At 39.0% G+C, this 60,948-nt stretch overlaps 6 protein-coding genes and 1 non-coding gene across 9 annotated transcripts in view; 2 read left to right on the top strand and 5 right to left on the bottom strand.

Moving 5' to 3' along the window:
* Positions 1-269: 269 nt before the first annotated feature.
* LOC111433479 lies at positions 270-375 on the top strand. The gene has a single exon (XR_002708828.1). It is a non-coding gene; the product is annotated as a Plant small nucleolar RNA R71 (small nucleolar RNA).
* Positions 376-10,553: 10,178 nt separating this feature from the next.
* Positions 10,554-12,483, bottom strand: LOC111433405. The gene is made up of 3 exons (XM_023070456.1): positions 12,138-12,483; positions 11,404-11,483; positions 10,554-11,210 (listed from the first exon to the last, which is right to left on the bottom strand). Exons 1-3 carry the CDS (start codon positions 12,481-12,483, stop codon positions 10,554-10,556), a joined length of 1,083 nt encoding a protein of 360 aa, XP_022926224.1.
* Positions 12,484-14,907: 2,424 nt separating this feature from the next.
* On the bottom strand, positions 14,908-16,807 carry LOC111433380 (trihelix transcription factor GT-2-like). Its single transcript, XM_023070426.1, has 2 exons — positions 16,388-16,807; positions 14,908-16,212 (listed from the first exon to the last, which is right to left on the bottom strand). The coding sequence occupies exons 1-2, from the start codon at positions 16,636-16,638 to the stop codon at positions 15,084-15,086; spliced, it is 1,380 nt and encodes a 459-aa protein (XP_022926194.1). The 5' UTR covers positions 16,639-16,807; the 3' UTR covers positions 14,908-15,083.
* Positions 16,808-19,865: 3,058 nt separating this feature from the next.
* On the bottom strand, positions 19,866-23,292 carry LOC111433473 (fructose-1,6-bisphosphatase, cytosolic). The gene is made up of 12 exons (XM_023070525.1): positions 23,006-23,292; positions 21,903-21,950; positions 21,733-21,807; positions 21,592-21,653; positions 21,410-21,476; positions 21,167-21,280; positions 20,919-21,005; positions 20,715-20,785; positions 20,568-20,633; positions 20,383-20,469; positions 20,203-20,278; positions 19,866-20,126 (listed from the first exon to the last, which is right to left on the bottom strand). Exons 1-12 carry the CDS (start codon positions 23,162-23,164, stop codon positions 20,007-20,009), a joined length of 1,032 nt encoding a protein of 343 aa, XP_022926293.1. The 5' UTR covers positions 23,165-23,292; the 3' UTR covers positions 19,866-20,006.
* Positions 23,293-31,319: 8,027 nt separating this feature from the next.
* On the bottom strand, positions 31,320-32,522 carry LOC111433416. The gene is made up of 2 exons (XM_023070470.1): positions 32,426-32,522; positions 31,320-32,178 (listed from the first exon to the last, which is right to left on the bottom strand). Exons 1-2 carry the CDS (start codon positions 32,517-32,519, stop codon positions 31,913-31,915), a joined length of 360 nt encoding a protein of 119 aa, XP_022926238.1. The 5' UTR covers positions 32,520-32,522; the 3' UTR covers positions 31,320-31,912.
* A 3,623-nt stretch (positions 32,523-36,145) lies between these two features.
* LOC111433415 (ubiquitin carboxyl-terminal hydrolase MINDY-3) lies at positions 36,146-45,219 on the bottom strand. Its single transcript, XM_023070469.1, has 7 exons — positions 44,586-45,219; positions 44,024-44,102; positions 39,631-39,782; positions 38,289-38,412; positions 37,959-38,144; positions 37,334-37,405; positions 36,146-37,237 (listed from the first exon to the last, which is right to left on the bottom strand). The coding sequence occupies exons 1-7, from the start codon at positions 44,975-44,977 to the stop codon at positions 36,413-36,415; spliced, it is 1,830 nt and encodes a 609-aa protein (XP_022926237.1). The 5' UTR covers positions 44,978-45,219; the 3' UTR covers positions 36,146-36,412.
* A 4,363-nt stretch (positions 45,220-49,582) lies between these two features.
* The window catches only part of LOC111433385 (eukaryotic translation initiation factor 5B-like), a 16,193-nt gene continuing 4,827 nt past the window's right edge, over positions 49,583-60,948 (top strand). Inside the window, exons 1-10 of one of the 3 annotated variants that reach the window (XM_023070435.1) lie at positions 49,583-49,751; positions 50,205-52,435; positions 53,922-54,484; positions 54,624-54,731; positions 54,822-54,922; positions 55,028-55,118; positions 55,212-55,322; positions 55,405-55,470; positions 56,565-56,624; positions 58,355-58,912. In XM_023070435.1, the coding sequence (XP_022926203.1) occupies positions 50,263-52,435; positions 53,922-54,484; positions 54,624-54,731; positions 54,822-54,922; positions 55,028-55,118; positions 55,212-55,322; positions 55,405-55,470; positions 56,565-56,624; positions 58,355-58,912 (3,831 nt within the window). In that variant the 5' untranslated portion in view covers positions 49,583-49,751; positions 50,205-50,262. Of the gene's footprint in view, positions 50,025-50,204; positions 52,436-53,921; positions 54,485-54,623; positions 54,732-54,821; positions 54,923-55,027; positions 55,119-55,211; positions 55,323-55,404; positions 55,471-56,564; positions 56,625-58,354; positions 58,913-60,948 lie in introns of all 3 variants that reach the window. The other 2 variants (XM_023070434.1, XM_023070433.1) reach the window with 2 other exon arrangements.

The following is a 60,948-nucleotide window of genomic DNA, read 5'->3' as shown; positions in this document are numbered from 1 at the left end:
ATCCTTTAGGTTTTAGGTCAGAATTCAGTCCACTTTCTTCAAATTTATTTTTCCCAGTTTTGCATCAACTTCAAGTACTCCTGAACCTTCTTTATTGGATTGCTTCTCACATCATCCCATTGACAATTGTTAGATATTATTCTCTCTCGAATCTCATATATTTTATTATATGACTGTGATAAAAAAGTTCCATTGGCGAAGCATCCACTATTTGTTTAGTAGTAATATTCAATTCACTGTAAAAAGTCTCAATTTTGATACAATGAGGTAGTACATGGTGAGGACACTTTCTAAGCCTCTCCTTGAATCTCTCTCAAGCTTCTCTTAGTGTTTCATCTTCAAATTTATGAAAAGCAACAATCTCATTTCTGAACCGTGCATTTCTAGTAGGTGAAAATACTAGATAAAAAATTTCTCTAATAGAGTATTCCAAGAATCAATTATTCACGCTGCAAAAGTATTCTTTTGGTATCATTCAACTAGGTGTTGGTGATTTTAAACTAATTAAAAAAAATTATGCAGAATGTCATTGTTGTTAAAAAAGTATAAAACAATGATAAAATCAACAATAATAAAAAAAAGTTCAGCCAAGAGAGATTAAATAGATGAATTGTTGAACTTTACGGTGGATGTTAGTTTCTTTTAATAAATTCTCAAGCCCACCTTTGAAGGTCTTGCATGGTGATTACTTCCATAACCTTTTTCGAGGGTCATGCATGGCGATTACTTTCATAACATTTTTGTAATTTCTATTAAAAGACTAAATCTCTGGGACATGGGACAGGCATTCCTATGTGACAATCCACATCTCTGATCACACCCTCTCTTGACTCGAAGCCTCAAGAACTGAAAAAGGGAAACATAGAAGGGATGATTATAAAAATTATACTCAGCAAGCCACCTACTTGTAGGCTTTTATCGCATCCTAAGCTTAACAGATTCCCACGGGCTTCTAATTGGCTCTAGGACATCTGGGTCTTGTCTTAGTCTCTTGAAGCTTGCCCCTTGGAACTTGCCCATTGGAGCTTCCCTAGTTCAATGTCTTTTTATTTAGTCCCTAAGAGTTCCTTATGTCGAGCTGTAATGACCGATGTCTCTCTATGAGGTGCTATATGAAGTGGGAACACATTTCCCATGCGAAATGGCTGAGGAGCAGTGGGAACTGATTAGAAACCCCTGTTGACTTCTAGCAAAAACATTGACGAAAAATAAACTGCCGAAGAAAAATAGCGAAAAGTAAAAGCAGAGAGGGAGAGATTTGCTGAAGACTCGATGGTTATTTCTCATTCAGTTGAATTCTTTAAATAACAAACTTAATCATAAAAATAGAAAATAGTGGGCAAAAACTTGCGCCCAAAGTTGGCCAAAATCGCCAGCAAAAATTACGCTCTTCCATTCAACGGTGAGCGTGAATTCAGAAATTTCAAAAGTAAAAAACAACTTAACTAAATCTAAGGACACCACAGCTTTTATCTAACAATCTCCTCCTAAAAGCTGTGCTATATCTACCTTATTATTTGAACTCCAATCTTTTAGCGTAGTTCTTCAAATTTTACCCGCGCCAGGAATTTGATGAAAATGTCTCCAAGTTGTTCTTCTGTTCGGATGAAATCAATCTTGATGAGTCCTCGATCTGCACATTCTCGGATGTAGTGGAATCTAATTTCTATGTGCTTGCTCCAGTCGTGCAAAACTGGATTTTTAATAAGGGAAATCGTAGCTTTGTTGTCCACGTATGACATTGGTGGATTGCTTTCTCTCCCGATGAGTTCTTCCATCAGTCGCGCAAGCCAGACCCCCTGTGTTGCCGCCGTCAAAGCGGCGATGTATTCTGCTTCGAAGGAAGACAAAGCAACTACCTTTTGTTTTGTTGATTGCCAACAGATCGCGCCGCCTGAGAGGAAGTAGATCATCCCACTGGTGCTCTTACAATCATCAACGTCACCAGCCATGTCACTATCACTGTAGCAGACCAGCTCAAGCTTCATCTTTCCTTTCCCTGCGCTGTATCTCACACCCCAGCCACTGGTTCCAGCCACATAGCGCAGGATGCGCTTGACACCCACAAGATGCTCCTCCCGATGTGCTTCCATAAATCTACTCACATATCTAACTGAGTAAGCAAGGTCAGGGCGTGTGTTTACCAGATAGCGCAAGCTCCCGACAATGTTGCGGTAATTGTAAGGTCGATTGTCGTCGTAGTGCCGATCCTCCTTAGTTGGAGCTGGGCCTCCATCGGCGTCCTTGTAGGGTTACTGTCCGCAAGCCCAGTTGTGTCCAATAGCTTCTTCGTGTACGCACTTTGGGAGATGGTGATGCCGGTAGTACTCTGTTGCACTTCGATACCAAGGTAGTAGCTGAGTACGCCGAGATCGCTCATCTTAAAGTTCTTTGATATCTCCCTCTTGAACCTTTCGAGGACTTCCATGTCCCCTCCAGTGATTATGAGGTCGTCGACGTACACTCCCACAATCAGCTGCTGCTCACTGTGGCCGTGCGTGTACATGTCATGCTCAAAGACACAGCGCTTGAACTTCAGTGACAGTAGGGTACTGTCGAGCTTCGCGTTCTAGGCTCGTGGTGCTTGCCGAAGCCCGTAGAGTGCCTTGTGCAGGTAGGTGGTTGTCGGACGTAGACGGTCTCTTTCAGCTCTCCATTAAGGAAGGCGGACTTCACATCCATGTGGTGGACCTCCAAAGAGTAATGTGCCGCGATTTCCACCAACAGGCAGAAGGATTCTAACCTTGCCACCGGCGCAAATACCTCTTCGAAATCCACTCATTGCTTCTAGACGTAGCCCTTTGCCACCAGACAGGCCTTGTGCTTCACAACTTCTCCCTTCTTGGTGATGGATGTCATCTCCTCCTGCATTGCATTCAGCCAACATGGGTTTTCTTCTGTTTCTACGAAGGTGTTCAGTTCATCTGCGCTGATCGCATGCAGTTCGGCCACTTCTTCGAGCTCGCGCGCTGCTAGTCCAGGTGGTTCACCTCCTCCCACTAGGTCGTCCATCCTCTGGTACCTGGCCACCAGATCATCATCGTGATTGGTATCCAGCGTCGAATCTGCAGTCCGTGGTGTTGCAAACTCCATTGGTTCAGGGGGTGCACCTGCTGGCGGCGGTGACGGCTTCTGATGCTGGGCTCTTCCTTCTTCTGGCTCGGTGACAAGGTACATCACTAGGAATTGATTTTGATTATGGTCTACCTCGATCACGTCATTCCACTACCAGAAGGTGCTCTCGTCGAAGATGACGTCACGAGACACGTGAGCTCGCCCCCCGTAGGATCATAGAGTCTGTACGCCTTGCTCCTGAGATTAAGCTTGGCGAGGTGGGGACACGCTACCTCATGTATGCGACGTAGCCAAACACTTGGAAATGATGTACCGCTGGCTTTTTGTTGTACCAAGCCTCATATGGCGTCTTCCCGTCAAGACTTCAGGTTGGCAACCGATTGAGGAGATACACGGTCGTCATTACCACCTCTCCCTAGAATCTCGCAGGCATCCCGACCGTCGTCAGCAAAGACCTTGCTGTCCCAATGATGGTTTGATTTTGGCGTTCCACCACTCCGTTCAACTCGGGGAGTAGGGCGTCGTTAGTTGCCATTGTATATCGAACTCGTCGCAGTACTTACTGAAACTTGTTGAGGTGCATTCTTTGCCTCGGTCTGTGTGTAGCACTCGCATCTTCTTCCCACATTCGGCCTCCGCTCGCGCTTGAATGCACTTAACCGCCTCAGTTTTCGCTTGCAGTAGGATCAGTCACATGAAGAGGCTTTTGTCATCGACCAATAGGAGGAAGAGGGTCTTACCGCCTAGGGTTGCCAGCTTGATGGGCCCAACGATATCGCCGTGTACAAGCTCCAACAGCTCATCGGTGCGATAGGATGTCCGAGACGAAAATGGGGAGCGCCTCTATTTGTCGATGAGGCACCAATGTACAGCTTGTTCACACCTTTGATTGCCGGCAAACTGTGCATCATCTTCTCCTTCTATAGTTTTTCTCGAGCAGGAAAGTTTAACTGCTCGTAACTTGCAGGCCACCTCCAAGAAACCTCTTTGGTCTTGGCCGAGAGGCTGACGGGTTGCTCTATCTCTAACTCTAGGATGTAAAGACGGTTTGTCGTGCACTAAACTTGTGTGAGCAACCGTTGTCGATCATCGCAAATTTTGAGTAGCCCGCGCTCGATGGAAATGAAGTAGCCGGCCTCATCGAGTTGACCCATGCTCACAAGGTTAGCTTTGAGACTCGGGATGAAGTGGACGTCGATCAGCTTGCGGTGATCACCTCCCTTGCTGATGAATAGGATGGTGTCGCACCCTTCAATTTCGACGACAAAGCCGTCGCCGAATTTTACCATCACGCGTCCCGCGAATTCCCGAGTCGAGCTCAAAAAATGCAGACCTAGCCCCGGTCATATGGTTTGTTGTCCCTCTGTTGAGGACCCATCGTCGGTGCTCATGCTGCTCGTCCCTCTCGCCGATCTGAGCGAACACTTGCTCCTCCTTCAGTTGAATTGGCTCCTCATCTGGTGCCTTTGCTACGCCCAGCTGAAGCTCGGGTTCGACGCTCACTAGAGGAGCAGTTACGCCGTCATCAATAACCTCCACCTCCGTGGAATTGGAATCGAAACTAGGGACGTTGGATTAAACCGATGCACTTACCATGAAGAGAGCTGGCTCGTCCTCCTCGGATTGAGCCACATGGGGCCTTCTCGGCCTTCTCCTTATTCCTGTGCCACATGGGCCTTCTCGGCCTTCCTGCTCCAGCAATTCTGCTCAGGTGACCTCCTTTCCCACAGTTGAGCCACATGGGCCTTCTCAGCCTTCTCCTTATTCTTTTGCTTGCTCCAGCAATTCTTGCTCAGGTGACCTCTCTTCCCACAGTTGAGCCACATGGGCCTTCTCGACCTTCTCCTTATTCATTTGCTTGCTACAGCAATTCTTGCTCAGGTGACCTCTCTTCCCACAGTTGAGCCACATGGGCCTTCTCGGCCTTCTCCTTATTCATTTGCTTGCTCCAGCAATTCTTGCTCAGGTGACCTCTCTTCCTATAGTTCAAGTACTGGATCGACCTGCCATAGGTCGACTCCTTTTTTCTATCACCATCTTTCCCGCGCGTGCGCCCATGAGACTTCCATGGCTTCTCATCACCTTTGCGGTTGGAGAGACCGTTGCTCTCGCCGGTGTTGTCGCGAAGCTTTAGGCGTGCAAGCCATTCCTCCTCCATGAGTAGTAGACGACCCTCCTTGTCGACAACTGAAGCGGTATTTGCTCGACGTCACGCAGACTTTCAGTCCTCTTCCACTGTTAGGTCATTCGCGTCAAGTAATGTCTCGATTGAAATTGCGACTTGCTCGAGGGTGATCGGGGACTGTTGTTCTTCGACAATTGGCAAGGATAATTGGCAAGTAGACTCCTTTTCGGTGAGAGGAAATCGTTTGATGGGAAGTTGTTGGAAGAAAATAAAAATGCGAAAAATAAGAGAGAGAGAGACGTCACGTTCGACGCTCACCGAAGCAGTTATGCCATCATCGATTACCTCTGTGAATTTAGAATCTGAATTAGGGACGTCAGGTAGGACTGATGCAGTCACCATGAAAAGAGCCGGCTCGTCCTTTCTCAGATTGATTGAGCAACATGGGCCTTCTCGGTCGTCTCTTTGTTCTTGAGCTTTTGCTTGCTCCAGCAATTCTTGCTCAGGTGAGCTCTCTTCCCACGGTACGAGCACTGGATTTGCCTGTCATTAGTCGGGGCTCCTTCTTTTAATCGGCCTCTTTCCCGCGCGCATGCGCTCGGGAGATTTGCTCGTGATCGGGGACGAGATTTTTGTCTCGCTGCTCAGTTGACCTCTCTCTTCCCACGGTACGAGCACTGGATTGGCCTATCATTAGTCGGGGCTCCTTCTTTTATCCGGCCTCTTTCCCGCGCATGCGCCCGCGAGATTTCCATGGCTTCTTACCGCACACCTTTGCGGCTGGAGGGCCCATTGCCCTCACCGGAGTCGTCACGGAGCTTTAGGCGTGCAAGTCATTCCTCCTCAATGAGGAGTAGACGACCCTCCTTGTCGCTAGTTGAAACACTTCCACCGTTAGGTCGTCCACGTCAAGCAATGTCTCGATTGAAATCGCAACTTGCTCGAGGTGATCGCTCGAGCCATAACCCTTGCACCTATAGGTTGACGCGGCGTGGAGGAGTGAGTGAGCCTGCTCGGGATGGACCCCACGGTGTGTTAATTTTTGCGCTTTGCATTTTCTTCTAATCGAACCTAAGACTTGTGTGTTGTTAGGTCGACGCTCTAACCACTTGAGCTATTCAACTTGACTATTGATAAGATTGGCTCCTCCGCAATGATATACCACCGATGGCTTCAACTAGGCTTTGATACCACTTGTTGTTCTTCAACAATCGGCAAAGATAATCGGCAAGTGAAATCCTTTTCGGTGAGAGGAAATCATTTTGCTCTTGGAGGTGGCACGCAAGGTACGGGCACTTAAACTTTCCTACTCTAGAAAAGCTACAGAAGGAGGAGATGGTGCACGGTTTGCCGGCCATCAAAGGCGTGAACAAGTTGTGCGACGGGTGCCTCATTGGCAAATCGAGGCGCACACCCTTTCCGTCTCGGACATCCTACCGCGCCGATGAGTTAATGTAGCTTGTACACGGCGATATCTATGGGACCATCAAGCCGACGACCCCAGGTGGTAAGAGGCGGTTAAGCGCATTAAAGCACGAGCGGAGGCCGAATGTGAGAAGAAGATGCTAGTGCTGCGCACAGACCGAGGGAAAGAATTCACCTCGAAAAGTTTCGGTAAGTACTGCGATGAGTTCAGCATACAACGGCACCTAACGGCGCCCTACTCCCCCCAACAGAACGGAGTGGTGGAGTGCCAAAATCAGACCATCGTCGGGACAGCGAGGTCATTGCTGGTGACGGTCGGGATGCTTGGGAGATTCTGGGGAGAGGCGGTAATGATGGCCGTTTATCTCCTCAATCGGTCACCAACCCGAAGCCACGACGGGAAGACGCCATATGAGACCTGGTACAACAAAAAGCCAACGGTACATCATTTTCGCGTGTTCGGCTGCATCGCATACATGAAGGTAACACGTCCCCACCTCGCCAACCTGAAGGTCGTCCCAGGGGGTTGAAGGTCATCTTCATCAGCTAAGAACCTCGGAGCAAGGCGTACAGACTCTATGATCCTGTAGGGGGCGAGCTCACGTGTCTCACGACGTCATCTTTGATGAAAGCACCTTCTAGCAATGGAACAACATGATCAAGGCAGAACACAACCCAAATCAATTCACGGAGTACCTCGTCACCAAGCCGGAAGGAGGAGTCCAGCATCAGGAACCGTCACCGCCGCCAGCAGGTGCACCCCCTGAACTAGTGGAGTTCACAACACCACGGTTCGACGTTGGATGCCGATCACGATGATGATCTGGTGGCCAGGTACCTTAGGATGGACGACCTAGTGGGAGGAGGTGAACCATCTGGATTAGCAGCGCGCGAGCTCGAAGAAGTGGTCGAACTGCATGCCATCAGTGCAGATAAACCGAACACCTTCACCAAAGAAGAAAGGAACCCGTGCTGGCTGAAGGCAATGCAGGAGAAGATGACATCCATCACTGAGAACCAGACGTGGAGTCTGGAGGATATGCCGCCGGGACACCGAGCCATGGGGCTCAAATGGGTCTTCAAACTAAAGCGCAACAAAAAGGGAGAAGTTGTGAAGCACAAGGCCCGTCTGGTGGCGAAGGGCTACGTCTAGAAGCAAGGAGTGGACTTCGAAGAGGTATTTGCGTCGGTGGCAAGGTTAGAATCTATCCAACTTTTGCTGGCAATTGCGGCACATTGCTCTTGGAAGGTCCACCATATGGACGTGAAGTCTGCTTTCCTTAATGGAGAGTTGAAGGAGACCGTGTACATCCGACAACCATTTGGCTTCCTGGACAACGACAACCCCGATAAGGTACTGCACCTGCACAAGGCACTCTAGGGGCTTCAACAAGCACCACGAGCCTGGAACGCGAAGCTCAACAGTACCCTACTCTCATTGAAGTTCAAGCGTTGTGCCTCTGAGCATGGCATATACACGCACGGCCACCGCGAGCAGCGACTGATTGTGGGAGTGTACGTCGACGACCTCATAATCACTAGAGGCGACATGGAAGTCCTCGAAAGATTCAAGAGGGAGATGTCAAAGAACTTCAAGATGAGCGATCTCGGCGTACTCAACTACTACCTCGGCATCAAAGTGCAACAAAGTACTACCGGCATCACCATCTGTCAAAGTGCGTACGCAAAGAAGCTGTTGGATACTGCTGGGCTAGCAAATAGTAACCCTACAAGGACGCTAATGGAGGCCCGGCTACAACTAAGGAAGGCTAGCACTACGACAACAGTCGACTCCACCAATTACCGCAGCATTGTCGGGAGTCGCTATCTGGTAAACACTCGTCCTAATCTTGCTTATTCTGTTGGATATGTGAGTAGGTTTATGGAAGCACCTAGGGAGGAGCATCTAGTGGCTGTCAAGCGCATCCTACGCTATGTAGCCGGAACCAGAGGCTAGGGTGTAAGATACTGCACAGGGAGAGAAAAGGAGAAACTTAAGTTGGTCGGCTACAGTAATAGTGACATGGTCGGTGATGTTGATGATCGTAAGAGCACCAGTAGAATGATCTACTTTCTCTCAGGCGTCGCGATCTACTGGCAATCAACAAAACAGAAGGTAGTTGCTTTGTCCTCCTGCGAAGCAGAATACATCACCGCTTCGATGGCAGCAACACAGGGGGTCTGGCTTGCGCGACTAATAGAAGCACTCATCGGGAGACAAAACGATCCACCAATGTTATACGTGGACAACAAAGCTACGATCTCCCTGATCAAAAATCCAGTTTTGCACGACCGGAGCAAGCACATAGAAATCAGATTCCACTACATTCGAGAATGTGCAGATCCAGGGCTCATCAAGATGGATTTCATCCGAACAAAGGAACAACTTGGAGACATTTTCACCAAGTTCCTGGCACAGGTAAAATTTGAAGAACTACGCTCAACGATCGGAGTTCAAATAATAAGGTAAATATAGCACAGCTGTTAGGAGGAGATTATTAAATAAAAGCTATGGTCCTTAAATGTACTTGAGCTGTTTTGACCTTGTAAAATTCTGAATTCACGCTCATGGAAGAGCGTAAATTTGGCCGGCCATTCTTGGCTAACTTCGGGCGAAGTTTTAGCCCACTCTTTCTATTTTTGTAATTATGTTTGTTATTTAAAGAATTCAATCTCGCTGATCACTCGCCCAACGACAACTCGCCATTCTTGGCTAACTTTGGGCGAAGTTTTCCTCCGAATTGCTAGAGTCAACAAGGACGACCTGCAGCATCTTCTTCACGATTTCTATCTCACTGATCACTCGCCCAATGGCCTGCCTAGGATGGACCCCACGGTGTGTGTATTTTCGCGCTTTGCATTTTCTTCTACTCAAACTTGAGACCTGTGTGTTGTCAGGTAAACGCTCTAACCACTTGAGCTATTCAACTTGACTGTTGATAAGGTTGGCTCCTCCATAATGATATACCACCGATGGCTTCAACCTGGCTCTAATACCACTTGTTGACTTGTGGCAAAAACGTCAACAAAAACAAACTACCGAAGGAAAATTTCTTCGAAGAAAAAATAGCATAAAGTAAAAGGAGAGAGGGAGAGATTTGCTGAAGACTCGATGGTTATTTCTCTGAATTCTTTAAATAACAAACCTAATTATAAAAATAGAAAATAGTGGGCAAAAACTTCGCCTAGCCAAAATGGCCCGCAAAAATTACGCTCTTCCATTCAACGGTGAGCGTGAATTCAGAAATTTCAAAAGTCAAAAACAACTTAACTAAATCTAAGGACACCACAGCTTTTATCTAACAACCCCTGGATCTCCTATGAAGTTATAGATACCGTTCACACAACTAACACCCTAAGAACACTCCTAAGATACTTCGTTCTCATGGTAATCTGTCTAACAACCCCTAGATCTCCTATGAAGTTATAGATACCGTTCACACAACTAACACCCTAAGAACACTCCTAAGATACTTCTTCTTGTGGTAATCTGTCTAACAACCCCTGGATCTCCTATGAAGTTATAGATACCGTTCACACAACTAACACTCCTAAGATACTTCGTTGTGGTAATCTGTTAGGTTCCTAGGGAAGGGATAGATCTAAACACAATGACTTGTCACTCCTAACCAAAAATCCCTAGGCTTATCATATCAACGAGTCATGGAAAATAACTGAGTGCGCATGCAACCATCATCTAACATCATCATACATAATTCATGCAAGTTAAACATACATGCTCAACGGGGAAATGACATCCATCAAGCACCTGAGGCGCGGAGTTCACAAATTCAGCACGAATTAAACATATGCATATGTATAACAAAAGCTTAAAGCATAATTGCAACACTCAGATAATTCACATAATGTTTTACACAATACATTCACACTCATAATAATCAACTTGCCTAATTTCATTCATGGAAAGCTACATGAAGACCACTGGTGTACTGGTAAGGCCAAAAGACATAACAAGAAACTCGTAATGTCCATAACGACTATTGAAGGATGTCTTGGGTATATCTTCTCTAATCCTCAACTTATGATACCTTGACCTCAAGTCAATTTTGGAGAAAGCTGTTGCTTCTTGTAGCTGATCAAACAAGTCGTCGATTCTCGAGAGGGGGTACTTATTCTTTATGGTGACCTTGTTCATCTCTCTGTTATCAATACACAATCGCAAAGATCCATCATTCTTCTTGACAAACAGAACAGGGGCTCCCCAAGGTGGTACACATGGTCGAATGAAACCCTTATTCAACAGCTCCTGTAGTTGTTCCTTCAATTCCTTGAGTTCTGCAGGTGCCATTTTGTAGGGTGCCTTGGAGATCGGCGCGGTTCCTGGTTCTAAATCAATCTTGAAATCAACTTCCTTAACTGGGGACAAACCTGGCAAATCCTTTGGGCAAACATCCACAAAATCCCTGAAGATGTGTACTGATGAGACTGTCTGCTCGTTACTGTTGCCTAAGGTCACGCTGGCTAAAAATGCACTTGCACCACGAATTATCTTCCTGGCCTTCAGTGCTGTTATAACCTCTTGGAAGTGGCTCCCTTGTAGGTAAAATTGTCCACTGACGAGAGTCTGAGAGTCACTATTTGAGTCTCACAGTCTATCAGAGCATGATTCTCACCTAGCCAATTCATACCCAAGATGACATCGAAGTCTTGCATGCTTAACACTATCAGTGCGGCTTCGATGACACATCTTGATATTGTTACACTAGCCCCTTAACCCTATGGGTACCTAACAATAGCTCGTGAGTAGTGGTGAATACTGACAAGGTGATCTCAAAAGGTTCCATCTCTAAATGTGCTAGCTCTACAAACTCCTCAGATATGAACGGATGTGTAGAACCTGAATCAAACAACACTAAAGTCAAATGACCAAAGACGGGTAGTGTACCTGTAACAATTGTGTAAGGCTCGTCAGCTTGTCTGTTGTGCTTGCATGCGCTACAGCTCACCCTTGTTGATGCTGAGGACCCCAGCCCCTCTGATTCTATGTCGTAGGTCGGTTGGCATGCTTATCGTTCCTCTAAGGGCAATCTGTTGCAAAGTGCCCTACTTGGCCACATCTATAGATGCATATGTTCCTGCACTGCACTCCCCTGAGTGAGGATGCCAACAATTAGGACAAATGGTCTTATTTTGCACCGAGGCTTTCACCCGCTTATCAGTACGGCCACGCGGCGGTCTACCAGTTCTGGGGTGGCTCCGGTCTGTCCTCTTCCCCTGAACTGTGGTGTGGGATGAATGGGCTGATCCTGACTGTAACTTGTTGATGTGAGGCATTTCAATGAGGATCGCCACCCAAAGGACTTTTGCATAATCAGAGGATGTCTAGGCTGCTACATGCCCCTTTAGTTCCACCCTTAGGTCAGTAATGAATTGCTCGGCCTTAAATTCCTCAGTACTAACATATGCTATAGAAAACATTGCCAACCTGTCGAATTTTAGATCGTATTCGTCCCACGACTTCTCTCCCTATTTCAGTTCAACGAATGCTTACTGCATTTGGCAGTGACTGGGTAGTATTTGCGGAGGTAGGCTTCTTTAAACTGGCACCTGGTGATAAAACTCTTCTTGTGTGCAATGATCCTCTGAGCGCTTTTCCACCAAAAGTGCACCTTTCCTTTCATCATATATGTCCCACAATGAACTTGATACTCTAGCAGGCAGTTCATGTAATATAAGGTTGTTTCTATAGCCTCTAGCCAGTTGTCTGCTACAATGGGATCCACCTTGCCTCCGTTAAAGGAAGGCGGTTTATGCTTTTGAAAATCTTTCAGGCAACAGCACTCCACAATCATAGTCCTTGAATCTCTGGTCTCTTGCACTATTGTCTCATTAGCCATCTCTGCATCATTTGGGTCATCAGAGCCTGACTTTCCATTGAGGTCAACATGAATGCTTGTAATACATCTACTGTGGGTGTGGCTAACGGCTGGATGGGCGGGACTTCCCTACTAGTGGCTGGCACTGATGGGACATCCTCAGAGAGGGGAGTAGTGGGGTCTATATCAAGCAAGTTTTGGGTCTTTGCCCTCTTTCAACGCTTTTTAGTTCTTGATGGTTCGGTTCTTTCGCTAGTTTGGGGCGTGTTGCTAACCTCCTCTTGAGGTTCATGTTGTTTTACTTCAAGTGTTGGAACAGAGGTACCCTAAGCGACTTTTCTTCTTCCCCTTCGGAGTTCGAGCCTGCCTCTTTAGTGCCATTATCTACCATAACAGAAAAAGAAACTATGGTTACAATTCATTCGTTTCAAATCTTCCAGATAATGCGCAATTATAACATAACAGAAAGTCATAGTATACTCTTTAAATACTAACTTTAATTTTGTCTCTATGTTTCAAACTCGTAAGGACATCTGGTCACGAGCGGCACGTGTTTGATGGGCGTGGTCACAGAGGATACGAATCTCTATCCTAAATGTCTACAAAACCTATGACTTGGTGCTATAATACCAAATTCGTCACAACCCAATATTTTACTATGAGTCGTGACACAAAAATGACAACATGAATGTAACAAAAACATTTGAAAATGCATTAAGGTGAAACCATTTATTTCAAGTAAAATTTTAAAACAAATGTTCAAACAATTAACAGTTTTGGTAACGAAAATATGTGAATTCGAAAAAAAGAAAGAAAAAAAAACTGACGCCCCAAGACATGTATTCCTCTATCATAATCCACATCTCTTATCATGCCTTCTGTTGACTCGACACCTCATGCACCTGTAATTATACTCAGTAAGTCATCTACTTGTACGCTCTCATTGCATCCTAAGCTTAACAGATTCCCACATGCTTCCAATTGGCTCTAGGACATCTGGTTCTGGTCTTAGCCCTTGGGACGTGCCCCTTGGAGCTTCTCTAGTCATCCGTCTTTTCATTTAGTCCCTAAGAGTTCCTTATGCGGAACTGTAATGACCGATATTTCTTTATGAGGGGTCATCCATCTTTTCATTTTGAATTTCTTTTTTTCTTTTTGAATTGTTGTTCCAAAGGGTGTTAAAAGTAAATACAATCCATCAAATCAGAATAATTAAGGAATTGATTGATAAATTTGGTACAAAGTCACCAAAATTGCTTGGAACAAATTTTATTTTGCTATCTTCAAGATTCCCCTTTTGTCATAACACTTGGAAGAAGCTCATGTGATTTTTGGCATCTTCTGTGTGGGAAACGTCATTTCTTTGCACTGTGCTCATTACAATTCCTCTCTGTACCTCACTATGCAATCCAACAAGCTTCCTTAATATTAAAGTCTATTATTCATAACAAATATATCATACTAAATATCTTTATTATTCCACTTTTCTTCTCAAATTATGACTTACAACCTACTTACCCTTAAGTCTTTTTGACATTAATATGATGTACAGATGTTACTGCATTCTATAAAAATTTAATTAAGGTGGCTATCCCTAAAAATTTAAATGATCGTTCCTATTTTTCTAATAAATAATTGATTACGTCACTTAATCGACTCATCTAAATTGCATTTAATGACTATATTACAAATAAACGTGGTTCAAAATCAAAATATAAATATAAATTTAATTTAGAGACTAAATACACATCATATTCATTATATAATTTAATTTTATAATTTTCATTCAAATATATCAAATCTCAATCCTTCTAAATCAACCCAAAATCAAATAAATAAAAAAATTATGCATTAAAATTATATTAGGTTGAACCATAATTATTAATTTTTAAAAATATATATTTTGACTTACCTACAATTATATATAAATATTTTTTATTTAATTTTATAATTAATTTTTATTTTTTTTATTCAATAATTTTTTTTAATTAATTTTTAATTATTTTAAAGATAAATTTTTAAACTATTATTAAAATTTAAATAGACTATCTCAATCATCTAAACCCACAAAAATAAATGAATAAATAAATTGGGTTTAGTCCACTATTTAATCAAAGTTGTTTATGTTTTTATTCTAGACTATATCTTCCGCGATGAGAGGTACTGGCTAAACGTAACTGAAGACATTCAGCAAGAGGCATAGAATAGACTATTCTCCATCTAGGAATGGGATTTCGGTGCCACTACCCATCATTCCTCCACCATACTAAACAGTATGAAAAGGTGTTGAGTCTTTTTAATCAAAAAATTTTATCGACTTTGAATAATTGAGTTTGATCTAAAAAAAAATGTCACAATCGACCCGACTTAATTCATAAACACCGTAAGCTCAAGCATTGAGATGGGATGATCTTATATAGTTGATTTTGAGGTGTGTTAAAAAAGTAGGTGAATTGTTGTTTTTTATAAAAAGAAAAGGCAGTAGGTTGGGCATCATTAGCATTATCAAAAACCCACTATAGACAACAACAACAATAATTATTATTATACAAATTTGAAACTTGCATTTTGGGACATGTAAAACAAAGCTTGGTGAATAGCTGCTTAACCAATATTGTTGTTCAATCCTCCACATCTGTGCTGCTACTTCCACTATCTTCTTCTTCTTCCTTTCCCTCCTCACCCTTTATTGTATGCAACACTTGATGATTGGCCTGAAATGGAGGTGGCCATTGCTGCTCTGGCTCCACCACCAATGCCTCCATTTGGGCATTCATATCAAAACTCGCCTGCTTCTCTTTCTCTTTGTATAAAGCATCCAACAAGTGAAAGTAGGGACATGTCTTGGAGTCTTCTCCCCTCTTCTTCTTCCCATCTTTCACCTTTTTGAAGTATTTGTTTATGTTTTCCCATTTCTCTTTGCATCTCTTTGAGCTTCTATTGTATCCAATCCCTCTCATCCCTCCTGATATCTCTTCCCATAATAACCCCTTTTGCCCATTCTCTTCATACTTCATCTCCATTTCCATCCTCAATCTTATTAACGCTTCCACTTCCGCCTTCGGCCATCTCGACTCACTTCCTCTACCCGTGCTCACCTTTGCAATAGCGTTATGTGGTACCGGTGGTGTTGAGGGAGATACTTTTTGCAAAAACGCGATGACGGCGGCGTCTTTCGCAGCGGTGATTGACGTCTCTTGAACTAAAACTTGATGTTCTTGATTAACCCTTGTCATTTCCTTCATTCTCCATGCTTCATCTCTCAATTTTCTTTGATTCTCTATTCTCTCCAAGGATTCTAGGAATTTTAATTGAAGGCTCTCTTGCTTCTCTATCACTTCTTTTGTTAAGTTCACGAAGAAATCTCTCCACTTTCTCTTCTTCGTCTTACGAAACGTATCTTTATCTTCCTCCGACGCGGTTGACGACGATGTCGAGCTCAAAAACAACCCATTGGCAGATATGTTTTGAAAATTGAGTGGCAAAGAGTTGTCGATGGTCGATGAAACAGTAGAAGGTGCGATTAGTTTTGGCGGCGGAATTGAGTGGCGATGGTGGGATTGAACGGAAATGTGGTTGTGATGATGAATATCAAAAGCCTCTAATTCATCGGAGAATTTATAAACCTTTTTGCTATTATCAGATTTCCCACATCGACCAATTTTGGTTCTTTTGTGATACTTATAAACATTCTCGAATTTCTCCTTGCATTTTTTTGGTGTTCGATTGAATCCAAGCTCGCCCAATTTCCTGAAATCCCAAAACAAATTAAATTCAATCATATTCTTTTTTGAGATCTTAAAAAAAATTAATTTTTTTAAAAAAAAACAGACAACCCATGTTAGAAGATGCCATATAGATCAAATTGGTACATCTTTTTTATGTCTCATTTCATATGAATTTAATAAAATTTCACAAAACATACCTTGAAATTTCATCCCATAATGGAGCTTTGAGCGTTGCATCTCTGAAAATTGCATCCATGTCGGATCTTATCTTCAACAAAGCCAAGGTTTCTTGTCGAGGCCACCGGTTTCCACCAAAATTCTTCTCTCCATCTTCAAACAACATCAACCCCTTATCTTCTTCACCGGAATTCGACCCGCCGCCAACTTCATTCGGTTCTACAGCTTCCGGGGGTGGCGCCACCGCAACGCCAGAGTCGACGACATCCATAGGAGTATTTGTGTAGACGACTTATCACCACGACCCAGATGAACACAAAAATAGTAGAAGCACACAAAAGCCACAAAAGAGGTGAAGATCAAAAAAGAGATATATTTTTTTTTCTTTTATTTTTCTCTCCAAGCTTTTATTAGGTTAGTTATTAGATATATAAATGTGAAGGAGTTTTATACATATGGTCATTTTCTTTTTCTTTATATATATATATATATATATATATATATATTTTAATTAATTATTTATCCTTTGGTGGGATATGCCTGTCATGATCCATGGCCCCCCTCCCTTTTTCAAAAATAAATAAAAAATTTAATGTCATTTTTTATATAAGGAAGGAATATTACGATATTTATATTATATTATTGTGAAAATAAGTTGTTCAAGTTAAAAAAAAAAAATATATATATATTCATATTTGACGTTGGATTAATTTGGAAAATATATAATGTAAGAAAAAAAAAATTAGTTGTTCAAGTGGTAAGAGTTATAGATGGAGACGAGGGGATAACAAAACAAGTTGGCCTCATGTAGGTCAGCTTTGCCTTTTGGAGGTGCGTTTTGGATGCCATTGGGTATGTTTGGCTACCCAAATTACTAAATTACCCTTCACCTTTTTCTTCCAATTATTAATAATTATTTTTAATCATAATCAAAATATTTAACAAGGTAAACAAATAAGCGTCCTTAAAATTGGTCGGTAACAATATTAAATATTAAATATTAAAACAAATTTAAATAGCGACCAATTTAGTTAGAATGTAGGCTACCATAATTAATGCCCAATCGCAATTTTAATGCAAAATTAAATATTGTCTCACCTTTCATCACCCTTTTTATTTTATACCATCTTTTTCCATAATTTATTAAATGTTATGACTTTTGTGACACCTATATATATTCCCGAATCTTCCTACCTCATCATCATGTTACTTACTTCTTACTTCTAGGAGTGAAAATTATCCACACTCACCAATATATATCCTTTTACTCACATGTGATTACTTCAAGTAAAGCACGCTTAATTTTGGAGTTTTTACGGTTGACTCACCCTAAATCAAATAGTAACTTTTTGTTATTTTAAATATTTCTTAGTAATTTTATCCCTAGAGTCGCTCTCGTTTTGATACATTGAAAGTTAGTTGAGAAATCCCTCGCGATTTGATGCGGGCGGCTAAAAACACTATTATTTTAGATAAAAATAATACATGTTAATAATATAATATAAATTATCACCAACTTTATAAAAGTAGATTAATTAATTTAACCTAAAATATGTTAAAAAAAGGGAAATATTAAAAGTTTTACTAACTGATAATTAAAATGGTAGGGGGGAGGGGGACCCACTACGTGCTTATTAGTGGGACTTTAATTATAAAAGGTAATTTTTTATATATATATAATTAGTTGGAAAATAAAATAATTGTTACGTATAATAATGAATATGGTAGGAGACAATGAGGTTAATAATTGAGATCAAACAAAAATAATAAAATAAAATAACAGGATCCATATTTTGTGTTGTTTTATTTTATAATCAATATGCCAATTATTGAACGGAATAATAATACTAATAATAATAATAATAATGCAAGACGGTGAGACCTTATTATAATGAATTATTATTATATCATTTTATTTTTTACATTATAGTTGGCCACAAATTCTTATTCCTAAATCACTTATTTTAAAAAAATATACCTTCTAAATATGTTTGACTTCAAAAAAAAAAAAAAAAAATGAATGTGAATGAAAGTGTGACACCATCACATCTCCTATCTTATTTTAATTACAATCGTTGTGAATTGTATTCGAGATGTTCAATTCGGCCCATCTATATACGCTGGGTGGAATTAAATAGGATTTTGGGTAGGTATGATTATCCTTAAAAAGTCTTAAAATTTGAAAAGAAAAATAAAAAAAAGAATGGATGAAAGGGAGAGACGTAATGAAATAAATTAAAGAGAATTAGTGGGTTTGTAATTGGTTTGATGCTACGTACCATTCTCCTTTGCCTGGAATCAGATTCATTGCCCACAAACCCCTAATTACACATTTTTATTCAATTTTTATTTTCATATTTTTGGCAATTCATTTGTTTTTATTTTATCTTAAAATAAATTAATTCAATCAAGTCACACGTGGAAATGAGTGAGATGATGACGTAACATGGTGGGTCCCACTTAGAAACAAAAAATAATAATTAAAAAAATAATAATAAAGTTGCTTGAGGGAAAGGGAGAGGCAACAAGTGAGTGCACGTAACACGAATGAGTCATCCATTTCAAACACTCATCTATGATTTTTTTTTTTTTTTTTTAATTTATAATAATAATTCTTTATTTATATTTCAAATTAAATCACCAACAAATTGATAAATTATAAATAAAATAAGTTTTTGTTGAATCGAGAGGTTGTGTTTATCTCGACCCAATAGTACACAAAGAATATAAGAAAAAGGGAATTAGAGCTAGAATAAAATTAGGTGGCACAAAGATGCTACACAACATTACTTTAACAAATATTTATTTATGTTATTATGAAGTTTATGAATCATTCAATTTGGATGAAGAATTACAATTACAATAATATATTTGTGTATTTAATATTATTTTATTTATTTAAAATATATTATAAAAAAAAGAGAGAGTGGATGGTAACCATGTTTTGTTCTTAATTCTGTGGTTAAGTTTGAAAGAAACCATATTTTGGTAACCATTCTTTATTTGATGCTGTTTCTTTCTTTTAAACAACCATCACAATTATTCTTTTCTTCCTTTTTTTTTTTTTTTTTAAATTAAAAATTAAAAATTAATTTTAATATAACTTACTCATTTTTTAAATAAGAAATTGAAAGGAGTGATATCATCTTCTCCAGATGTCATTTCACATGATTTCAACGGATCAAGACAAACCAGGAACATGATTTCACATGATTTATCAATTTAAACATCAAAGGTTATGTAAATATATTTTGATTTTACAAAAGAAAAAATTGTGGTTAAGGTTTGATATTAGTGCAATTTCTTTTCACCAAGTTGTTCTTACTTATTCTTATTCTTAAATTTTAATGGATTTTAAAATGCTTTTACTTCATGCAATTACTTTCTCATTCTGGAATTTTTTTTAAAAAAATACGTTCTTAATATAGTTGATTAAGAATAAATGACGTGCCACTTTTGTTATGCGACCGTCACATTCCTATACTTTCGCCGCGCAGGAGTAAGGATTGTGATGGCCACATTTTATGCATTGATTAACATTATAGAAGTAAGAATAATAATAATAATAATCAATAGGACATTAGAATCCTATGGCCACGAATGCAAAATCAGAATGAAACATTGAACACATTCATTCATTCATTTATTCTCAGCAGCAGCAGCAGCAGCATAAAGAGCTTTGATCTCTTCAACATCATCATAGCTACCAAGAAATATGGGAGATCTCTCATGTATCGTCTTTGGAACTAACTCAAGTGCCTGCAAAATCAAAATCAAAACTACATTATTTTTCTTCAAACAAGAATCCGCCTCAAGGTTTATGCCGGTACTGTACCCTTATTTTGCCAGTGAATGCTTGACCTCCTGCTTCCTCCATCAAGAACGCCATTGGAAAAACTTCATACAACACACTAATGCCAAAAAAACAATGATACCCCATCATACATAATGTCATCATACAGTAAGAAATAGTTCAAGTCGAATCGGAGAGCATATGTAGAATATCGCCACGTACCGCAGTTTTCCGTTAGGGCTCTTCTTGTCACCAGGGTACAAAAAGATACCACCATAAAGCAATGTACGATGCACATCAGCAACCATGCTGTTAATCAAACCATTTGACCATCAGAACTGAGTTCCAAATAAACAATTTGATGACCGGAAGAAATGATTCAAAACTTTTAACAAATGCTTAGCTACCTTCCAACGTATCTCAGAGACTTTGGGGGTGATCCATCTGTAGGAAACTTGCAATTCTCTACATACCTAAACAACAAAACGAGTTAGGAGTTCTCATACAACTTATATATACCATTTCCAAACACAATTCAAATCAACTCGATGTACTTTGCGGTCGGACCATCCCAGTTCTTAGCATTTCCTTCATTCACTGAATATATCTTTCCTTTCTTTGGAACCTGCAGATGGTTACAGAAGAAATGAATCAAATACAAGACGATCAAAAGAAGCAAAATATGATTTAGCCATCAAAGAACGCCAAACAAAGAGAGGAGAAGAAGAAACACAAAAACATAAGCAAGAATACTCCACCTTAAGGTCTGGGTGGGTTAAAATGAACTCCCCAAGAGAAGGGTCAAGAGTGAATCCATTAACACCAGTTCCAGTACTTAAAACGAGCTGGAAAACAGAAGGATTAAATGTTAATATTAGCATTCAATCAATTTAAGACTTGGGTTACCATAGTTTTAGAATGACCAGCTCCAAAATTTATTGATTATAATAATATGTACAAAAACTGATATAAACAAATGAATACAATAGAGTGAGATTGTACATACTGTGCAAGAGCTGCCATACAAGCAATAGCCTGCTGCAACCATATTCTTTCCTGGTTGAAGGACGTCTTCCAGGTTAGGTTCATGGCTATCGTTCAAGTGATAGATTCCGAAAATCTATACAAAACATAGTTATTCAAATGATCAAATACTCGACTAATGATAAAGAAATTAACACAATAATATCTGAAACATCAATCAGAACTGCACAAAATGTAGGAAGTTCATTTTACAGAGGGACGTTACCGTTCCAATCGAAACGCCACAGTCAATGTTGGAGGATCCATCAAGCGGATCAAACACAACAGAATACCTTTGCCATTGATAAGGAAGAAGCAATAACATCAAAATTAAATAAAATATAAAAAGGTCGATACTGACAAACATAGTAAGCAGTAGAAAGTATTCATCAAGAATGGAAAGAAAACCTTCCACGCCGAGATGGCTCGACATAAGTTGGCTCTTCATCTTCTTCAGAAACAAGGATACACTGCCACCAAATGTCAGCTGTTAGAGAAAATCACCAGAAACAAGTCCTACTATTTGTATAATTATAGATTGCAGCTTACAGTTCTGCCACTGCTGACCAAAGCCTTAATAAAAACTTCATTTGAGAGCACATCCAGTTTCTTTTGCTCTTCGCCCTGTTATCAAAGAAACAGAACAAATAATGCAAGGCAAAATTAAGAAAATGTGAACTAACACAGAGACAGAAGGAGTTCTAGTAATGTGATCTTACCTGAACATTGGTCTCACCAGCAAGTCCAATAAGTTTAGCTAAACCTGCCTGCAAAAGGAGAATTTCTGGGGTTAACGAACTGAATATTGCATTGTGTATGGCACATAAGCAAACACAGAAACGTTTGAAATTTCAGACAAAAGGGTCTTTTGGGAATTTTGATTATGAGCTGTAGGCATCATCCTAAAATCCCATGGCCACCTATTTGGAAGGATGACCTACCACGAAACCAATACATAATTGACTTTCAACTGGTCAAACATTAAATTTCAACGAAAAATGTCATATTGTAATAAAAATAATAGGAAACTTGGAACTTATCTTTTCTCCCTCTCTCTCTCTCTCCTCCTCAGCTCCAACCATCCCCAGCTTCTCCTCTTTCCTTCTTTCTTTGTTATTTTTTTCTTTTTCCACCTCAATATATGTAGATATATAGATAGATATATATATATATTAAACTACAGATTATGATAGTACTAGTTCATTTCCCAATGTGACACATATTTCAAGATATACAATTTTATTTTATAGGCCCCACAATATTCTTACATATTTTAGCCACTAAAAACAAGGGAAGGAGGTAAGAACAAATAAAAAAAACGAAAAAGAAGTCATCACAGCTTAGAGATTAACATGATAACAACAATCAAAATCAAAATCAAAATCAATTGTTCTATCGCTCAGTATAATATATATAGTGCTAGAAAAAGTGATCAGTGTCTCTTGAATAATGAGTTTGAATCAACCCAGCATTTGGAATATAATATTCTTTCAAAAAAGAAAAGATCATCAATGCAAGACTATTAATCTGATAAGACTTGTATTATTTCGGGCCACAAATTCTGCAGATCCTCCCTTAAAATACTCACGTTTTCTGCTTTGATTCATTTGGAATCAAACTCCAGCAACCCCCAAACAGGAAATGATCATCGATATAATTCATGAATATCGAACAGTTTGTAAGGTCTCTAAACTGACAGAATTGAGTTCTTCCAATATTACACAAGAACGAATACGCAATCGCGAAAGAGAAAACAATTGAAACCAATGAATCACAGAAAACCTAAAATAAAACCTAAAACAGAACAAAAGAGGAGAAGAACCTTGTTAACAGCAGAGCAGACGAATTTGCAGCCAAGAACGATATGACTAAGCAAAATGGTGAAATCCCCTCGCGATTCCGGGTACTTGGATTGCTCATTCAACACAAATCGAGTGATGGTCATCAAGTCCGTTCTCTGAGCATCCGCCGCGTGATCCATGGCGCTGAAAACCCCTCTTCTCTTGAAGAATCAGAAGAAAAAGAAGAAGATGATGATGAAATAAGGATGAGATTTTTGAAAAAGGGGTGCTGATTTCGAGGGTTGCGATAAAGCTATATCTATATATATATATATATATATATATGTATGTATGTATATGTACACAGAAACGGAAACGGAGATGGGGGAAAATGAAGAATATGAGTTGGGGACACGTGGGGGAGGAAGAAAAAGGGTAGAAATGGAGTGGTGGGCGATTGGTTTAGAATTTAGAGACAGAGAAAAGGAATAGAAATGGAGAAATTTGCAGATAATGGAGTTCGTCGTCTTCTTCAATCCTCCCCTGTTTATTCCATCTTTCTCCTCCTCTTTTTTTTCATATAAATCTCGAATGCGTCGTATGTGACTGATCATTTTTATTATTATCTCTTTTCATTTTTATTACTATACTTCAAATTTTATTTAATTTTTTTTTTTAGCAAAATTGAAAAATTAACTCGAAACATTATATTTAGAGATGTTTATTTAATCCATAAATATACCCATCTAAACTAATTTATTATATTATTTATATTAGATAATATTATTGAATTTATAAATAAATAAAAAGTTATCTATTAAAAAGTTTTTTTTGGGATCACATTCTCTAATTTGAATGCTACATTAATAAAGGGTAATTTAGTCATTTAAATTTGAAGGTTTCAATCTCTCTAATTTGAATGCCACGTTATTAAATGGAACTTTTTATTTTTATTTTTATTTTTTAAAATTTAATATCATTACTTGGCGTTGGATTTTTTTATTTTATTTTGAAATTAGTGTCGTAAATTTGAAACATAGAAAAAATGAATATATATTTAGACATGTATATATTTAAATCAAAGTTGAGTATGAATGAAGCAGATTAATATATGATGAAATATAAAAAAAGTCAATATTTTATAAAAATTATATTGTTAACTTATTTTAGGTATAAAAAAATAATTATTTTCCTAATAATAATGACAAAGCTCACATGGCAAATTAAGAAACAAGGATAAATTGAAAATAATATTAGATTAAAATTACTCTAAATGGACTTTCTTTTAATAAATATCATGATATTAATGATGACTGTCCCATTTTTCTAAAACTTAGATCAACATAATTTTGCTATCTTTCACATTACTAAATAATAATAATAATAATAAAAAAAGTGATTTAGTTGGGGTAATTGCCACCAAACTATCTAAATTTCTAAATATTCAGAATCGCTACTAATATCTCATGTTCGTCTATAATGCAAAAATATAACTCTAAATAGAAAAATCATTTATAGTATAAATGTTGACAACATTTAAAACATCTTCTATCCCTGAAAACTAAAGTCTTGCGTGTTTAAATAAGAAATACTAAAATTTAGAGAAAATAAAAACAAATACAAAATAATTTAAAATGATGAAATGAAAAACCACCTATTCTAACCTACCTATTATAACCTAAGACTAGGAATTTAAATATGAGTCTATCATATGTACGTACCAGTCTCTGCTCGCGATGCCGCCGTCCTCCGTATAAGTGCGTCTTGCCTTTACCTAAAAAATGATGTGGCACACGGCCTGAGTATTTTAAAAAATACTCAATAAGTGGTCCCACTGTAGGGGTCATGCAATCATGATTTAGGGACCTATCTCTAGCTCATCTACGGGTGGCATATAGTTTCGGACAAATTGGATGTATAGTACTTCCCTACACACAACCTACACGTGCAAGTGTGAATCTCCATGGCGCTCGCACACCCCCTAGACTCTCTGGTCAAGCTAATCTATAGCGACTTCTGGAGGTTAGTGGAACCCCATAGTGTCATGCACCTCATGAACACCCTGCTCGTCATACTGTGCACATTCGCACCCATCATCATACTGTGCGCGTTCGCAATCCTCATCTCTAAGGGAAGTAGTCTTATGCTTATGAATATACAATATGCATATGAGGTCCCTCTAACGCCCATCTTATCATCTGTAACGACCCGGGAAAAAAAAAAGAAAAAAAAAAAGAAACTCAGTCGCCGAGTTTCGCAGACCCCACGCGAAATGACAGCCACACCTCACTCAGCCTTCAGCCCACGACTCTCAGAACCGCAGAATACCTACAAACAGAGAAAAGAAAGAAAATACAGGAGAGAGAGAGAGAGATTTCAGATAACATCGGCGAGTTTCCAATTTCTCCGACGAGTCCCAAACCACCCGAAAACCGACTCCAAACGCTCAGTTACCACCACGAGAAAGATCCCTAACGAAAGCACAATAATTCAAGGTACGTTTTGTGCCTTTTCGTAAGCGTCGTCGTCAGTAACCGAGGTTGAAAAAAGGTTTTCCTAAACGTTCTTAGATATGTGGTTTTAGGAACTTTTAGGCCACTAAACTTCGAAAAAGGAAAGAAGGACGACAAACAGAGAGGAAAAGGAAGAAAGAGGACCGAAATCGGCAACGGAAACGCCGCGGGAAGGAGAGAGAAAATGCAACAGAAAATCGGTCGAAGTCAGGTAAGGAAGACGAGATTCACGGATCCGGATCCGAATCAACCTGAACCCAAAACCTGAGAGAGCCAGCCCGACTTCTTTCCCCTCGGCCTCTACCTTCGGCCCAACCCAACTACAGCCGCCTAAACCTCAATCTAGCCCAAAACCACGGTTCAGTTGAATCGACCTGAGACTAGACCCACAGTCCAATCGAATCAGCTTGCAACCCAAACACTTGCGGCCCAATCCAGTAAATTGAGGCCCAACAACCAGCCTGGCCTAGTAGCCTTCTGCAGCAGTCGACCCGAACTGGAGTGCGACCCACACCTCGACCCGACGCTCACTACACGATGTGGCACACTCTACTTCTGCCACATGGCACACAACGATGCAGGGGCCTCGGCTCGGCAGCTCCCAGCGGCTGTTTGGCTCAGCTCCCCTATTTTCGACTCGGTTTCCACTGTTTCGACCCTCCCATACCTATTTTCGGCCTCGATTATGGTATCCGAGACCGTTTTAGAGTCGTATTTCACATTTATTGAATTATTGGTAAATTAATTGTAAAATACTAACGGAAGGTGGCGAACGGTGTGATAGGAAACAAACCCTGACAACGTAGGAAGCCGCTCTCACGGAACAGGAGCTTACGTTTAGCTAAATAGGGAATACTTCGGCCAAGGCCAACCAAGTAAGTGACCTTACTATAGGGTAGGCTAAAGATTGTTTAATTTATGATGATGTAATAGTACGACATTGTGTTGTGATGTATGTTAAATGTACGTTATTTATGTTTCGATGCATGACGTACATGTTATATTTGATGCAAGTGATGGCTTCTATGATGAGTATGATGTATGCATGACGATGTTATTAACATGATGATGTTTTCCATGTTGAACATGCCTTATGATGTTGTTTGCCATATTGCATCATGTCATTAAATCAACATAGGACACAACCCTAATGCGCACAGGTGCGAATGCACACAAATGAGGGTGTTCATGAGGTGCATGACACTATGGGGTTCCGTTGACCTCCGGACGTCGCTACAGATTAACTTAACCAGAGGGTCCAGGGGGTGTGCGAGCACCCTGGGGATTCACACTCGCACGTGTGAGTCGTGTGTAGGGAAGTACTACACATCCAATTTGTCCGAGACTGGAGGCTACCCTTAAGATGATTAGAGATACGTCCCTAATTCATGATTGCATGTGTTTGCATTAGCATGGCCCCTATAGTGGGGTCACTTACTGAGTACTCAGGCTGTGTGCCATATTGTTTTTCAGGTAAAGGCAAGACACCCATGTACGGTTGACGACGGCATCGTAATCAGAGACTGTGGCGCGTGCATAGGGTAGTTACATATTTAAAATTCCTAGTTTTGGTTAGGATAGGGCGTTTGCATTTCATTTATTTAAATTATTTAATTTGTAATTGTTTTTATTTTATTTTGAACTCTAGCATGATGTTTGAAACATAAGTCCGGCAGTGTTTTAATGTATTCTAAAGTTTTTAAATTTTTCGCTAATAAAGATGAACATTTTTAGAGTTATATTCTGCATTAGAGATGAGCATGAGACGTTAGTAGCGACTCCGAATATGTGAAAATTTAGAGTCGTTACAGCATCGCTTCTAACACAACCCTCAAGTCTCATTTCTTTGTTACATTAAGTAACACATACTCATGGATATTTATATTAATATCGTTTTCATGCTCTTAGGGTTGTGTCTTATGTCTATCTAACGACATGATACAATATGACATTCGTCATCATATAGTATGCTCAATATGAAAAACATCATCATATTAAGGTAAACGTTACGCAATCATCATACTCATCATATTGTCATAAAATGCATCAAGCATATCAAGTACGACATTTATCGAAATATATATACTACGCACGTCATCAAACATCATAACTCATATATCATCATAACTCATACATCATCATATACTAGTATACGGCATCATACGATACAGCTCATATATCATCATAACTCATACAATTTTAGTCTATCTTATAGTAAGGTCACTTACTTGGTTGTCTTAGCCGAATACTCCCTAATTTAATTAATATAAGCTCCCGTTCCTCGAGAGTTGCTCCAAAGGTTAACTGGGGTTCGCTTCCTATCGCATTGTTTGTCACATTTTGTTAGTATTTCACATTTTAATTAATAATCTAACTAATAATGTAAAATACGACTCTAAAACGGCCTCAGTAAAAATCGAATTCTATGTTTTCATTGTTTCTAAATTATGTTGGATAGTAAAACTTAAATTAAAAAGATGTCAATATTATTTCATGTTGGTTTATGGTTCGATCTTCAATCCAAATATTGTTAGTTAAAATATTATATTCATTAGGTACAAATAATAATTTCTCATCTCTTTCATTTTCCTCCTCTTTATTATATCACTACGCTCTCCTCTGTTTTTTTAATTCTGTTTACAGTAATTTTAGTAATTTTAGCTATTTTCAATTGATTTCGATTTTTTTTTCTTTCTCATATATATCATTTTTCTTTTCTTTCCCCTATATATATATATATATATATATAATTAATGAATCATTTTTTTAAAAAGGTTGTTTACCGTAGTTTTTTTTTGCCATTTTCAACCTATTTTTGTTCTTTCCTAAAAATGATTTTGCAATTAACTAAGCTAATTTTCTTTTCAATGAGCAGAAATCGTTTTCAATCTACTCTAATTTTCTTTTCTTGTTTTTTTTACTAAAAATAGTTATACAATTTACAGAGTTATTGTTATTTGATTTTTAACTAACTATTTACAACAAATTAATATCATAGGATAAAATGTGACCACTCAACTTTTCAAGTGATATCTTTCTTCCAATCATCATCGTAACCATATCTCTTTCCATTATTTGCTTAACCTTTTTCTTACCGGATATCTTTTCTTTATGTTTTGTTTTTATAGGAAATTATTGATATAGGAGATAGGTATTTTAGGAAAGGAGCGAAGAGAAGAAATGACGCTTTCTTTTCTTTTCTTTCTAAAATAATTAGTTACAATATGGTTACGAGACAACTCACGCGTAAACTCATAATATTTCATTACCATAAAATGATTTCATTTCATTGTATTCACTCGTTCCTCAACCTCCTTACCTCTAAACTATCTAACCTATACATTTAGTATGATTTAGGATGTACAGTGTTGTAAACTTTTGTTCAAAGAGAAATCTCGGGTTATGAAGTTGTTATTGTGAGTTAGTATGTTCTACTTGTCCAAAAATCAAACATTAAACACCCGCTTAGAATTATAGGATGTGATAGTCATGCTTTGATCCGTTAGTAATCTTGGAGCGCAAAAAGAATTATGAGCGCTTTTGTTGACTCGGGATTTATTCAATTTAGAGCGTGAGAGAGGAAAGAGGAGATTGTGGTGTGAAATATGAGAAGAAGTTTAGAACTCATGTCGTAACCTTCTTGAAATGCAGAGGAATTGACGACATGTCGTTTACATTTTTTTTCTTTTTTTTTTTAATTAAATTTCAAATAAGTAGAGGGCCACGCGCGTAGAACCTCAAAAAGAGGGTTGTAGGACAAAGGAAAGAACGATGCCTACATTAAATCAATTGATTCGTCATGGTAGAGAAGAAAAACGGCGCACGGACCGTACTCGAGCTTCGGATCAATGTCCCCAGAAGCAAGGAGTACGCCCGCGTCTTTCAACGAGAATATTGAAAAAAGCCTAATTCAGCTCCATGTAAGATGGCCAAAGTACGGTTGAGCAATCGACATGATAATTTACTCACATTTCGGACGAAGGTCATAATTTTAACTCATTTGTTGCATTTGATAGATAACAATTTAGTCGACTTGCTCAATGTTCTCCGAAGCACTATTAACTATTAAACTCTTTGTATATAAGAATCAACTTCAAAATTACATTGTCGATGTGAGCTCAAATCTTGGGTTTGTTGAAAAAAAAAGTGCAAGCGTTATTGCACTAAAAATGGTTGTAATAAATAGAGATTAAGTCTACCTAATGGTTTATCAAATGTTCGATCACATGATCGAATGAAAGATCAATTGATAAATGGTTGTCTCATACCATATATTAACAAAGATTTCCGTGACAAGTTAGACAATAAAATCTAAAAAACATATTAATAATGTTGTCATGTGAACCTTTGAACCAACCAAATGTTATTTGTTTACAATAACATAGAACCCAGAAATTGAGAGAGAGCATCAGTGCCAGAGCAGTTTTAGTGCCATTGCAGTTTTAGTGCAGAACTGATGAGCAGTGTGTCACGGTCATGCTCGTCCAAGGCGTGTTGCCCATGACAAGTCAAACCCTTGTCATGTCTTTTCATTCTAGTGTTTTTCCTTTTGTAGTTTTAGGGCGTATGACGCCTCAAAAATATCATGTCTAGGCCTGCCAGACATGAAATGCCTCAAAATGTACTATAGGGGAATATGACTAGTTGTCAACTTCTCCCTACCTAAGGTTATATATGCTAAGCCGTTGTTATCTCTCTCTTACTTGCTTATATAACGTCTCTTTCAAAAATCTCTCTCTCTCCTCGTTTTCTAAACTCTTCTTTTAAAACCGAGGCTAGAGGCTCGATCATACGTCGCTTGGCCGTAGGCGACGCAAGAACAAATTGGCTTAGCTCACTTGTCGCTGGAAAGTGAGTGTCGCACAATCGCTAGTCTGCTGCCTTCAAAAGTGCGATTGTGTCAAGTGGTATCAAAGCTTTGTTAGCTCCGTAACATAGAAAAGACCGAAACCATGTCGGCGACAAAGTCGACACCCAAAGCACAAGCCGACCGGCTTACGCTAATAGAGGAGGAAATGTTGTTCCTCAAGGAAGTTCCTGACACCATTCGCTTCCTGGAAGCACGGGTGACCGAATTGAGTGGGAAAGTAGTAAAAATCGACGCAATGGGCAACCGCCTGGATGGGTTGCCAATCGCAGAACTGATGTTTCGAGTGACCTCGCTCGAAGAAAGAGTAGCTCCTACGAGCAGCCCAAAACCGTCTGGTAGTCCGGATAGCTTTGTCGCGCATAAAGAGGGACGTGGCGAATAGTTCGACGTGCTACAAAATACAATGATGAGCTTGTTCAATGGATTAGCTAATGAATTCAGAACAACAATCGACGACATCCAAGAAAGGATGGCCTCCATGAGCACTCGAATTGAAGTGACCATGAAAGCCGTGGAGAACGTCACGGCTGGGCAAACTAATGCAGGATCCAACAAACTAAGATTCCCAGACCCTAGAGCCTTCAAAGGGAATCGGGACGCCAAGGAGTTGGAAAACTTCATCTTTGATGTCGAACAATACTTCAAAACCACAACGGCTTGTACCTACGACAAGAAGGTGACCGTAGCCTCGATGTATCTTATAGACGACGCCAAACTGTGGTGGCGTACGAAGGTACAAGACATCGAGGATGATTGTGCACCATCGAATCGTGGGAGGACCTCAAGAAAGAGTTGAGGGAACAATTCCTCCTCGAAAACGCAGGACATATAGCAATGAAGAAAATAGTAGCCCTGAAACATACTGGAGGCATATGAAACTATGTCAGACAGTTCTCAACCCTGATGCTGGATATCAGGGGCACATCAGAGAAGGACAAGGTGTTCTTCTTTATAAATGGGTTACAGCCGTGGACCAAGACAAAGCTACATGAGAACAAGGTCCAAACCCTAGCTGCCGCAATGGCCTGCGCCGAGAGACTCCTAGACTATGGGAACGAAGCGGGATCCCAAAGAAGAACGACACCGGCCCCAAACACTGGGGGCAAAACATACAAGCCACCAGGTCATCGAAATGGAAGCCCCAACAGACCGAACAGAGGTAACGACAGACTAAGCGGATGGACGGATAGACCTCCTCAGAACAACCAAGCGGGGACATCTCGAGGACCTTACCATCATAGGAACCACCCGACGACGCCTTTACAATGCATGCTGTGTAAAGGTCCCCACAAAGTATCCTACTGTCCTCATCGGGCCTCTCTCACTGCGCTCCAAGTGTCCATTCAAGAGAGCAATGACGCAAGGGTCGAGACTATGTTAGACAAGAAGGAAGATCAAGACAATCCCCGAATGGGCGCGCTTAATTTCTTGTTAGCCCTCCAACAGAAGGTCGAATCGAAGGAGATAATAGAGAAAGGGCTCATGTTCGTAGATGCGACAATAAATTCTCGACCGAGCAAGAGCACTCTGATAGACTCAGGAGCGACCCACAACTTCATCGCCAATCAAGAAGCCCGAAGATTGGGACTCACCATAGGGAAGGACCCGGGAAAAATGAAAGCTGTCAACTCTGAGGCCTTGCCTATTGTGGGAGTTTCCAAAAGAGTCTCCTTCAAAATAGGGGATTGGACAGGAGAGCTAGACCTTGTCGTTGTTCGCATGGACGACTTTGACGTGATACTTGGGATGGAGTTCCTCCTAAAACACAAAGTTATCCCAATGCCACTGGCAAAATGCTTGGTGATCACCGATCGCAACCCCACAGTAATACCTGCAAGCATCAAGCAACCAGGTAATCTTCGAATGATTTCAGCCATACAATTGAAAAGGGGACTCGCACGAGAAGAACCTACATTTATGGCCATACCACTGATGGAAGAAACGACCACCGAAGAAACTGTCCTAAATGAAATCAAGGAGATACTAAACAGTTATGCTGACATAATGCCAAAGAGCCAACCTCAAACATTACCACCTCGTCGAGGCATTGATCACTGATCGCAACCCCATAGTAATACCTGCAAGCATCAAGCAACCAGGTAATCTTCGAATGATTTCAGCCATACAATTGAAAAGGGGACTCGCACGAGAGGAACCTACATTTATGGCCATACCACTGATGGAAGAAACGACCACCGAAGAAACTGTCCCAAATGAAATCAAGGAGGTACTAAACAGTTATGCTGACATAATGCCAGAGAGCCAACCTCAAACATTACCACCTCGTCGAGGCATTGATCACAAAATCGAACTTCTCCCCGGGGTTAAACCGCCAGCAAAGAACGCATACAGGATGGCTCCGCCCGAGCTAGCCGAATTGAGGAAACAACTGGTGAGTTATTGACGGCGGGATTCATCCGCCCGGCAAAGGCACCTTACGGGGCCCCCATACTGTTCCAGAAGAAGAAGGATGGGACGTTGCGTCTGTGCATAGACTATAGAGCCTTAAACAAGGTGACGGTATGCAACAAATATCCACTGCCGATAATATCCGACTTGTTTGACCAACTTCACGGGGCCAAATACTTCACGAAGTTGGACTTGCGATCAGGGTATTACCAAGTACGTATTGCCGAGGGGGACGAGCCCAAGACGACGTGTGTAACAAGATATGGGGCCTTCGAATTCCTAGTAATGCCCTTTGGCTTGACAAACGCCCCAGCTACTTTCTGCACGTTGATGAACCAAGTTTTCTACGAATACTTGGATCAGTTCGTCATAGTATACCTCGACGACATAGTTGTCTACCGCACAACCTGGAGAAACACAAAGTGCACTTGAAGCTGGTGTTTGACAAGCTGCGGCAGAACCAACTGTATGTCAAGAAAGAAAAATGTGCCATCGCACAAACATGCATTAACTTCCTTGGACATGTCGTCAAATGTGGACAGATTAGCATGGATAGCGATAAGATAAAAGCTATCCAGGAATGGAAAGTTCCTACTTTCGTATTCGAGGTGCAGTCCTTCTTAGGATTAGCCAACTACTATAGGCGGTTCGTCAAAGGGTTTTCACGACGAGCCGCCCCATTGACAGAGCTGTTGAAGAAAGACCACCCTTGGTCGTGGTCAAATAATTGTCAAATGGCTTTTGAGGATCTGAAAACAACCATGACGAGGGGTCCTGTCCTCGGGTTGGTAGATGTTACAAAGCCATTTGAAATAGAAACAGATGCTTCCGACTTTGTCCTAGGTGGGGTCCTTATTCAGGAAGGCCACCCCATCGCTTACGAAAGTCGAAAGCTCAACGATGCCAAACAGATATACACCGTCTCCGAGAAAGAAATGCTGGCTATAGTCCATTGCCTACGAGTCTAGAGACAGTATCTCTTGGTATCACAGTTCGTGGTGAAGACGGATAATAGCGTCATTTGCCACTTCTTCGATCAACCAAAATTGACGGCAAAATAGGGCCGGTGGCAGGAGGCATTGGCCGAATTCGACTTCAAGTTCGAACATAAAACAGGAAAAAGTAATCAAGCAGCCGACGCACTGAGTCGGAAGGGCGAACATGCAGCCCTGTGCATGTTAGCCCATATTCACTCAAGTAAGATCGATGGATCGATGTGCGACATCATCAAAGAACATCTGCATAAAGACCCATCGGCCAAAGCCGTCGTCGAATTAGCTAAAGCTGGGAAAACACGACAGTTTTGGGTTGAGGGAGACCTTCTGATGACAAAAGGAAGTAGATTGTACGTCCCAAGAACGGGAGAACTGAGGAAGAAGCTCATTCAAGAATGTCATGATACCTTATGGGCCAGCCACCCTAGAAGGCAAAGAACATACGCCCTAATAAAAAAGGGGTACTTCTGGCCAAAAATGCGAGATGACATCATGCAATACACCAAGACGTGCCTCATCTATCAACAGGACAAAGTCGAGAAAGCCAAAGTCTCAGGACTCTTGGAACCTCTGCCTGTGCCAACAACTGGGAAAGTGTGTCTCTGGACTTCATAACACACCTCCCAAAAGTTGGGGAATATGACGCCATCTTGGTTATCGTAGACCGATTCTCAAAATATGCGACGTTCGTCCCCACTCCCAAATTATGCTCGACGGAACTCACAGCCCAACTATTTTTCAAAAACGTCGTAAAGTTATAGGGCATTCCGTCGAGCATCATCAGCGATAGGGATGGAAGATTCATTGGGACATTCTGGACTGAGTTATTCGTCTTCTTGGGAACAACCTTAAACATCTCCTCGAGTTATCACCCTCAAATCGATGGACAGACAGAACGGTTCAATTGCTTGTTCGAAGAATACTTACGTCACTTCGTCGACGCTTGCCATCAGAACTGGATACAACTATTAGATGTCGCCCAATTTTGCTTCAATTGTCAGACAAGCTCGTCTACGGGAAAGAGTCCCTTCGAAATTGTAAGTGGACGACAACCGGCCTTACCCCATATTATTGATCATCCTTATGCAGGAAAAAACCCTCAGGCTCAAAACTTCACAAGAGAATGGAAGTAGACAACAGATATAGCCCGGGCATATTTAGAGAAGGCTTCCAAGCATATGAAAAAGTGGGCGGACAAGAAGCGTCGCCCCCTTCAATTCCGAGCAGGAGATCAAGTTCTCATCAAGCTGAAACCCAAGCAGATTAGATTTCGCAGCCGAAAGGACCAGAGACTAGTTCGAAAATATGAAGAACCGGTTGAAGTCCTTAACAAGATTGGGGCTACCTCCTACCGAGTTGCACTACCCGCATGGATAAAAATCCACCCAGTAATTCATGTGAGCAACTTGAAGCCCTACCACCCCGACCCAGATGACGACCAACGAAATGCAATCACGAGACCGAGCATCGATCTGAAACAAAGAGAAACCAAAGAAGTAGAGAAGATCCTAGCCGACAGGGTTAGGAAGATAGGAAGACCTGTACGGACGATTCGTGAATTCCTTGTCAAATGGAAGAATCTCCCTACAGAGGAAACTAGATGGGAACGCGCCGAAGATCTGAACTTCGCCGCCACGCACATCACAAGGTTTGAAAGTAGTCGATTGACAGGGACGTCAATCAATTAGGTGGGGGAGGATGTCACAGTCATGCTCGTCCAAGGCGTGTTACCCATGGCCGCATGCCTATGACAAGCCAAACCCTTGTCATGTCTTTTCATTCTAGTGTTTTTTCTTTTGTAGTTCTAGGGCGTATGACGCCTCAAAAATATTATGTCTAGGCCTGCCAGACATGAAATGCCTCAAAATGTACTATAGGGAGATATGACTAGTTGTCAACTTCTCCTTACCCAAGGTTATATATGCTTCTCCTTACCATAGTTGTTAGTTGTCAACTTCTCCTTCCCCAAGGTTATATATGCTTCTCCTTACCCAAGGTTATATATGCTAAAAGATAGTTGTCAACTTCTCCTTACCCAAGGTTATATATGTTAAGCCGTTGTTATCTCTCTCTTGCCAAGCTTATATATGTTAAGCCGTTGTTATCTCTCTCTTGCTTGCTTATATAACGCCTCTTTCTAAAATCTCTCTCTCCTCGTTTTCTAAAACCTTCTTTTAAAATCGAGACTAGAGGCTCGATCATACGTCGCTTCGCTTGGCCGTAGACGACGCAAGAACAAATTGGCTTAACTCACTTGTCGTTGGAAAGTGAGTGCCGCACAATCGTTAATCCACTGCCTTCAGAAGTGCGATTGTGTCACGGTGCACTCATAGTTCATCACCTAATCCACCTCTCCAGGCATGAGAACTTGCTGCTACTACTGATGTTCCAATGTAGCCAAAGCACTAAGGAAGAAATTTTTTATCATACCAGAAACAATTCCAGATAAGCCTGTGTTCAAATAATACAATCCAACACCTCAAAAATTCGAATTTAATGTTAAAGCTACAACATTACACAGAAACTCGTGCACATACACCCTGAAAGTACAATTAATACATTTTATGCCCCTATCTGTGTGCCTTTCAAATCACAACCTCCGTCTTTTTTCGGTATCATTCATGCATTGTGCACAAAGGAAAGCAAAGAAAACAAATCGTACTATACTATACTAGGGGGATCACCAGCCCACCTACAAATGGCTCGAGCCCAGCGTGTTCGGATGCAATCAACCAGCGGGGCATGTTGAGACGGTTCTGGTTTAGAAACCTCGACATCTTTACCAGAAGATTCGTTTCCTCCTGAGGCAGATGAAACAGCTACATCTGCCATGAATTCCTCTGGAGTCCACCTTGGTGGAACCGAAACCCTCAATTTGGTGAGCCGAGGTCTTTGTATTGCAGTCTCACCTCCACATCCAAATTGGTTTCCGTTCAAATCGGACTTGGCAATCCCATTAAAATGGTAAAGATCAAACACTTTTTTACCCATCAATCCTGTCGAATCCTTCAGGCCTCCGAAGTTTTTGTCCAAGTCCAGAATTACCTGCCAGAATTCACTCCACACTATAAATCCTGTACTGCAAAGATGATCAACTTTCTCAGGTTGAAGTTTGATATTGGTTTCCCTGAGAACTAGATGAAAGCCTTCTACACTGATGAAACCACCACCTCCACTCTGGTCTTGGGCGTCGAATGCTTTTCGTATTTGTGACTCCCTTTCCTCCAGTTCATTCTCATCCTGTACCGAGGTGTCGAGGGCAAAAAGAACCGTGTAGTGTGATTCACTCCCAACCACCCATATGGGCCATTTTGGGCATTTAAGAAATTGGCCAACTTTACAGAAATTGAGAGATTCCAAAAGTGTGAGGAACCCAACTTCCACGCTTTTAGATATACCTTTTAGGAACATCCCACCACCTAAGTCCATCCTTCCATCAAACACATTAGGGACGGCTTGTCCACAGAGCAGTAGGTTCACAATCTCCTGTTTCATGATAATATAAATTGCATAAATATCGTACAGAAACCAAAGGAATTACATAATTCAATAATAATAATAAAAAAATGCATATCAAAGAACCTGTGAGGCATGCCCAAATGGAGCAGTGACAAGAGGGAGGCTTGGATCATCCCTGTCTGCTTGTACCATATCCTACAGAAGTAAAATTAAACTGGCATTCACAACATAAAGATCCTAAAGAAAATCATCAGAAACTATCATCCATAATGCAAAGTTCAATTCACATATCAATATTTTCCCTCCACAGAAAGAAATGACAGAAATTGTTAAGTTTGTGGAGAAATACAAAACCAATAATTAGGACTCACAGTGTAGGCAGGCACTTGTACATCATATAAATTTTATTTCAGCACATGACGACAGATCTACACAAATACATTCATCACCATTTTTGCGAGTTCTATTAAAGACATGAGCATGATAAGACAAAATGGATAAACATTGTACTACCAAATCCCTCCTCTTATCTATTTTTTTTTCCCTTTTTTTGGATAAGAAACAGAGTTTCATCATGTTTTGACTTTCTAGAATAATATCTAAGTTCTAGCCACCTTCTACTGCAAACGAACAAGTCTCAATTTCAATAATAAAAGAAGCATATCAATTTGTTGGTCCTAAAATCTTATATTCACAAGAAAATTCAAGTCCCATTACTAGTTGAATGAACAGGATCTAACAAAAATACCAGTCCTCGCGAAAGTAAAGCAGAAATCAGGAATAGCAGGGCGCCCATACGACTCTGGAAGACAGGAAGAGCTGCATCAAGACTCTGTAATGCACTTTCCTGTGATGTGCACGTGGTGACTCTCAGCACTTTCTGCAAATCCGAGCCTGATTCAATTGAAAGACCTTCAAATGCATTTGACATTATCTGTGGGACAGAAAAATATAAATCACATCAAGAATAAAACTAAAAACAAGCTCTTGATGGTCCAACAAGGAAGTGCAATCACTGGATTCAAGCATGACCAACTGATTCTGCAGACACATCAATATCGAGCCAAATCTAACATACCTCGTTTCCTGGACTGTATCCAGATCCTTCAACACTGTTTCCGGGCACACTTAAAGTTGCTATTACAGCATTTCTATTAGCTCCACATAGAAACAATATCTCACCCATGCTTCTGATCAAAGCCCTGCGAAAAGAAGTTTACATCCCTTGAGTAGACAATTTCTGAGCATTTAACTTTTGACCATTATCCTTAAAAAAGAAATGATAATTGCTAGGGCAGTTGCATATAAATTTCTGTTGTGACTTACAATTTCTATTAAGTAAAAAGAAACCTTTTGAGAAATTTGTATATTTATTTCAAGTAAGAAATTGAAACCCTTGTTTGCCTGGTTCCAGAATTTCTTGATGATATGATGGAAATAGGAAAGCATTGCCTATGATTTAGACCATGCCTCCAAGATAAAGAATTCAATCGCAAGAGAAGTACAGTTTTACCCCATGCAGTCTTCCCATGGTATATAGTGTTACACATGGTGCGGCACTTTCCATGACAAAGAATGGTTTCTACAAATATAAACACATGCACATGTACAATGTGCCCGCAGTCATGCATGTTATGTGTATAGATGTTTAAAAGAACTAAAGGTAGCCTCAAGACTTTAATTTCTTTTATTCGGAGAGGCATTGCATAAGCCTTGGGATGAGGCAAAAAACTTAATTTAGACCAAAAAGAGTATAGATTAAAATGAGTTGGCCTAATCATTACACAAAGCATATAGCTCCAAACTTCAGCACATTTGTATTCTTAAGCATGCCTGAGTGTTTAACACTCATTAAGGACTTGGAAGGATTATTTTGCACCTGTTTATGCAAAATGCAGGATGGGTGGATTTCTGACCTTAACTAGTTTGTACAATATTCACGGTTGTGATATGTGGAACACCAGCTTCAGAATATCAAAAGTAAAAAAACACATCAATATATTTTTATGCACAATGCAGAGCGGGTGGGTTTCGACTTTAACAAGTTTTGTACTCAACATTCTAATGCATGTATTATACGAAAGGACATGACCTTTCATATGGCACTTAAATTATCCTCATCCATTAAAATAAAATGCAAGAGATGAGAAACTCATTGCTGGAAAGATAATTTCTAAGCTTAATGAGAAACCTTGAAACTCCAAATGGTGGCCAGAAAATGATATAATACATAAAACTTGCAACTAAATATGCATTTGTACAAGAATGCATGTATTGAAGGATCTAGCTTGCTCAAGTACACAAGTTTCAAGCAGGAAAATTAACAAACTGAACACCAACACCAACATATTTCCATCGGAAACATTTGAGCCTCTACCAAACCTGGAAAAGAGATTATTTACCACACAAAGATTAATCACCTTCTTTTCACATCTTCAGTAAGAGCAGCAAAATTATTTGATGCAACACATTCACTTTTAGACAATCTACTTGAACCTGAATTCTGTGCCAAATTTGATGCAATTTTACCAAATTCGTGGGGAAAGAAAAGAATGTTCTTCAAAACAAACGCCTGTCATAACAAAACCAAATAGGCATAAATAAAATTAATTGTAGACCAAGCCATGAATGTAAATTGAGAATATCAGACAATTAAGATGGCACACAATCATAATAAAGACTACAATAATACCTAAACAGTAGATAAAGATGTCATCAAATTATCAAATTATCTAAAAAGTAGATTCACTTGCATCATGCAAAATGGAAATATTCAAAAGAAGGTAAAATAATCCCTACAAGTCCCATATTTAGCTATGCAGTCAAGAGGAGTCTATTTAATCAAAAGCCTTTCCAAGGTAACCCCAAATTTGGCAGCCACAACTCTTCGACGTATAGGTCTTTTTTAAGAGTGAATCTTCATGGCCATTTTACAACAAGGGCAAGATTTTTACTATGAAGATTACTAAAACCCAATCCTCTAAAAGGCATAGGAGGTTTCACCTCGTTCCAAGCTACCAAATGGGATCCACCATTGGATTCTTTATTACCCTGGTAGAAGTCCAAGCACCACTTAGATTTTTCAGTAATAGACAGAACACCTTCTCAGGGAACCAAGACATGAACATGTAATGCATGGGTAGGTTTAAGAGAGAGGTCTGTAAAAGTACGGACATTCTGCCTCAGGAGAGCAAAATCCATTTCTAGTTTGAGGCTTATTAAGAATTTTCACACAATAACCCTATAGAACTTGGTACTTTAAGGTTCTCCATCACGAGGATGCCATACATAAACCATAGGCCAATGTTCAACACCACAACCCACCCAATCTACCAAACCACTAATATCAGTAGTTGATACCTTCAATTTTAGACTTGTGAGGTTAATGTTAAAGACAGAAGGTGCCTCAGAAACTTTAATAACGTTAAAGAAATTAAACTTTTCCATGTTGATGAAGGAGAAGAGAATGGTGACATCATTAGACTAAATGTTATTGATAAGAAGCTTTTCCCTACATTGAATCACTCCAAGTGGCCAAAATCAAGGCCTCTAACAAGTAATCTGCTATAGCAATCAACAATGCCATGGAAAAGGGAGGTGAGACTTAACAGCCTATCTAATTTGCTTTGCTTATAGAGTTATTCCATTATCCATTAATAATACTTGAGAAGTTTGCACTAGAATGACATGTTATCCACGTTCTCCAACAAGAGCTAAAGTCTTTTTAACTTCTAAAATGGCTATTACAATTTTAATCTACCTTATCGAAAAGCTTCTCAAACCTCAAGATCAAGGTTGATAACTTCTTTTTCTCTCTTCCAATCATCAATGAGTTCCTTTTCAATTAAACAGGAACCAACAATTTTCTTTCCATCAACAATTAAAGATTGGAAATCAGTGAAATGCAGTAGGGACTTGGTAGGACTATTTTTATTTTTTCAACCAGAACATTGGAAATAACTTAGTAAAGGTGAGTGATGAGACTAATATAGGTCCACTCTCTTAGGATCTGCTTTTTAAAAGATAAGGTAGATGTAAGTTTCATTTATACTGGCAATCATAATTCAAATTAGTGTTTTTATCACAGCCATTTTATCTTGCATTTTTTTTTCTTCAAATTTTCCTCTTTACAAAGCAAATATTTAACCCCACATTTAAGAGTTCTCTGATATACTCTTCGATCATCAAGCACAATATCGTCCACAAGATTATCCAAATGTTTAAGACTATCAATAATAGCAAGTGTAAGTATCAATGTTTCCTTACACTTCCTAGTTCCACAAATATTAAACAGGCTTTGAAGAATTCGCTTCGAAGTTCTACCCCAACCTTTCAAGTCCTCACATTAGGCACCAAATCCGCTAATTCTTTTTTTCTACCAGAACAATACATCATATGAAAGTTCGAATCATACATTATACTCAAATAAAAATAGAAAAAAATAATGCAAATTTTGAAATAAAGATAGAAATAGTAGATTTAAAATATAAAACAAAAAAAAAAACAAAAAAAAAAAAAAAAAAACAAAAAAAAAAAAAGACAAAATAACTTCTGGATTAGAAAAATTATAAAAACATGAAGGGAAGTTTCGGTGTTTCTTCCTCTTGATTCTAAATTTTCTCTTGGAATGGAGTGACTTAACTATTATTTTTCATTTGTGATTCTCAATAGTCTTTTGTCATTCTTTGAAGTTATTTCTGGCCTCAAGATTAAGGGGCAACATTCTTTTTTTTTTTGGGTAAAAAATCATGCTTACATTGATAAATATGAAAGAATATACAAGGACATATGAAAAACAAACCCAACAAAAGAATGTAGTAGAAATTACATAAAGGCACTCCAATCTAACAAAATCAAACCAAGCTCATAATTCCAAAAAAAAAAAAAAAAAAAAAAATCTAGTGATTGATGCCCACAATGAGGTATTAGACCTCACTAACTCCCAAGCCTCGTCACAAACCGCTCAACCTCTCTAGAAATTTGACTATTCTTCTAAAGCTAGAGCCACCACAAACACCACAAAGAAACTTGCATGCCACAAAACAATGCCCTTCTCACGAAAAGGTGAGCTCAGGAGAACCTCCTCAATCACTGCAAAACATTCCCAATGCCAAACCAAACATAAATTAAAAGAATCCAACCAATGGGCCCAATGGGACTGGACAACCAGGCAACCCCACAAAAGTTGATACAAATTCTCAACTCAACACCTACGAAGGATGGATGCACCATTGCATGAATAACACAAGAAAAGAATGTCTCCAGATGCGGTCTACCTCTCCCATGAAAAACCTGACAAACATCGAAAAATTTACCTTCCTATGAATCTTCAAGAGGAGAAAGCAAAGGCAGAAAGGGGGAGGAAGGGCCTAACAGCAATCTAAAGAAAGAGGTGCAATATAATCTATTAGATGGATCTAGGGTCCAGTACCTAGCGTCCCTCCCCTCAAAAAAAAAAAACACCCTTGAAAAGTCGAAAGAAGACACAAGGCCTCTCAATTAGAGAGTGTGCAAAAAAACCCAAGGGAAGTGAAGTTCCTCTTTGTTCGACTTTTCTCCTTGTATCATCTTTATATAATTGGGAGTCCTTATATGTTTCTGCTTCAATCTCCTCTTTGCTGGGAGGGACCATGTAGCAAGAATGTTTGCTTTTGGTTTCCTAAACATTTGAAGGATTTTTCACGTGGTTCTTTTTTTTCCCCTTCTAAGTGGTCCTTCTGGCTCTCCTTTATTTTCCTTCTTATGGAAGGTCAAAGTCTTTATATAATTGGGAGTCCTTATATTGCCTAGAAGGTCAAAGTCTTTAAATGGCAAGACTTACAGAGAGTGTCACCTTCCATCTTATCATGATAATCTTTTGGGGATAAGGGCAGCACTCTGTGGAGTGCTGGGTTTTATACTATTTTAAGGTGAATCTAGATTGAGATAAACAACAGAATATTTAGGGGGAGTGGAAGGAGTTTTGGTGAGGTTTAAGGCCTCTCTTGGTGCGTTTGTATTTAAATAATATTGTAACTGAGACCTTCCTTGTTTTGTTAGGTTAGGGTCTAACGTAACTCCTTTTTTGGGCTCTTATTTGTTTTAGGCCATCTGTTTTTTTGTTGTTGACCCGTGCTTGTTGGTCCTTGGGAATTCTATCATTTTTCTTCATAAAAACTCAATTTCTTCAGTGGGGAAAAAACTACTATACATCACTTCCCTAGGCCATCCACACGAGGACAAGAATCTAGCATCAAATATTTTCCATATCTAGCTAGTGATTGATGTCCATGAAAAATCGAGTTGAATTTGGCTATACAAATGTGCCAAGGGATCTACAGTCAACCATGTACTTAGTTTTAGGTTAAATCAAAATAAAATAAGAAGAATTATGTAACTATCACAATTTAACAATTGTTGGTTATCCATCAGAGACATGTTTCAAAAGAAAATTCACGTTTCGAAACTCATAGTTATCACAAAGTAAGGACTTGATGTAAAATTATCCACAAATAGACTGGCAAACAAAAAAATAATCTCCAAGTCAACAAAGCCTAGCAGGTTGCATCAGAAAGATAAACACTCGTATGTAATACTACTACTAGCCTCAAATTCTCCTTCTTGTTTTTTTTTTTTTTTTTTTTTTTTTTTTTTGAACTAACAGGAAAACAATAAACGGGGGAGGACTTCAGAGATTCCTTACGGATACCATACCCATAAATACATGTACAGAGTAAGAAAAGGCAGATATATTTGAAGCATTACAATTTTCAACTAAAATGTCAAATTAGATGTGCGATGATAAAGACTATATTCTGAGAAATCAGGGATTACTTGAATAGTCGCTAAGACGCCACAAGGGCCACCTTCATGCTGCACTAAGCCCATTGACGTTTCTGGATCGGGGCTAAACCTATAGAAAGTTCTTTACGTATTAGCCAGTGTGGGAATTGAAATGAACATGCCATACATGTTTTGATTTTCTTATAACATAAAGTAAAACTTCGTAAACCAGTTTTTTCAAGGAAGGAATGGTACATTTCAACCAAAACGCAATTAAAATTTGCCAACCATTATTTAAGTGGAAGTGAACCAAAATTGATGAACTCAAGAATGAAAAAGAGATGCTGTAATATATAAAGAATCAATTTCAGATACAGATATATCGACAAAATAAGGCACCTTTTGAATTTCTAAAATGTGACGCCCTATTCTAACTAGGAGCCGTCTATTCCACTTGCAGCCCTCTTATGCCACAATATCGTTCCTTTATCATACAAAAATCAAGTTGCAACATAAAGGATGATAGCAGAACCAGGACATATATTAGACTAATACCCATCCCAAGACCTAGACTTCCCTCAGAAGGCGATGCTAGAACAGAGAATTAGCACACCTTATGCCCTGATTGCTCCATTGCGCAAGTATTTCTTTGGAAACCTCGTCCCCGAACACCATTGAAAACAACTGGTTCGCTTCACTTTCCAACATTTTTTTCCCCAAATTCACGTCCTTCACACTGAACTCCTTCTCTTTCTTCACCGACTTCGATGCAGAGCCAACTGCTTCAGAATAGCTTTTAGAGGCCAACATTCGCTTCTCAGCAGCAGCAGCCATAAGCTCCCGCTGCATCCTCCGGGTCTTCACTTCCGATGACTCCTCCGATGAGAAAGTCGGAGCTCCGACTGGGGAATCCCTAGGCTTGCTACGTTTGGGTTCCGGCGGAGAGAGCTGCTGCATGCTCATCCGTAGAGCTGTCCGGAGGTCCTCCTCCTCCTGATCCGCCATTGAATTCCCGCAGATCCGGGAGCAACAAGCCCTAGCCTAGCCAAATTAAGGCGCACCAATTCCAACAGCTTAAATCAATAAAATCATAAATCTGTTGCTGAGAATTGAAATCAAACGGAAACAGGACGAATTCGATGAGACTCGCAAAGAATTCGACCCTAATTCCTAGAAGAAGCAGGTGACAGGAGAAATTTGGAAATGATGACGAACATTTCTTTTCCTTCTTTTCTACTCGCATTTGGGATTTGCAATTTATATGCAATTGCGGAACTGACCGAATGCCAGCTTGGAGTTCAGAAACGGTGTCGTTTAGCAGACCGATTTTCTAATCCCTATTGTTACCCCTCTTTCTTGTTTCCCTTTCTTTTCCACGGTTTATTTTTCTACTCTTCTAATATACGTGTTATTCCATTTTTTTTTAGTATATATTAAAATTAATTTCTTAAAAAACAAATTAAACAATAATGTGATTGGTTTATAAAAGGAAAAAATATATATTGTTACGATAAAATAATTTAAATGCTTTTAATTTTCATGGGGTGGGACGGACGAGAAATTCAATCCTTATTCCCACGAAATTCTCAATTTATTTTTGCAAGCACTAGAGAGGAATTTTTGCATTTTAATATATTTTTTAAAATATATATATTCATCTCAAATAATTTTTAATAGATAATTTTCAAGTGTAAAACATTATAATAAATCTAATAATATTTCCTAAGAAAAAAACATGATTTAATACTTTTAATTGGTAGGGTTGAGGACTGAGAAAATAATTCCCTCTATTTAACTAATAAAAAGAAATTTCTTCACTCTCTTCTTAATTACGGCATATTAAATATTTATTTTTTTATTCTAAGTTTTGAACTTTGGCAATCTTAAAAGGCTGAATTTGAAGATGGGAATGAAGAAAAAATGCTTAGAAAAAACCTAGAAACTCAATAAAAAAGATACAAAGAATGAAATATTAGAAGAAAAAAAGTCGGTTAAAGTCAATCAATGGGCAAAATGGTCATTCTGGCCCCTCGTTTCGAGTGAGGATTCTGTTAGTGCCCTAATCAGATTATTATGGATGAAGAAAGAAAAAGATAAGGAATAAGGAATAAATATAAACGCAATCCCGGAGAGCCGAATGCATGAATTAAAGGCTGCCACGTGTCACACTAAGGGCGCTTGTCTCCCACCCTTCAGGCGCGAGTGGGGAGCCCTCCTGACGCGTGAAAGTGCGTGTGTAGGTTGCTTTTTGCCCTATTTGACTTTCGTTTGACTGTTTTTCGCTTTGATCTCAATACTAACCCTATTTTGACTTGAGTGAGGACCTACAAAAAGAAATTTCAGAAGATGTAAAACTCTAACATCTTGAAAAGCTCGCTCGAAAGGGCATGCTTCATCCCGATAGGCACGCAAACTTTAGGCAAGCAATACTTGTAGGGATCACTAAGACATTATGAGATGGTTAGAGTAGGCATGTTTAAGACTTTAAATGGACAATTTTAGATGAGAATGCATTATCAATATGCTATGAAAACTTACCATTGTGCTCCTAGAATGAGGTTATGAGATGCATGCTGATCTTATTTATGAGTTGGGCAATATGGACAAGTATGATACACAAAAGGTAAGAAATTACCAAAACACCCCTATTATGAGATTTGTGATTGATGTTTTTATATGATTTTCTATTGTGTTAGAAAGGAGAATGGAATTTTGTGATCTATGCTCCGGACTATTGATTGATGTTATCTCCCTATTAACCTTGTTTGTTTGCATGAATATTGTAGTTTATGTTTTCAGTGCTTTAGGTGATTAATATGATATCTCCTTAACAAGCTTGCACAAGTATTTAGAATATGTATAACATTCTCTAGGTAGCAAACAATAGGATAACTTCCCTAGCAAAGCATGCACAAGAGAACTGAGTTAAGTTTAGGGCACTACAGCTAGAGCGACTTACATGTTGATCTAGGTCAGTATGTTTCTAGTAGACCCTACATCCTAGGATCGTGAGCAACGATCAAAGGCTTAGACCTATATGCACCTAGAGTATGGAATAGCTCAATGAGCTAGTCCTATATGTCCTAGAAACAAGAGACAATTTAAAACCTCCTAGCACCCTTAAGAACCTAGAAAACCTCCATACATCAAGAATGACAGCGTATGATATCATTAGACATCCAAGATTAACTGTGCCATCTGTAGTGTATAAATCTCAATATCATCATGTTTGGAGATCATTAGAGCCATAAATCCTCCTAAAGATCCATTAGAGGCATTTTTGTCATTTTCCACCTTGATCATGGTTTGCACCCCGAACATGCTTCTATGACCATGAAACAAACACAATCATTTATATTCTTATTACTAAGTCTCACGTTAAGCTTCCAATCATTTGAGGTTCTTTAGACCATGAAACATTACAAGGACACCATGAATAAGTCTAAAAAAAAAAAAAAATTCAAGTTATTTGGAGTTCATTTAGACCATGAATTATCATAAGCTCGTAGTAGAGAAAGTTTGGTTATTTTATTCTTATCGCTTAAGGTCTTCAACATGCTCCTATGGCAATAACTCATGATTCATTTAGTGGGTTAATTTTTTATCTTATGATTCTTGAGCAAAACATTCAATTTAGGTCCTTAACTCATGGTTTTTTTTGCCCAATCCTCTCATATTTACTTATTTCTAAATTAATTTAGGGTTGTTGGGACTCTGACATGATATGAATGAATAGACCAGGTAAAATATGCATGTTAAATGTGATTTATTGTTGATATTGTCCCCTAGAAGCATGATAGGAGGTTGATTAGTATTATGTAGGGACGGTTGAGGTACGGTCCCTAGTCATAAACTTACATCGACTAGTGAGGGTCTACTTCATATATAGGAATGTGACATCACCCACTTAGGACCTATGACACATTAGAGGGCACTATTGAGGGAGCTCTGATTGTGCCTATTGGAGGGCCTATCTTGCACTGTTAAGAGTTTGGAATGACTTAGAGATAAGGGGCTTCTTAGGTACTATTAGGGGAACTTCCAACTAGCACTCAGTAGTAGGCATGTAAGAAGTTTATAAGGAGATCGGAGGTTGCCTATAAAGAGTGACAACTCCTCCATACCTGCTAGACTCACTCTAGAGTCCGAGATAGATGTGAGCATCTCGACTTATGCTTAGGAAGTGTGATGACTAGATGGACCGTGAGAAGTAGAAAAAGAATGGTCGAGTGCACCTAGAACCCTAATTATACTCAAATGGATGACTTACACTCTTGACATAGGAGTAAGTTGAGTATATGAATGTGAGAGCTTAATAAAGCTACATTGAACCAAGCTATGGAATTGGCTAACTCGAGAACCCATGACAAATTACATAACTTTAAGAAACACGAGATAAGAGAAGTTTCGATGTGAGCTTACAACCTAGTTGTTTACCCAGTATTTTAATACTCATTCTTACTATTCTTCGTTTTTCAAATGGATCATAGATTATCGGTCATTGGCAGGAGCATATGGAGCCAATCAGATGCAAGGAAAACCTTTAAATTGAGTCTTTGCTTTCTATATTGATATTTTGAATGTTGTTTTTGGAACTCATGTCATTTCTAAACGCTTTATATAACTTACACGAGCATGTTTGTATGTTTTAACGTTTTCAATGTAAGACTCCTCTTATTAATATTTAATTAATTCCTTGTGTTATCTCTTTAACAAAAAAATGATTGCCCTTTTTACCCTTACATCTACGTGACAATCCACAATTTGAAGCCTTAGAAAGTGGGTTATTACAACTGGATTGTCCAGTGTGACATGAGCCATATATGTCATGATGTTCGATGATCATGGAGGCCGAACTTCTCCTTACCACGAACATATGCCAGTGAGAGAACGATGAAGAGCATAACCAAAGTTCCTAAATTTCATGATTTTTAATATCGAAATGTGCTCGAGAGAGAGATGAACAACTTGTCTCTAATGATTCAGAAGGTGCAGAGGTTGCTCACCTTAGGATATTACGCTGAGAGGCCTATGTATAGACACATGTTATTATATATAGAGTGTATGGACGTGTTTTGGTATCTATTATGAGCATTTGAATGAGCTACTTATTAAGTATTCTTATGAGTTGTCAATTAGTGACGAGGGCGTCATTTGTTAGAGTCTTGTTTAGGTTCTAGACTTTTCGGTGCCTATATCCGTTGAACTTATGTTTGTAAACGATTTTGATTATTCAAAACGTAATTACGTTGGAATAGCTTAAACTACTTTTAATTTAAATATGAGCTTTTCTTTTACAATTAAATTCGTTTTCTTATGTAACGACTTGCAACTCCGGTGGATGATTGCAATATGTATAATAAATATATTATTTCTCAAATTAGTTTATTTATCTATTTATATGTAAGAATTTTGTTAAATGAGAACAATAATTTTTATGATAATAACTAAATAATAAATATAAAAATTAAATTACCAAATATTCCATTACAATTCTCAACTGAAAATAAATAGTAACTTTTCTAAATTTCAACAAGTGAGCTATAAAAGAGATTTTATTATATATTTAAATCATATTCTCCTTTTTCTTTTCCAATTTTCATCATATAATAGGAAAAATAAAAAATAAAAATCTAAACCCTAGCCTTCTGCTTCATTCCCTCACCAAATCTGCTCTGATTCTCCTCACTCTCCGATATTGGCCGCACCTGCTCGCCGGCACGCCCACTATCGCCACCTTTCTTTCTTCTCTACGTCTCTGCTGCAATTGCACGCCTCCCTAATCGAATCTTAATTCTTTTCTTTGTTTAATTTGGAATTAGGTCAAATCTTTATTTTCAAATCCTGCATAAATCGACTGCTGTAGACGGATGGATGTATATATTTTTTGGGATCAAAACAGGATTTCCAATCAGACTGAATTTCAATCGCCCGCTTTGATTATGTGATTCTGCACTGGCTCTACGAACCTCTCCCACATTCCCAATCCCAGTCGCCAACTTCCTGAATATCTCTCTACCCTTACTTTGGTTTTTTTTCCATCTCTCTCTGGGTACGCCTCATCTCTGTTAAGGTTCATTGTATGTGTGTGTGTGTGTGTGTTTTTTTTTTTTCAATGATGTTATTGGTTTTTATATATGTTCTATATTCTATTGTTTTGATGGATTTTATTCTGTTGAAGAGAGATCTGATTACGTTGCTGATTGGTGTTGATGGGCCTAATTTATGGCAGATAGGACTTTTGAGGCGCTAGGGTTGGTGGTTTAACGTTTCAATTTGGCGATATTTCTATGGGTCGAAAGAAGCCTACTGCACGGGATGATGACAGCGCCCCAGCGGCAGCTCAGGGTGGTGGGAAGTCGAAGAAAAAGACATTTGCAGTAGACGATGATGAGTACTCCATCGGAACCGAGTTGTCTGAAGAAGCCCCAGTTCAGGAGGAGAAGGTCGTGATAACTGGGAAAAAGAAGGGTAAGAAGGGAAATTCAAAAGTTTCACAAGTTAAAGGGGATGATGATGAGGATGAGGATGTGGATAGTGTTTCAGAAATTGTTATCACCGGGAAGAAGAAGGGTAAGTCGAAGAAGGGTGGAAGTAGCAGTGCTTTTTCTGCTTCCAGCTTTGGTTTACTTGAGGAGGAGGGAGAGGATGGTGCTGATAATGATGATGAATCTGTGTTAACTGCAGAAAAGGATGACGATGAAGGGGATGATTCTGAAATCAAGTTTTCAGGTAAGAAGTCGTCGTCGAAGTCTTCCAAGAAGAGTGGTTTTTCTGCAGTGTCAGCATTCAGTGCCCTTGATGACGAGGAAGATGAGGATGTAATTGATAATGAGAACAAAGTTGACGAAGGGATTGATGATGAGCCTGTTATTGCATTTACAGGTAAGAAAAAGTCATCAAAAGGTGCCAAAAAGGCTGTGAATGCATTTTCAGGTTTTAGTGGTCTTGATTATCAGGATGAGGACAGAGATGCTGACAAGGTTGAGGATGAAGATGTTACAACGATTAGCTTCTCTGGTAAGAAAAAGAAGTCAGCTAAGGGTTCAAAGAAAAGTGGCAATTCGGTTAGTGTAGCATTTGCTGATGAGGATAATGATGGCGATGTTTCTATTTCAGAGCCAAATAAATTACAAAATGATGGTGTTGATGAAGACGATGACAATGTTATTGCGTTTTCTGGCAAGAAAAAGTCCTCTAAGAAGAAAAGCAGCAGTTCTTTTGTCACATTAAGTGATGAAAATCCGCTGGGGAATGATGTTAAAGATGTATTCGTACCCGAAGTACTTAATTCAGCAAGTACCAGTTTTGCTTCTGATTTATCTAAAGCTAACAAGACGGAGGGGGTAGCAGAAACTTCAAAAAATAAAAAGAAAAAGAAGAAGAGTGGAAGGACTGCTCAAGAAGAAGATGATTTGGATAAGATTCTTGCTGAGCTAGGAGAGGGGCCTACTATATCAAAACTAGCAGACCCTCCTCTTTCTTCACAAGAGGCCAAAGTTGAGAACCCACCTGACCTTGTAACTCCTCCTGATGCATCAGCTGAAAAGGAAGCTGAAGAAGAGAGCACAGAAACGGCTGCAGCTAGGAAGAAGAAAAAGAAAAAGGAGAAGGAAAAGGAGAAAAAGGCTGCAGCTGCAGCGGCAGCAGCTGCTGAAGGGAAGGATGAGAAAATTGAGGAGGTAAAGACTGAAATTATAGAACCCAAAAAAGGTGCTGCAAAGAGTAAAGTGCCAGATAAGAAAGTGCCGAAGCATGTTAGGGAGATGCAAGAGGCTATGGCTAGGAGGAAAGAAGAAGAAGAGAGAAGGAAAAGGGAAGAGGAAGAGAAATTGAGGAAGGAGGAAGAAGAGAGACGGAGGCAAGAAGAACTTGAAAGGCAAGCTGAGGAGGCTAAGCGTAGGAAAAAGGAAAGAGAAAAAGAAAAGCTCCTAAAGAAGAAACAAGAAGGCAAGCTGTTAACAGGGAAACAAAAGGAAGAACAACGGAGGTTGGAGGCAATGAGGAACCAGATATTAGCAAGTTCAGGGGGTTTGCCACTGTCTGCATCTGACCCTAGTGCACCAACCAAACGACCAAAATACCAGACAAAGAAGTCAAAACCTGCCCATCATCAAACAAATGGTAGTGCGCAAACTAAGGTGATGGAACATACAGAAGAAAAGATACAAGAAAAAGATGTGGCAGATTCTGAAATATTGGAGTCTGAGAAGATTGAACCTGTTGAGTCGATGCACGTGGAGGAAAAATCGGATATTATTGAGGTTTCTGAAGATAATGAAATTAAAAAAGAGGACGAGGATGAGGATGAGGATGAGGATGAGTGGGATGCAAAGAGTTGGGATGATGCTGTTGTTGATCTTTCCTTAAAAAGTTCCTTTGCTGATGAGGAGCTTGATTCAGAGACTGAGAATGGCATGAAAAAGGATGGAAAGAATGGTGCACAAACTTCACGTGATGCAGGTAAGGTCAATAGTATAAAATCAACACTTGTACATTCTGTTGCAGTTCACTCAGGTCAATTTAACACTTCAAAATAAAAGATATCAATTGATTAGGATTAATTTCGTGGGGGCTGGAGATGCACTCCCATTTTTGATACAATCAAATCAATTCTTTATTTTTGGAAGTTCTGTAGTTTATCTTATGCATGAAGCACTTCAGACATTTATTGTTGCATGTTTAATGATATTTGAACTGGTTGAATAATTACACTTGTCTTGTCAGGATTTTTTTTTGTTCGATCTTTCTATTGCTGTCTACTTGTTCATAGGTTCTTTAATTATGCTTGAGATTTTATTTTGTTTTATTGGAGTCATTGTGTTTTAGTTTTTCTCCTTGCCGTTTCTTTTTGTATGCCCCTTTGTTGTGTTTCATTTTTTTTTCCAACGAAAGCATGGGTTTTCATGAAAGGAGACAAGAAAACCATAGGGAAGGATTAAGTGTTAAGCGCAAATTCAGATAAGTACAAAAAGGAAAAAAATAAAAATAAAAAAAGAAAAAAGAAAAAGGAAAAAAAAAGAAGAAGAAAGGCTTATAAGCAAAAAAGAGATAGGGGAGGTTATTCTTCTGTTTTAATACCCAATTAGAAGTCCTTGTACATCCTTGTCTTTTGAGTGACTGCCTCATTCTGTTTTTCTTGTGTCTCCCTTAGTGAAATCATATTCCCCCACTTCACATCAACGAGTCACAAGTCAAGTGAATCAATTTCTTCCATTCCATTGTTGCCAAAAGGTACTGTGGTGTATTATGTGTATAAAGAACTCAGAATCTAAAAGGGTTTATTTATATAATGGGACTTTGCGAGCAGATTTTGAAATATGCTGCTATCTTCCTTTAGCTTGCATATATCCCCTTTTACAATCGATATGAGAACTTTTCTGTCATCTAGTTGCAGTCGCCCCCTTCAAAAAAATCAGAAAATTCTGTGGTTAAATTTAGTTAGAGCTATCTTAGGGCCCGTCGGAGGAAGTATCAACTCTGCATTTAGTGACAGTTTTCTTTTTTTGATAGATTCTTTTGGTTAGTTTTTGTTCTTGCAATGTCCTGGGTACATGCTTTTTCTCTCCCTTCACAAATTATCACTTGAATGACTACTAATTAGGTGGCTTACTTCAAAAAATATATCCAGAAGGAGAGAGACAAACGTTCTTTTTGTCTCCCTATCTCTTTATTCTCCAATTCTATCCTAGGTTTTGATATTTTCACGAGGGGGAGTCCGAAGCTTTAGCATAGACTTATAAAATAAGGATTATTTATAATATAAGCCTCCTGTATGATATAATGTCCTTATAAAGTGATTATTTTATTTCTTTGTTTCTTTTCATTATTTTGTTATATTTAGGTGTTATCTCCATGATTTTTTCAATCTTCTTCTTAGCATTTTCTTTGTTTTCAATTTTGAAGTTAGAAATTGGATTTTTCTGTTTTCTAACACTCGCATTTGTAGGTGCCAAGCCAATTGCCCCTGCCCAAAAAAGTTTACCTTCTCAGCCTATAAGGTATCAAGATATTGAAAACAGAAAGAATCAGCCTGAGGTTGAGGTTGTTGACAAGGGCAAACGAAAAGATGATGCTGTTAAGAAAAAAATTTCAACATCAGATACTACTACTAAACAACAGGAAGAAAATCTTCGCTCACCCATTTGTTGTATTATGGGCCACGTTGACACTGGTAAAACCAAACTACTGGACTGTATTCGTGGTACAAATGTTCAAGAGGGAGAGGCAGGAGGAATTACGCAGCAGATTGGGGCAACATATTTTCCTGCTGAGAACATTCGTGAAAGAACTAGGGAATTGAAAGCTGATGCAAAGCTGATGGTTCCTGGCTTGCTTGTTATTGATACCCCTGGGCACGAATCATTTACAAATTTGCGTTCTCGTGGTTCGGGTTTATGTGACCTTGCAATTTTGGTTGTTGACATCATGCATGGCTTAGAGCCACAAACAATAGAATCTCTAAATCTCTTGAGGATGAGAAACACAGAATTTATTATTGCTCTGAATAAGGTAACTACTATTTATTTGCATTTGCACTTGACATTTTTCTTTAAAACGTTTGATCTTGTAGTACTTTCTCCCGTTTTTATTTTTCATTCAATGTATGAAATATCTGTTTCTGACAAAGAAAAGTTATGCAACTTTCCAGGTTGACAGACTTTATGGGTGGAAAACAATCCGCAATGCACCAATACTGAAGACAATGAAGCAGCAATCCAAGGATGTGCAGAATGAGTTCAATATGAGGCTTATTCAGGTTATGTACCTTATCCATTTCTCAGTTGTAATTTTCTTTTATCACTGCTTAATATGTGCTTCGATTGAATGTATTATTTTGGGTCAACAGATTATCACTCAATTTAAAGAGCAAGGATTGAATACCGAGCTGTATTATAAAAATAAAGAAATGGGGGAGACTTTCAGTATAGTACCTACAAGTGCTGTTACGTAAGTTTCACTGATTTGATGTTTTTGTTGTTTATTTCTCTATGCGGTCAACACCTTTTTTTTTTTCCTTTCAATTCTTCTAATAGCTTGTTTTGAATATGTTAGTGGTGAAGGTATTCCAGACTTGTTATTATTATTGGTTCAGTGGGCCCAGAAAACCATGACGAAGAAACTTACATATAGTGATGAAGTGCAGGTGTTTACTGTGACTGTTTATTATTTTCTCTATGATAATACATTATGATTTGATAAGATAAAAGCTGATCATATTCTGATTGTGCGCCAACAGTGTACGGTCTTGGAGGTCAAGGTTGTTGAAGGCCATGGAACAACTATTGATGTCATATTGGTTAACGGTGTACTGCATGAAGGAGATCAAATAGTTGTTTGTGGCATGCAGGCAAGCACTGATCTATGATATTATAGAATTATCTTTTGTTTAGAGGGTCTCAAAATAAACTTATGGAATTATCTTGTTATAGGGCCCAATTGTTACTACTATTCGAGCCCTATTGACCCCCCATCCAATGAAGGAGCTCCGAGTGAAGGTATGACTGTTTTTAGCATCTTTTGTTCATATAGGTTTAGATGATTGATCTTGCTTACAAAAGATAATAAAAATTAATGGTAATATGTGATCTTGTCAATTAGTCCATATATATTTTCCAATTTGGTTACAAAAGAAACGGATGAAATTTCAAGGTTAATTCTTTTCTTTTTCTAAGATTGATAGGTTATGATTCCTTTTTCACTTTCATAGAATAGAAATTTGAGATTATTTAATTTAACTCAAAATCCAGTTTCAAACATATTTTGAGTTAAATTTAATAATTTCAAGTGTGCAAGTGACCCACTTCAACGGTAATTTGGACTGTGTTTCCAAGCTTCCTTGGAGGAAAATTCACTTCAATAGGTTAATTCATTTTAGAGTTAAATCTTATATAAAGAAAATTGGAATCAATCATCATCTTGATTGAAGAAGCAGAGAAATATTTTTCGTTTGCCACAATATTTGTTTCTTATTAGAATAAATGAGTCATAGCATCCATCCTGGAACTCTTAGTCATACATCCTTATTGGAATGAAATTACTACAAACTGGTTGAGGCATTTGCATAATTATTGCACTGTAGGTAGGAAACAATGTAATTCAAAGCGAGGAATGTGATTTTTTAAATGACCCTTCTGAGATCAATATGTTCATTACTAAGTAAAAAGGAACGTTTCAGAGTCTGCCTTTAGGTTACCTTCCTTATTGACAAAAGAATCTAAATTCCAGTTCCAGTTTGGTTAGCATGGGCGATTCTAGCTGGAGGGGGAAGGTTGGTGGTTGGTAGAGGGAATGTGGTCATTGAATTTTATCTGCCTGGATATTTCCGAGAATTGTCACTAGAATGGCTTAGATTTTGTTTGGCCTGTATGAATGTGCAATTCTGGACGAAACACTGATAATTATATGCAATTGTTGCAATGTACAGCTGATGACAGTATCTTAGTACTTTCTGTTTGAATATTTGCGTGCAGTCACTAGAATGGCTGAAGTCCTATCTGGCCTCTATGAATATGCAATCCTTGACGAGACACTATTAAAATTTATATGCAAGTGTTGCATTGAACAGCTGATGATGTTGTGTAATTTTCAGGGAACGTATCTGCATCATAAAGAAATCAAGGCTGCTCAGGGAATTAAAATAACTGGACAGGTGATTCATCATAACTATAAATCAAGAAATATAATTTTTTTTCCCCATCAAGAAGTATGAATTCTGGCTTAGACACGTGTTAGTAATTTCAAAATAAACTAGGGGCACAACACGAACTGACTTGACAGATGTTTACTAAATTAAATGGTTTTTCCCCATATGTATATCTACACATTTTGATGATCTTTGCACTCAATAAGTTTGCAGTTTGAATTATTGATGGTTGTATTGTGCTAAAAAAACACAGAATTTGAGACAAATTTTGGGTTAATCTAACAAATTTTGCTTCCTTTTCCCCATATTCTCTACCAAGTTTCTCCTTTCCACGACCAGCATTCATATAACAATTGGATCTTCTCTTTTTAGCCATTAATTTTGTGAAATAAGTTTGTTTCTAGTCTCCTTTTCTCAACCATTTGACTTCACATTTCTAGAACGTTATCTTATTTATTGTCTTTAAAAATCACCTCTTCCAATTCAGTTTTTGGGGGGGGTTCTCTCTACCCCCTGGCCCCTAGGCTGTACTATCCTCCTTTTTGGAATATAAATTTGACGTTTCTTATTAAAAAGAAATTATCACCTCTTCCAATTCAGTTTGCCTTCAATTTTTCTCTCTCCAGGTGTCAATAGTCCATTTTCTTCTCTGTTATTAGCCTCCTTTAAGATACCATCCAATTCCTCCTCTACACTGTATTCTATATATCTTTCGTTTATATCTCAATTTTTGCAACAAGTTAACTCTTTTGTCTCCTTTCTTGGTTTATTCCAAGAAACTTCGATTCAACCATGCATTCACAATTCTGAATCGAGAAGTTCCTCGGGATAATTACCCTGGTTTGAAGTGTTACCTTTGTTTCTTTGACATTTTTTTGGCCAATCAAGACTATGAAATAAGGAATCTATTCATCAACATCTGCTTAGCTCAACGGTTAAGATACCGACCCCATTCCATGAGGTTGGAGGTTCAAATCTCCCATTTCATCAATTGTATTAAAAATACAAGAAAGGTACCCAGCAATGAATAGATTGTTGGACAGACCCCCCTTTAAGGTTTGACCTAGTAAAGCATCCATTTTTCATAATTTCCAGAGTCACCTGATTGTCTTGAAACCAAATTCTGAACCATTTGCACCGTTCAAGACCTAACAACAACTAGATACTACATTTTCTTTCCAAAGCTCATTAATTCTTCTCCATACCGAGTGATTCCAAAAAAATTATCCCATACGTTTTGATCTTCAATTAGGCTAGATTTTGGAGATATTTCCGATGTTTTTGACTTCTGATTGTTGCAACTTGTTAGAAAGTAATGTCAGGATTCAGCTTTCTTACATCCCAGCTGGCCAGCTTCATTGAAGTTACATAATCATACTCCTTAGCATCATTTCGAGAATGCTTTCACTATTCACATTTATTTTTCCTCCGTCTTCCAGTCTGACATTGTACATTGTGCATTCCAATTTGATTTAGAGCCTGAGTCCTTACCCATTCACTTGCGAAAAAAAAAAAATAATAATTGTCTTCTGGGGAGATCACTTGCCCAACTTCTTTTTTTCTCCTATTTTATTTGGAAGAGCCTGGTAAGTATTCAATTGTCTAGTATGTATTTGAGATAGAAATATTGCTCAAAATTGTAGTGTTTTTTATGATTCATAGGGTACTCGAATGAGATTAAGTTGATTGATCTAAATAAAATCTCATTGGTATATATCTGTTGAATATTTGTATAGGGTCTTGAGCATGCCATTGCTGGAACCAGTCTTCATGTGGTAGGTCCTGAGGATGACTTGGAAGACATTAAGGATTCAGCTATGGAAGATATGAAGTCAGTAATGAGCAGGATAGACAAGACTGGTGAGGGAGTCTGTGTTCAAGCATCTACACTTGGTTCCTTGGAAGCATTGTTGGAGTTTTTGAAGAGTCCGGCTGTGAGCATTCCTGTTAGTGGAATAAGTATAGGACCCGTTCATAAAAAAGATGTCATGAAAGCTAGCGTAATGCTTGAAAAGAAAAAGGAATATGCCACTATTTTGGCTTTTGATGTTAAAGTGACTCCAGAAGCTCGAGAACTTGCTGATGAGCTTGGTGTGAAGATTTTTATTGCTGATATCATCTATCACTTGTTCGACCAGTTCAAGGCCTACATTGATAATCTTAAAGAGGAAAAGAAGAAAGAAGCTGCTGAGGAAGCAGTCTTTCCTTGTGTTCTCAAGATTTTACCTAACTGCATTTTCAACAAGAAGGATCCAATTGTGTTGGGGGTTGATGTAATTGATGGCATTGCCAAGGTATTTAAGTTTCTTCTTCACATCTCTTGTTCGCTTCAATATTCTAGATGTTATTTCAGTATTCTAGATGTTATTTTGTCTCTAAAATCTGAAATATTGGCTTAATTTCTTATCTTTTGCTTCAGTAGATGCATGAATCCAGATAATGCATAGTTTAGAGAAAAAGAAGGAAAAGAATCTAACTTTGCAACATTCTTATATTTGCATTTATTTCTGATACATGATATATCAAGTCTTGTACCCCGCTTGCCGACTCCCCATACATGGGTCAGGCATTTACGTTTGAATTTGCCTTTCAACTCAATGCGTAAGCAACCACTCTTCATGTTACAATTATGGGGGGGTTAATTGTGTTATGTTAGACGATACTGTTGTCTATGACATCAATCATTCTACAGGTGTAGGTATAATCTCTTCCTAAGCAACTAGTAGCTACTCCTAGGTGTGTTCTGTTTCTTAACAAAACTTACCTTGTAGCTCGCATTTTTGCTCCCCTCAGAGCACTTGTGTTTCCTGTCGAAGATTGAACATTTCCCTCTCTTGTGGCACTTCACTATGTCTATCTTTGGTATCATCATAGGTCCTGTACTCCTGCATAGTGCTCATCAACAGTTGGGATATTCTATTCTCGTATACACCCCACTCAGGTGTTACTTCTACCTGTACCCCCTTTTAGGTACTATTTGAGGTAGTGTACTCCCATACGTACTTCTCTCAAGTATTGCTCGTGATCATTTGTTCTAGTGTAATGCCATTTTTAGGTGTTACTCAAGTTGGTAATCCATTTTCGTATATCCTTCACTCAAGTGCTACTCGAGTTCATCTATTCCCATATTACACCCCTCTTGGTGGCACTTGAGTTTGTCTCCTAGTACCTCTATCAGACACCATTTGAGGTAATCTACTCTCGTATAGTACTCCTCTCATGTACTACCCGGGATCATCTATTCTTGTATAACACCCCTCTCAAGTGTCACTCGACGTTTGTCAAAATTCCCTCTCTTAACACCTTATGGTTCGGTAAGGGTGTTTTTGCACGGTTAGTGTCCCTACACTCCACCCGCAGCAAGCTAATATTCTTGTCATCTCACACCATAGTGTGCTCATTGTTACAGTCCTTTCCTTAGAACCGACTAAGGTGTCACGAGCACCCATAATTGTCACAGCATCGGGAAGTCGTATTTCATGTGTTTTGACTGTCTTGTAAGGAGTCAGAAATTCTTGAGCATTGGCCTCCTACTAGTCATTACAGGCATTCAACCTTATAAGACCTCACTACATGTTTGACGTGCTCGCTCCTGTTTCTCGACAATCCTTAGGGTAAGCGTTTGATACTCTTTTGATGTCCTCCTGATTCTTTGTTCACACCGCTTGTTTAGTGGGTAGACTCCATGCACTTGACTTCCTCGAGTTCAATGCAAGTGGGTCGATACTGAAATCCTCCCAATCTTGTGAGAATTGCTTATTACTGATTGGGGAGTTCTGCCCCCAGACTCCTCACTCTTAGGTGTTGCCACTATACCACAATCGATGGTTAAGTACTTATGCCGTAATTACCCATGACCTTTAGCAATGGGATCTTGATAGTTCTCTCTACCCATTTTGTGCTCGTGGTCTACAATCCCTGTCGAGGTTTCTCATTAGGGTGTGCTAGAAGAGACATGTTCCATTTCCCTTCGTACCATGCTGTGAATCACCCATGTCTTAGCATTTCTTGGATCACCTTGGCGAGTCCTTTGTACTCTTGCGCCTTTATATTCCCTTCAACCATTATAACATGTCAAGCCTGTGTTGACAATATTTTCATGCTGTACAGTTTTGGATTTTTGTAGCTCTAAGTGAGCTTTTGTAGGGCACTTTACCCTCTTAAGTATCCGTTCCTTGTGTCCTGACCTATCAAGATCCATACTGAACTACTATCCCTCATAGTTTCTCATGTACTGGCCCTGTTTGAGCCCTCATTGTCTCATGATAGCTCGTACTCTTTCCCTAAGACTTTATCTATACCCCTCTAGGGTATTTGCTGAACTATCAAG

This window comes from Cucurbita moschata, unplaced genomic scaffold, assembly GCF_002738365.1.
Source record: "Cucurbita moschata cultivar Rifu unplaced genomic scaffold, Cmos_1.0 Cmo_Scf00042, whole genome shotgun sequence".
NCBI classification, from domain to species: domain Eukaryota; kingdom Viridiplantae; phylum Streptophyta; class Magnoliopsida; order Cucurbitales; family Cucurbitaceae; genus Cucurbita; species Cucurbita moschata.
This window is presented reverse-complemented; position numbering and strand designations above follow the sequence as displayed.

Bases quoted from the DNA above. Each gene is read 5' to 3' on its own strand.
- LOC111433415 (XM_023070469.1), bottom strand. From the start codon at position 44,977: ATGGCGGATCAGGAGGAGGAGGACCTCCGGACAGCTCTACGGATGAGC. The intron at 39,783-44,023 runs GTAATCCCTGAT...TTGTTATGACAG, and splicing joins GCGTCTTAGCGACTATTCAA to GCGTTTGTTTTGAAGAACAT. The intron at 37,406-37,958 runs GTATTTTTGTTA...TTACTTCTGTAG, and splicing joins CTTTACTTTCGCGAGGACTG to GATATGGTACAAGCAGACAG.
- LOC111433473 (XM_023070525.1), bottom strand. From the start codon at position 23,164: ATGGATCACGCGGCGGATGCTCAGAGAACGGACTTGATGACCATCACT. The intron at 21,808-21,902 runs GTAAGATCACAT...CTTTGATAACAG, and splicing joins CTGGTGAGACCAATGTTCAG to GGCGAAGAGCAAAAGAAACT. The intron at 20,786-20,918 runs GTGGAGTATTCT...AACCATCTGCAG, and splicing joins TAACCCACCCAGACCTTAAG to GTTCCAAAGAAAGGAAAGAT.
- LOC111433405 (XM_023070456.1), bottom strand. From the start codon at position 12,483: ATGGCTAATGAGACAATAGTGCAAGAGACCAGAGATTCAAGGACTATG. The intron at 11,484-12,137 runs GTAAGCATTCGT...TGTTTGATTCAG, and splicing joins CCCAGTCACTGCCAAATGCA to GTTCTACACATCCGTTCATA. The intron at 11,211-11,403 runs GTATTCACCACT...AGTGACTCTCAG, and splicing joins CTTTTGAGATCACCTTGTCA to ACTCTCGTCAGTGGACAATT.
- LOC111433380 (XM_023070426.1), bottom strand. From the start codon at position 16,638: ATGGATGTCGTCGACTCTGGCGTTGCGGTGGCGCCACCCCCGGAAGCT. The intron at 16,213-16,387 runs GTATGTTTTGTG...TTGGGATTTCAG, and splicing joins TTATGGGATGAAATTTCAAG to GAAATTGGGCGAGCTTGGAT.
- LOC111433416 (XM_023070470.1), bottom strand. From the start codon at position 32,519: ATGGCCATAAATGTAGGTTCCTCTCGTGCGAGTCCCCTTTTCAATTGT. The intron at 32,179-32,425 runs GTATTACTATGG...TGATGCTTGCAG, and splicing joins TGGTTGCTTGATGCTTGCAG to GTATTACTGTGGGGTTGCGA.